This window comes from Ochotona curzoniae, unplaced genomic scaffold (assembly GCF_017591425.1).
Source record: "Ochotona curzoniae isolate NIBS_2020 unplaced genomic scaffold, NIBS_Ocur_1.0 patch118, whole genome shotgun sequence".
NCBI lineage: Eukaryota > Metazoa > Chordata > Mammalia > Lagomorpha > Ochotonidae > Ochotona > Ochotona curzoniae.
The window spans coordinates 1-63,071 of NW_024466660.1; the positions used below are offsets into that span (position 1 = coordinate 1).

The 63,071-nt window shown below is 44.3% G+C and overlaps 1 protein-coding gene and 1 pseudogene across 1 annotated transcript; both read right to left on the bottom strand.

The window, feature by feature from the left end:
- Positions 1–10,154: 10,154 nt before the first annotated feature.
- On the bottom strand, positions 10,155–31,498 carry LOC121166303 (CASP8 and FADD-like apoptosis regulator). The gene is made up of 5 exons (XM_040995441.1): positions 31,438–31,498; positions 28,047–28,101; positions 24,338–24,419; positions 11,573–12,065; positions 10,155–10,304 (listed from the first exon to the last, which is right to left on the bottom strand). Exons 2-5 carry the CDS (start codon positions 28,092–28,094, stop codon positions 10,172–10,174), a joined length of 756 nt encoding a protein of 251 aa, XP_040851375.1. The 5' UTR covers positions 28,095–28,101; positions 31,438–31,498; the 3' UTR covers positions 10,155–10,171.
- A 5,461-nt stretch (positions 31,499–36,959) lies between these two features.
- LOC121166304 lies at positions 36,960–53,010 on the bottom strand (annotated as a pseudogene).
- Between the last annotated feature and the right edge of the window lie 10,061 nt (positions 53,011–63,071).

Genomic DNA, 63,071 nt, shown 5'->3' on the forward strand with positions numbered 1-63,071 from the left:
CCCATGTGAGAGACCCAGAAGAGGTTCCTGGTTCCTGGCTTCAAATCGGTGCAGCACCAGCCATGGCGGTCACTTGGGGAGTGAATCATCAGAAAGAAGATGTTCCCCTCTGTCTCTCCTCCTCTATGTATATCTGACTTTGTAATTAAAAAAAAAGAAAGAAAATTAAGATTTGAACTTAAAGCAATCTGTGCTACTAACATTCATCTTGGAGTCACTATCAGGAACAGAGACTGAAAGCTGTATGATTTGTCAAAAGAGTAAACAAAGGATGGATCCTTGGGAACAACCTCATTTGAGGATCAAAAAAGAAACACCAAAACATTCTTGATAGAACTTCTGTCGTGTATCATTTCTCAGCCTTCTGGCTAATATCAAGTGTAGAGCTGCTTTTGTGGCATATCCTGGGAAAGTGGGGAGGGGTCAGTGGCCCCCTTAGGATCCAAGGACCCCTGACTTGGTAACTAACAGCAGGAGATGTAGAATCTTGAAGTGTGGCAGAATGGCTAAGCTGAGAGGCAGATGGCAGATGTATGACACTCATGGTAAAGGAGGAAGTAGAAAGAATGTTGGTTGATCCACAGATGACATAGCATAGGAGCATGAAGGAAACGGAATTATTTGATTGGGGAACAGAGCTGGTTCTTAGATTCAAGCACCCAAGAGACAGAGAGGCTAAAGAAACAATCAAGACATCCTTCATCAGGTAAATGAATCAATTATGTATACCCATAAAATAAAATATTATTCAGCAGCAAGTAATTCAATACTTAGCTGTAAAAAAGATATAGAAGAACTTTACATGCATACTGCTAAGGAAGAAGCCTGCCTGAAAAGCCTATACCGTGTGATTCCTGGTCTGGAAGAGGTAGAGCTACAGATTCATTGAAAAGTCAGTGGTTGAACCCAGCACAGGTATGTACAACTAAGCACACTGGCTCTCTCAGGAGGATGGAAGCTCAACGAGCCTCCAGGACCACCCATTCCAGAGATCAGGTTTTTTTTACCTGCATGGGTACCTGTAGCCAGGCAGCCGGGGTGCCAAAGGTCTTGGGTGAAGCCCTTCTGGCCGCAAGGAGGCACACCCTTGTGGTTAGAGGGACTTGATTTATGAGGGAATGGTGTGATCACACAGGTGGCAGAGGGAGATGCCCTGTGGTTTTTTTATTGCGGATATACAGAGAGAGAGAGAGGAAGATCTTCCGTCCGATGATTCAAGTGAGCGCATCGGGATACTATCCGAAGCCAGGAGCCTCTTCTGGGTCGCGGGTGCAGGGACTTTGTCCTCGACTGCTTGGCCACAGGCAGGGAGCTGAAGGGAAGTGGGCTGCCGGGATTAGAATGCATATGGGATCGTGCAAGGCGAGGACTTAACCACTTGCGCCACCGTGCCGGGCCCGCCCTGTGGTTTTTATGCCCAGGTTAGGAATTGCCGCTGAGGGACTTCCATTGGAGGAGAGGACAAGAGTGAGAGAAGTGGGTCTGATAGCAGAATCTGTGGAGGCAATGTGGCTCAGCCCTGTGGAACTACAATCTCTTCTGGCTCCTCCTAGAACTGATAATGTGGTCAGGCCTTGCTGGGGAGCTAAGGGGGGCACCCCAGCTGAGTTGGGGTTCACACTGGTAGGAACAAGAGTAGGATTGAGGGCAGCAGGCATGGCTGTACATGGCTCCAGAATGCACCGGCATGGGTGTGCACCGTGATGGTGGAGCAATGGATTGGGCTTGACTCCAAACCCACTGATTCACATGAGAGCCAGGCTGGGTATAGAACAGGCCAGACTAGGTCTTGACTCCCACTGAACTACATGAAAGCTGTGTCTGGGTGCAGACCAGGTAGCACTGGGCTGCAACAACCAACAAGATCCACAATGGATGTGTCAGGACAGGGGGTGGACAAAGTCAACCTGGGCCAATGACCCACAGGTATGCATTATAACTACCACTGGGAGGAGTGTCAACGGAGGTGCTTAGGAAACTCCTTCATTGTAATGCAGCCCCTGAAGGTAAGCACAAGAAGCAAGGCAAGGAGCATCCCAGACCATAGCAGGTTACAGTAACCACCAGCATAATGTGAGTCAGTTTGGGCCAGCACATAACACCCACTGGCAGATCTGAGAACCAGGACAGGGGGCAGGAGGAGCCAGATCAGGCCGCAACACCAGCCAATTCACATTAAGACCAGGACAACAATCAGGCTGAGCTGGGATAGGCTGCAGCACCCACCAATAGGAGCTAGAATAGTGGATAGTCTAGACTAGGCCAGGCTGTGCAATAAGACTGCAGATGCTGAGGTGAGGCAAGTCATGCCAGCCTGGGCCCAGGGGGGGCCAGGTACGTGAGTTCTAGGGTCAAGGGATCTGACAGGACTCAGGTAGCTTAACTCAGATCCTGGGACCCACCTTCTAGGTGGATGTTGGTTTCATGAGCCCCAGGGGTGGTAGATCTGGCAGGGTCTCCTGGCCCTGGCCCTGGGGCCTGCCAACAACGTGGATGTCGGGGGTGTGAGCCTCAGAAGTGGGGGATCCTGTGATAATTGGGACACCTGACCCAGCTACTTGGACTCGCCTGCAAGAACATGCCCTACTTAATGAAAAAGGTGGAGCAGTGGACACAGGCCCTGTTGTAAAAGGAGAATATGGCAGCATATTTGGTGCTGTAGCAGAAGAACAGAACTAACTGGACAACTACGCCAAACAAACGATGACAGCAAAAAATCTTGGTGAACAGAGCCAATGGGCATTGGGAGGGTGACATCGTCCTCAGGTCGGTGAAAGCAGCAGCATTTCAGAACTATCCAAGCCACTTGGACAGAACCCTTGGGAGATGTTCACATTGAGACTCTGGGTTGGTATGAGGTGGCGGTTCCTCATCCCTGGGTACTGGGACGTGTGGAAAGTCATGAGTGGTTTCCCCTTTGTTTTTTCCCCTTCTCTCAGGAACAACAAGAAGAAATAGCAAATTTGGAAGCAATGAATTCACCCAATTTCCCTAAACCTCAATCCTTCTCACCCTGATCAACCATGTAATCGTTATTTTTAAAAAATTAAAATTTACTTAAAAAAATATATCAGTGGTTTCCAAGGCTTCGGGTATATGAAAAAAGATGAGTGCAGAGGCAGTTCTCACAGCAGCAAAAGTGTTCCAGAGGGCACACTTTGGACACGTACATGACATTGGATATTTAGCAAAACTCAAGAGGATTATACAATGCAAAGAGTGAATCTTAATGTAAAGCACGGACTTAGATAATATTAGGGCATTGACATGGGTTCATCAGCTGTGACACATCGTCCACATTAATATCAAATGTTAATTATAGGAGCACTGGACAGACAGGATTGTTCTTAATACATTCTATACTATGTTTTTCTGTAAACCATAAATTGATCTAAAAAGCTCCTTTCAAAAACCAAAAACATGGGGGGCTGTGGAATTATTAATGAATGAGTAAACAAATTCTAGTCTCTTCTCTCTTTTTTACTATGGTAAAATTTATACAAAACAAAATTGGTCAATTATAATATTAATAAAAGCACAGTTCAATAACAAGAAATCCACAGTGTTGTGCAGCCACCACCTCTATCTAGAGATGAAATATTATCATCCTCTTTGAAGGAAATCTCCTACCCATGAAGCATCCTCCCTCTATTCTCTTCTTTCCCTAGTGCCTGATAACCATTAACATGCTGTCTATATGGATTTAGCTATTAGGGTTATTTTACATAAATGGCCTCACACCATGTGTATCTTCGGGACTGACTTCTTTTACTCATCAAAAGTTCACATACAAAAGCTCCACAGGCATTTGGTCTAGCCGTTAAGACACCAGTGAGGACACCTGTGCGTGGATGTGATTCTTTTTTTTTTTTTATGTAGCATACTCTTTTTTCTTTTCTTCTTTTTTTTTTTTCTTTTGACAGTCTTTACATAGTTAATTTGGGTAAAAAGGTTCAAGGGCTACAAGAAAGTGGGTAAGATTATTTTTTCCATATTGTTTCCTTCATGTATCTGAGGTAAATGGGGATATTAAGGGAGAAGCCCCACCCAGTTTCCCACCCACCCCAAGTCCCGTATGTGGGGCATGCTCTGAGATACTCACTCAAGTGGTTTCGATAGTTCACCAGTTATGAATCGCTGCCAATCTCACCTCTCCAAACACAATGAGGTCGTTGAAGAATCCACTGATTGACATTGTCCATCATAGCATCTCCATTTGCCCGGTATTTTGCTGCCAACATATAGCTGAGGTGGTTGATTGACTTGTTCCGTCTTCTGTCCTTTCATGGTTAGGGTTCTGAGTCCGGCAGTTCGATTGGGGAGATCCCCAAAGAAACTTCATCTGAGGTGTTCCCAGGCCAGATTCTTGTATATACCAGCAAGTACAGGGCCCAGCACAGTCCATCGCCCCAATCAGTTGGTGGTTGCAATTGCTGGGTTGGTTCTGTTTTCAGCCCCGACTTCCACTGGAACCAATGGGTGTTGCAGTCCAGACTGGTTCTGCCCAGCGCATACTCGGCCCTCACATAAACCAGTGGGAGCTGCAGCCTAGTGAGAGTGACCCACAATAACCCCCACCAGGCCCGCCCCCTACCCTGGTTTGCCAGTATGTGTAGCAGACTAGTCCAGTCTGTCCCACATCCCCTTTGGCTCTCATACATGTCAATTGGCATTGAAGCTTAGATCCATCTAACCAGCTCAACAATCAAGCCCTCACGGGTGTTGTTGAGTGCCTCTCTGTCTAGCCACCCCAGCCCCTGTCCTAGTTTTCGTGCCCTCCTGTGGTAGTGGTAACCCAAGAGGGGGGAACCCACTATTTCCCTCCCAGGTCTCTCACTCCCAGATTATGCACTATCCAGGTGGTTCTGTGGTTTGACTTGACAGAATTAGCCCCAGTGCCAGCTTCTGCCAGCTGATGCTGCGGCTAAGCCCAAACAACCCTCACCCACTCTAATTTTGTTTACACCAGTAGGAAAAATCAGCCCAGCCTGGCTTTTCCCTGATCTAGGCCACATGAGGCACACAGGTATTGTAGCCCTATTAGTCTGGTCTGCCCCCATCCCAGCTCATGCTCTTTAGTGGAAGTAGCTGTCCAGCAGGGGAACCACCCCTTGTTCCCTGCTGGCTCTGCCCCCTCCCTTCCTGGTTCTCACATGTGCTGGATGGGCACTGCAGTCATATCCGGTACAGGCAACCTCACCTTGGCATTCCATACTGTGGACTGGTTTTTATCGTGACAAAACCTGGCTCGATCCATACTATTCTGGTGCTTGGATTTGCCAGTGGGTGATGTGAACTGATTCTGCCTGATCCATGCCAAATGTATGCCAATGGATAACTTTCCATGGCCTATTCTGGGCTGTTTCCATTCATGCTTCTTGTGCTTACTTGCTGGGTCTGTGTTCTGCCAAAGGAGTTGCCCAGGCTCATCCATCAGAATCTCTCTCAATGCCAGATTTCACACATGCCAGGGGGTCCATGAGCCAGCCCTACTCAGTTCACCTCCTGTTATAGCAGAAACAGTGGCTTTTCCTGACTAGCCTTTGACCCAAGCTGGTTCTGGTTGGATGTTTCAGCCCAGCCACAGCTTGTCCATACCCACATATGGCTCACACATGGCTCAGTAGGGGTTGAGACCTAGCCTAGTCCATCACACATCTACCTGGTCCTCCAGGACACCAGACAGTGTTGGGGTCTGGCCCAGCCTGGTGCATCCAGTCCCAGTCCACACTTGTGCCAAGGGAGATTTCAACTGTTTCCTGATCAGAATGCAGCCCCCATTCCAGCCCACGCGCTCCTTGGAGGTAGCCTTAATCCAGTTAGGGTGTCCCCTTAGCTCCCCAACCGGGCCTGTTCCCAACCATGGATCACATGCATGCCAGTGGTTGCTCTGACTCAGCCCCTCACTTGTACCAGCCTCTGCCTTAGACACTGTGGCTTAGCGTCCCTGACTTATGCAGACCAGTAAGTGCAAGAGCCTAGCTCGGCATGACCTGTGCTCCATCCTGGTTTCCAGTTTCGCTAGTGGGCTAAGGCTTGCTCAGTCCTGCCGGGTATACCCCATTCCATTATGAACCCATACATTAGCCAGCCATTGGAGCTCCCTTGCCCAGCTTGTCCGACCCCCAGGTCTGGACCACATGTTCACCAGCAGGAGCTATGACCCGCCAGGGGAGTTTCCCAAGTTCCTCCACTTGATCCACTCCCAAACCCAGTTCTCATACATGCCAATGATTTTTAGGCCAGTGCCCGGAGAAGTCTGGCCTTCCATTTGGCTTTGTATGAGTTGGTGAACATTGCAGCCCAGCCCACCCCGCACCCTAATCAGGATGCACATTCAGGTGCCGTTACCTTGACTAGTCCAGACTGCTGTGGGTTCCTTTACCTGTGATTGATAGCAGGCTCCTTGTTCACCCTGAGCTTATTCCATCACCTCCGCAACTCTTGAGCTAGCCAGTGGGGCTAGAATTTCCACAGGGCTTGGCCCACACAGCCCCCACAGAATCTACCCCTGAATATGGCTCTCGAGTGCTAGTTAATGTAATGGCCCTGACCAAAGTGACCATTCTCCTGATCCATCATCATGTCAGGTAACAGGATATGATTCTGCTGGACAAGCCCCAAGCCATAGCTTTTGCACAGACTGGTATTTGGTGGTCAGCATTGCTAAGTGATAACACGTTCTTCAAAGGAAGAGTAACTGTCATTGGGAATCTTTAGCATATATTCACCTCACAGAAACACATTGGGTTCAACGTGGAGCTACATAAGCAGCAATTCAAACCACCAAAATCCCAGAGCTCCCCTGCCGGGCGGCCAGCAAACAAAGCCTGGCGCCAAATGGTGCACTGGCCGCCCTGGCCCAGCTCACCACATGCACATGGTGGCTGGCTTGTGGGATCCAGGCATGAGACACCCTGTCCCAGGACCCACCCGCAGCTGAGAGGCTGCAGGAAGTTTAAACTCCCAGGCCCAAAGTCGCATCCCACCCCAATCCCGTCCACCACCCAATGAGAGCAGCAGGTGGGCCTGCCTAGCCCTGCTCCGGAAACCTCCCCCCTTGGTCAGTGTACTCACCCCGAAGGGAGCAGCCCCAGAGCCCAGGCAGGCCTGGGCCCAGCTCACCACGTGCACGTGGTGGCTGGCTTGTGGGATCCAGGCATGAGATGCCCTGTCCCAGGACCCATGAATGTGATTCTTGATTGTGGCTCCCAATACCAGTTTGCTGCTAGTGCAGACCCTGGGAGGCAGAGATGATGATTCACACAGCTGGATCACTGCCACCCATGTGGGAGAGCTAGACTGAGGGCTGACGTCTAGCTCCTGGCTCTGACTTAGTTCAGTGGGCATTTGGATACCTCTCAGCCACTGCTCACCCTTCCTCCTATCTCCTCACTCCCACTCAAAGTTATACCCAAAGATTCTTAAACAGGCCCTGCATTGCTGTTTGTTCTTCACTCAACTTAGTTCCTTTCCCATGACATATTCTCTATTCCATCTCAACTATGCAAATCCTATCTACTATACCATTTCTGATTCAGCCTAAAATAGCCCCTCCACAGTGTGGTCTAATGGCCCCAACTTATCCTTGCATGACCTTAGCAATGCACAATCACAAAGAAGCTCTCATTTCATCCTCAGAACATCTCTGCAAGGTAGGCAAAGAAGGCGTGGTCTTATTTCTCCCTTGTGTCAACCTGAGCCTTAAACTGCAATTTCTCTCCACACCATATCCCCTGCCAGTGAGCGAAGGCACAAGGAAAAGAATTGCTAGTATTCTTCTCATTGGGGTCAGGGGATTAACCGATGTTTAAAATTAATAAAACTATATAATTAAAAAACAAAAAATAAATAGACAATACAACATAACTTAATAAATGATTATTTAATAAGAGGCATGTCGAGGAAAGAAGAGACACTGCTTGATGATCTCTACATTGTTCCCATGCCAGGCAAGATGGAATAAGGCATGTTACAGGCTATGTGTCGGAGGAGGGAGAAGATGGGGCTGGAGAGGTTAAGACAGCAGCCTTCACAAACAGCAGACAGGTATATGATGCTTTTCTTGGAATGCATGCTACACACTGCTAACATTTGCTCAAATTTCTGAAGAACATTAGCTCATAAGACTGGTTGTTTACATTCTCAAACTGGTGTTCCCACGGATTTCCTCTGAGAGTTGACAGAAGAGCTGAATTGCTATTAGCAGTTGAATTGGTGTTAGTAATTCCGGTGTTCTCATTTTTTGGCACCACTATGGTTGTCTACCACACAGGGGAGTGCCATACTTTGCTTTTCCTTATCAACAGAACCCCAGCTTGTGGAGGCTATGCATCTCAGGGTGGCAGAAATCCTCCTCAGTTTTAATGGACTGAATCTGACTTGCTATCAGCCAAGCATGATCACGCTGGGCTATTGGCATGACTGGTTGAAAACTGGAAATATCTTGTGACTGTAGTCAGAGGTGAAGCAAGGAAGCTTCCCGTTAATCTTAAGAGGCGACAGAAGGATGAGATGCTTTCTCTGCTGAAATCTGGGTGATACACTTGGATCTGTAACTATCCTGTAACCATTACATGACAAACCTGAAAACAAAAGCCAAAGTGGTATAGTTTCAAAGAGAAAAGGTGGAAAACATCAAGTCCTTGAGGATACTGTGGAGCCATTTAATGAATCCACCCTTTCTCTGGACTTCCTGCTTCATGACGTTAAACAAACAGCCCAAACAGGTTTCTTTATGGTGTTATGCCTTGCCTTCCTGGCCTCAAAGAGCCTGTGACTGATTCAACAGCTAATAATCTACAGCTAAGAAAGTACACATTTAAGAGGATTTATTTATTTGTATTGTGAAGGCAGACCAACAGAAAGGAGACAGAGAAAAAGGTCTTCCATCCACTGGTTCATTCCCTAGACGGCTGCAAATGGCTGGAGCTGAGCTGATCCGAAGCCAGGAGCCAAAAGCCCCTCTGGGTCTTTCATGTGGATGCAGGGTTGCAAAGCTCCAGGCCATCCTCCACCACTTAGTTAAGTAGGAAGCTGGATGGAAAGTAGAATAGGCAGGACACAAATACGTGCCTATATGAGATCCTGGTGTTTGCAAGGGGAGAACTGACCAATTGAGCCATTGCAATGAGCTCAGAAGGTACATATTAATGTGAGATTTTCAGCATTCAAGGCTCAAATAATATATGTCATCAATATTTATATGCAGAATATCATATGTGAAGTTCATCACATTTCACTTGTTTCCTATATTTGTAAATCTTGAATGATTGAAAGAAGATACTATAAATGGCATTTTAGGGCAAAAGTAAGAACAAGGTACTGCCTAATGATAAGAGCCACAACAAAGACACTTGTCACCTTGTCTGGAGGGGACTGACAAAGCTACAAAATCTGTCCAATCATTAACCATTCCACTCCAATAGTTTCCTTCCAACACAATTAACACAGGGTTCTGGTTCATGAGGCCAAATATACACTTCACTTCCTACTGGTGTCCCTAAACTACAGGTGAAGAAATCTTTTTTTTTTTTAAAGATTTATTTTATTTTTATTGGAAAGGTGGATATACAGAGAGAAGAGACAGAGAGGAAGATCTTCTGTCCGATGATTCACTCCCCAAGTGAGCACAACGGCCGATGCTATGCCGATCCAAAGCCAGGATCCAGGAACTTCTTCCAGGTCTCTCACACGGGTGCAGGGTCCCAAAGCTTTTGGGCCATCCTGGACTGCTTTCCCAGGCCACTAGCAGGGAGCTAGATGGGAAGCAGGGCCGCCAGTATTAGAACCGGCACCCTTATGGGATCCCGGGTGTGCAAGGTGAGGACCTTAAACACTGCGCCATTGCAACGGGCCCTACAGGTGAAGAAATCTTCAGGCACCCAAGGCATCCTCCACAAATGAAGACACCACCAAAACTACTTTGCAAGAGAAATAACTGTCCCTTCACTGTTTTAATTCTTTCTGACACAATGTGGCAACACATATGAAAATAAACTTTTTTTTTATAAAGATTTATTTGTTTATTGGAAAGTCAGATATACAGAGAGGAGAAGAGACAGAGAAGATCTTCCGTCAACTGCACCAAGCACCTCTATGCCTGTGAGAAAAGCTCCCATTCCCTAGAGAGGGACATAGTGGCATTCAGTGCATTTGAATTGTTTTTTGGTTAAGAAAGGATGAGTTGTTTTCGCAGAGTATGCTGCAGCAAGACATGGTACTTCTTCTTAGCAGGAACTTGACTGTTCCAATCACACACTTTGCTGTTGAGTTCAACATGGAGGTCCAGGAGTGGGCGTTTTCTGGAGGTAAGAAGAAGTGAAATGTTAATGCCACGATAATATCAATGAGAAGACAGAATGTCATGATGGTAAAAAAAAAAATGTAAGTGCTTTGGAACTGTTCCTTTTTAAACACTCTATAAGCTACTTTGTGAATGATTTAAACAGGCTGACATAGCTTTGGCTCAAGAGACGCAGTCCCTTTGCACAAAGGGCAGCTAAGTTTTACTCTGGGAATACACCATTCACATGACACCCCACCTGGATCATTATGGATATAAAAGGCCAATCCTAAAGGATCAGGTTGCTCCTCCTACAGCAACATCATTATTAGGCAGAATGAGGAGAAAAGACTATGAGATCCATTCATGGGGTTGTCACAACCACACCCAGAATGCATTTGATAAGTAGCTTGGAAACAACCAAATTATAATTAGGAGTCAATGGAAAAAAGCCAGTTAATCTTATAGTTGAGGTACACTGTGGCTTCCATTAGCTTAAATAAAAAACAGATCGCTGATGTTTCCCTTAGACAAGTATTCTTTAAGTTATATTAAAAATAGTTACAATGCAGACTCTTCATCCACTGGAAAATATAACTCAACAACCCCAGTGGTTGCTGAAACTACAGATGATGTCAATCCCTATATTGTGTGTATGTTTTTTCCTATATACTCATCTACCTCTATGACAAAGTTTAACTTACAAATTCGGCAGTATAAGAGATTAGCAACACAATTAACAATAGACTAGCAATAACAATATACTATGGTCAGCTTCATTTGAAATGTATAATTACTTATTTCTGGAATGTTTTCATTCCATATTCTCAAACTGAGGTTGACATTAGGTAAGTGAGACCTCACAGGAGGGATTACTGCAGAAACTCACATTCTTGGAGGCAGCCCTGTTGACTCAAGGAACTCTGCCTCCCACATGGGAGACCTGGGTTGAGTCTCCAGCTCTCAGCTTCAGCCCAGTGCCGTACAAGCTGTCACAGATACTTGGTGAGTGATTCTGCAGTATTCTCTCTCTCTTTCTGATTCTCTACCTCTCATATAATTTTTTAAAGTTTTTCATTTTGAAGAAAAATACTTAACTGATGAGCTACCACAAAATACTCATAGTTACACTGGCTCTGTATCCTATTCTTTAGGCAACTCCAATGCGGAAGAAAAATAAATCTCCTTTCCTCATTGAAGAAAAGAACATCCAACCCAGCATGGTGGGGTAAATGGTTCAAGCAGGGCAAAGATCAGGCAAAGCCCAGCCACCTCCACTGGGCTCACCTTTCTTGTCCCAACTTCTGGGAGAGGACCTGCAAGTATAGGGAAGGTGAGCTGGGCACCTGCTCCAGCAGGGACACATCCGCCGTGCACAGGCTCCAGAAGAAGTCGGCTTCACGGTGAATGGTGGAGGGTCCCAGGTGTGGCATCTTGGGTTCGGAAGTTTTCACAGCCGGTCCATCCACCTCCAGCAGGCTCTCTGACACCACATAGTTCTGGAGGAAGAAAAGCTTAGGCTTCCCTACGAGATAAGGGCACGAGTCCCCCATGAACATCTTCCGGATGTTGTGCAAGGGAAAGCCCGATTCAAACTTGTCCACACCGAATACACTCTGGGCACTTCCTCGGCTCACTAGGATACACACAAAGCTGTCATAGTCTTGATGCTTGGGTTCCCTGGCAGCTTTGTCAAGTTCGCTGATGATGTCACACATACGGAGATACTTGAAGGGCTGCACTTTAAAGCCCAGAGAAGTGAAGGTGTTTTGAAGACCCTCTGGAGGAAACAAACAGGGAGAACAATGCTGGAGTGAGCAAAGCATGAAGGGAAGTGTATCACATCTATGTGACGTTAACACTGCTCTCCCCAGTTTTAGGCAGCAGTGGTAACAGCCACCTCACAAGACATTATAAGGAGTGGGCAGCACAAATAAAGCCATACTTTGGAGTGTTACGCACACATCATTGGAACAACAATCCGCCAAGTAGGATTTCAGACCTCTCCTGGCAATGAAGACAATGACAATCACTGTAATCTAAGTCCATAGTTACACGATGTCCTTTTCCCCTTTGCCTGGCCCAAAGTGGATAGTTTAACAATGGAATTATTGACCATCTAATATTGAAGAGGTACAAAGAAGAAGCTAGCATCCTTACACCTGTTTTCAGTCATCATTATCAAGGCATTGGGAGACTTGACTGACAGGCTGCTAATAACCTATTCAATGACATTCTTTCCCTCAAAAAATATCCACGGGACAGAAAAGGCCTGGCTGTGTTATCTCCCAGCCACCGCCTCTGATGGCTCAGGTGGTTACAGGTCAGAACAAGGAGAGAATCTCTGCCAGTCCCATCAATACTTCCTTGCAGACTCACACACCTCAGAGCATACAAATCCTCTCCTCTAGGGGGCGGAAGCAAACAGGGAAACATCGCACTCTACTTGGTCTCCACTGGTTCACTTCTCCAAGCTCTCCCTTTGCTGATCTTTCCTCCCTGACCAAAGTCCTTGAAGCAAAGCATCACCAGGGTCTCTCTCCATTTCTGTGACCATGTATAGAGATGGACAAAACAAGCGTGTTCCAGGCCTCTGCCTCTTTGCTTTATCTGGGCTCCTTGGGGCCCTGGCTAGACACAGTGAGTAGAGGGCCAAAGGAACCAATCTGAGATCAACTCCATCTGAGTTTAAATCTTGCCTGCTCCCTTCTCTGAGGGCTGAACTTGCCTTTGAAGGTTGACCTCCACAACCAGACAGACTAAACTGGGGACAGGATTCCCAGGTGCCAGGAGGAAAATCTTTACCTAACAGAACAGGAGTGGGGGAGAAAGAAGACTAAAACTAGAAGCAGGGCCCGGCAGCGTGGCCTCGCCTTGAACAACCCAGGATCCCATATGGGCACCGGTTCTAATCCCGGCAGCTCCCTTCCCATCCAGCTCCCTGCTTGTAGCCTGGGAAAGCAGTCGAGGATGGCCCAAAGCTTTGGGACCCTGCACCTGTGTGGGAATGCCCGGGAGAAGTTCCTGGATCCTGGCTTCGGATCGGCATAGGATCGGCTGTTGCACTCACTTGGGGAGTGAATCATCGGACGGAAGATCTTCCTCTCTGTCTCTTCTCCTCTTTTCTGTATATCTGGCTTTCTAATAAATAAATAAATCTTAAAAAAAAAAAAACTGGAAGCAAAACCAAAAACCATGAATGACAATGACTGTGACCCAAATAAGGAAAGAAAAACCTGGGTGCTGAGTAGGGAAAGTAAAACTTGACACTGCAGAAATCCCACTTCTCCTTCTACCCACCCTGGAAATCCCTTTCTTAATTCATCCTCATTTCCGTGAGTTTCAACTGCCCTTGAGAAAATAATTTTGTGATGTAGTGAGGGAGAGGGACCATCAGGTCTAGTGGCCAGTACAGGGCTGTGACAGAGAGGTCAGGGCCAGCACTACTCAAAGGTTTGGGGACTTTGGAGGTCAAACCTCAAAGCAAAGTACAGTCAGGGACTGCAGTGGGCTCATGTATCTTGGTCTAAATGAGGGCACATTTATCTTGACACTTTCTATTAAAGTCAGAGTGTGGGATAAATGAGAAACGGAGAATGCTACTCTGCTTTACTTATGAGTATCCTCAGTGAGCCCAGGTAGAATCACCACCAAGCACATAAGCAGAACACAAGAAGGGCATGGTGGTTTCCATGGTTACAGGGACAGGAATGAATGGGAAATGTCAGGCTGACAGGCTGAAATGGATTTCTTCACAGGAAAATAACTCAATAAACACTGCAATCTCCAAGAGAGGAACAAGTCACGCAGTCTTGGTCAAGTTTACTTGGCTTCAAAACTCATGTTAGGCTCACAATTATAAGCTACTTTATATATGTCTTTAAAAAAAGTGATTGGGGCCCGGCGCAGTGGCGCAAGTGGTTAAAGGTCCTCGCCTTGCACCCCCGGGATCCCATATGGGCGCCGGTTCTAATCCCGGCAGCCCCGCTTCCCTTCCAGCTCCCTGCCTGTGGCCTGGGAAAGCAGTCGAGGACGGCCCAAAGCTTTGGGAACCTGCACCCGCATGGGAGACCCGGAAGAGGCTCCTGGCTTCGGATCGGCATAGTATCGGCCGTTGCGCTCACTTGGGGAGTGAATCATCGGACGGAAGATCTTCCTCTCTGTCTCTCCTCTCTGTATATCTGCCTTTCCAATGAAAAATAATAAAAATAAATGTTTAAAAAAAAAGTGATTGACTGATTGATTGATTTTACTGGAAAGACAGATTTACAGAGAGAAGGAGAGAAAGAAAAATCTTCCATCCTCTGGTTCACGCCCCAAGTGGCTGCAATGGCCAGAACTGAAGCAATCCAAACTCAGAAACTGGAAACTTCCTCCATGTCTCCCACGTGCGCGCAGGGTCCCAAGACCTTGCGCCATTCTCTACTGCTTTCCCAGGCCACGAGCAGGGAGCTGAATGGGAAGTGGAGCAGCTGGGACACAATAAGCACCTATATGGGATTTTAGTCAGTAGGCTATCACACCAGGTCCTATATGTCTTATTTTTTTAAATATTTATTTATTTGGAAAGCAGAATAACACAAAAATTGAAGGAGAGAGACAGAGAGAGAAATAGCTCCTATTCACAGGTTCATTCCCCAGATGGCCATGATGACCAGGGCTGACTCCAACCAAAATCAAGAGCCTAGAACCCTATGCAGGTCTCCCACGTGGAGGGCAGGGGATTGAGCACTTGGGCCATCCACTGCTGCCCTCCCACGTGTACCAGCAGGGAGACAGAAAGGAAGCAGACCAGGTAGGAGTTGACATCACAATGCCAGCCACTACATGACTTCTTTATTTTTTTTTAAAGATTTATTTTTATTACTTTTTATTTGAAAGGCAGATATACAGAGAGGAGAGACAGAGAGGAAGATCTTCCATCCGATGATTCACTCCCCAAGTGAGCGCAATGGCCGATACTATGCCGATCCGAAGCCAGGAGACTCTTCTGGGTCTCCCACGCGGGTGCAGGGTCCCAAAGTTTTGGGCCGTCCTCGACTGCTTTCCCGGGCCACAGGCAGGGAGCTGGAAGGGAAGCGGGACTGCCGGGATAGAACCGGTGCCCATATGGGATCCCGGGTGTGCAAGGTGAGGACCTTAACTACTTGTGCCACCCCGCCGGGCCCCTACATAACTTCTTTGTAAAACACAAATCACTACTAGTAGTTTCTTTTGTATGAACCTTTTTTAAAAAAAAGATCTGTTTTATTTTTATTGGAAAGCCAGATATACAGAAAAGAGGAGAAAAGACAGAAAGGAAGATCTTCCAACCATTGACTCAATCCCCAAGCAACTGAAACAGCCAGAGCTGCGCCGATCCAAAGCCAGGACCCCGACTCTCTTCCGGGTCTCCCTCATGGGTGCAGGGTACCAAGGCTTTAGGTTGTCCTTAACTGTTTTCCCAGGCCACAGGCAGGGAGCTGGATGGGAAGCAGGGCTGCTGGAATTAGAACCAGCAGCCATATGAGATCCCGGCACTTGCAAGGCGAGGACTTTAGCCACTATTATTATCATTAATAAACATGTCAATTGCATGTCAAGAGAAGTTTCTGGGGGAGGGTGCTGTGGTATAGTAGGTTATCCAATGTCTGCAATGCCAGAATCCTACAGGAGTGCTGGTCTGAGTCCCAGCTGCTCCATTTTCAATCCAGCTACCTACTAAGGGACCTGGGAAGGCCACAGAAGACAATCTTGGACCCATGGAAAATCTGTGTGGAGTTCCTGGCTCCTGGCTTTCCAAGGCTGTTGCAGCCATTTGAGGAGTGAATCAGGGCCCGGTGGCGTCGTAGCCTAGCGGCTTAAGTCCTCGCCTTATGGGCGCCGGTTCTAACCCCAGCAGCTCCCTTCCCATCCAGCTCCCTGCTTGTGGCCTGGGAAAGCAGTCAAGGACAGCCCAAAGCCTTGGGACCCTGCACCCACGTGGGAGACCCAGAAGAAGTTCCTGGATCCTGGCTTCGGATTGGCATAGCATCGGCCGTTGCGCTCACTTGGGGAGTGAATCATTGGACAGAAGATCTTCCTCTCTGTCTCTCCTCCTCTCTGTATATCTGCCTTTCCAATAAATAAATAAAAATAAATCTTAAAAAAAAATAAATAGGGGGGAGAATCAAGATGGCGGAATAGGGTAAGGACACGTTTAAACAGACCGAGAAGCATTTAACCAGAATGAAGCAGAGAGGACATATTTCAGGAAATACGAAAGGACAGAACAACAGCAAAGGGGTACCTGGAGACTGACAGACACAGGAAAGCAGTGGGCACAGCAGTGTGGTGTTGCAGTGAATGATCTAAACTCCATCAGCAGCCGGAACTCCATCAGCAACCAGGTGGGAAGGGACTTTGACTGGGAGCTTGGGAGGTGAACCCAGACAGGGAACTGTCTGTCCTGCTGGTCCGTTTGATTTGACCAGGAGCAGAGACAGAGCAGCAGGTCCCAGGTGGGCAGTGCGAGAACAGCAAGGATTTCATAGCCCAGTCAGCCCCCTAGAGCTGAATTGTTCGCCATTTTGCCTAAGGAGGAAAGGGCAAGGGAAAGGACTGAGCATGCTCTGAGAGGGAGTGAGCTCATTTCTGACTCGGTGAACTGCAACAACGAGGCATTCTACGGGTTCCATCCAGGGCAGGTCTGGGTAACCCTCAGATCTGTCAGCCAGCAGATCAAGAACTGTTGTGGTAGCACGTCAGGCGCCATTTTGCGCACTGTGGCAAAAGCTTTGGGACTGCAGGGGCAACAGTGAACTGCGCATGTGCTGAGCTCGCGAGAACTCGCTGAGGTCCTGCAGGAAAATAATACCGACTGTGGCATCATACCGGTCAAAACAGGTCCGTGTGGCACCCAGACCTAGCGTCCAACAAGTTCCAACAAGATCAGCGTCACCAACAACCTAACTAGATAGGACACCTGGTGTCTCTTTAATCCTGGAACACACTCCAACCAGAAGAGGGAGAAAGGTTGCAGAGACAACAGTGCAGCCTCAGCACGGTATCACAGGAAGTGGAGAGTGGTGAGCCAAGAGCTGGGCTGTGGAGACCACAGTGGATATCTGACATAAGAAGCCAGACCTGGAACTCGCTGGAGGTTGTGGCACAAGTGGCTGCAAGCAAAAAGTTGTGTACCAACTGCAATAAGTAAAATCGCATTGTAGACCTGTGGGTGACACAGCTTAGAAACCTGCCCCAAGAAGAAGACTCTGCTAACCAGAAGTACAATGACCAAGAGCAAAAGAAGAGACAAAGGCACAATGAATATTACTGAAAACTCCCCTGCAAAGGAGCAAAACCCTATGCCAACCTCAGAGTTCACTGAGGAAGACATTGAGAAAATGGGGGACACAGAATCCATAAGACTCATTTTAAAGATTCTGGTAAAAAATGAGAAGTTAATGCAAGAGTTCAAAGAATTTAAGGAAGCAGTAAAGGAAATCAAGGCTGGTATATCAGAAATTAAGAACACAGTAGAGCAAATTACAAGTACAGTGGAGAGTCTCCAAAATAGAATGAAGCAAGCAGAAGAAAAAATCTCAGAATTGGCAGATATCTCCTGTCACCAGGGGGAAGCAAACAAAAAGCTGGAAGCAGAGCTGGATCAGGCCAAAAAAGTATTCAAGAATTGAAAGACACTATTAAGAGGCCAAATATAAGAGTTATGGGAGTCCCGGAAGGTGCAGAAAGAGAAGCTGAGTTTGCAAATGTATTTAATGAAATAATCAAGGAAAATTTCCCTAATCTGGAGAAAGAATTGGGAAACAAGATCCAGGAGGGACACAGAACTCCCAACAGGCTTGATCAAAAGCGATCTTCACCAAGACATATGATTATCAAGCTCTCTTCAATTGAACATAAGGAAAAGATTCTTAAATGTGCACGTGAAAAACATCAATTGACATATAAAGGAAGGCCAATTAAGCTCACAGGAGATCTCTCACAGGAAACTCTACAGGCAAGAAGAGAATGGAGTGACATATTCCAGATTCTAAAAGGAAAAAATTGTCAGCCTAGGATAACATACCCTGCAAAGCTTTCTTTCATCTTTGAAAATGAAATAAAATTCTTCCAGAGTAAAGAAAAGCTAAAAGAATTTGCCTCTTCCAAACCTGCTCTACAAATGATACTTCAAGATGTTCTCTTGACAGAGAAGAGGAATAGCACCTACCAAAACCAAAGGCAAATGGGAAGAACATCCCAGTAAAATGACAACAGAAGACTAAATCAATGAACAACCCATTCCTAAAATGACAGGACCAAAGTACCACCTATGTATATTTAACTCTGAATGTAAATTGCTTAAGCTCAATCAAACATCATAGATTAGTAGACTGGATTAAAAAACAAAACCCATCTGTTTATTGTTGGGAGGAGACACACTCCAACAAAGATCAGCAGAAACTATATCACATGGGTTTTGTTGTCTTCTGTTGGTTTCATCTCTTCAAAACACTTTCTTCTGATTAAATCATTCAATGACTCATAAATCATGCAGTGGCATCATTTTCTTCAAGAAGGTTCTTGATTTTCACTTTTTCAGCTACACGTTATACATTTAATAGCATGTTGTTTAACTTCTTGGTGTGGTTAATTTCTTTTTTCTTCCGGAAGTTGATTTTGTTTTGTGGCTCTTCATTTAAGGGAAGATAAAGTAGTTGTGCAATGGAGACTGTCATATCTAGTAACATGTCATTTAACTTCATGGCATTGTAAATTTCTATTTTTCTTTCTATTGTTGATTCTGTATCATGACTTTTCATTTAAGGGAATGTACAGTAGTTATGTAATGGAGACTATCAACCAGATGTGAGGATGCAGTGTGGTCGGCATCTCTGTTTCCAGACAAAGATGGACTTAGTGAAACTGTTTATATTATATTTTGACAATAGGATTCTGGACTCTCTGCCATTGTCCATGCCCGCAATGATGAACATATGACTGAGTATGAAGAACTATATGTTAATAATGATATAAAGGAACTGGGGGGGGAGGGAATTGGGGAGGGAATAGGGGAATATGGAACTGTATTGTAAAATGATAGCAATAATAATAAAATGTGAAAATAAATAAATAAATAAATAAATAGGGCCCGGCGCGGTGGCGCAAGTGGTTAAGGTCCTCGCCTTGCACGCCCAGGATCCCATATGGGCGCCAGTTCTATCCCGGCAGCCCCGCTTCCCTTCCAGCTCCCTGCCTGTGGCCCGGGAAAGCAGTCGAGGACGGCCCAAAGCTTTGGGAACCTGCACCTGCGTGGGAGACCCAGAAGAGGCTCCTGGCTTCGGACTGGCATAGCATCGGCCGTTGCGCTCACTTGGGGAGTAAATCATTGGACGGAAGATCTTCCTCTCTGTCTCTCCTCTCTGTATATCTGCCTTTCCAATAAAAAACATAATAAAAATAAATCTTTAAAAATAAATAAATAAATAAATAAATGATGGGCTTATAAAAAAAGGAGTGAACCAACAGACAAGATATATCTCTCTCTCTTGCTATTGCAAATTAAATTAGTTAATTAGTTAAATCTTTTTTCAAAGTAAGATGAAGTTTACTTATGCAAGTGATAGAAATCTGTAAATGTCTACTAGAAAAGTCTAAATCTTAGCCTATTTACAAAGCACAGAACATTGTTCAAGCTTTTCAAAAGCAGTCAATGTGAAAAAAAAAGAAAGAAAAAACATTTCCTCATAAAATCTGCAAATACCATTCCTCATTCGGGAGTTTACAACACATCTACAGCTTCAGGCCAACCTCCAAAGTCCATGGGTCCACATTCCTAACAAGATTAAGAGGGCTGGCACTCACAACAGAGGCCAGCACAGGCCTAGTGTGCCAAGGGACTTGCAAAGAAGACACACCAGGACTGACCGGTCTTTTCCTCTGCCAATCAGAGACCAGACACAACCTCATAGCCTTGAAATTCATTTCACTCACAAACAAGCATACTGCTCATACACTTTTTGGACAAAGGAATGAATCAAGCTATAAGCACTAGGAGGATTTGCATGATCTTTTAATGAAGGTATTAGATGATACCCCAGAGTTATGGGGTATCACGTTAGACCACTGCCTGCAATGCCAGCATCCCACATGGAGTCCTAACTGCCCCTCTTCTGATCAGCTCCCTGGGAAAAGAGTGGACTACAGCCCAAGCATTCAGGATCCTGCAATCTGTGTGGAAGATCCAGATGGAATTCCAAGCTCTTGGCTTTGACCTGGTTCGGGCCTGGCTCCTTCTGCTGTTCTACTCCACAAATGGCTGCAACAATCATATCAGGGCCAGGCAAAATCAGAAGATTGGATCTCCATCTGCATCTCCCACATGGGTGGCAAGGCCAAAGAATTTGGACCATTTCTTCTACTTTTGCAGGTGCATAGGCAGTGACCTAGATGAGAAGCAAAGCAGCTGGCATTCGTGTGGGATGGCAACATTACAGGCAATAACTTAACCAGTCACATGGAGGTATTTAATAAATTATATCCACTAATCATTATCACATCAAGTTAGTCTTTATCGTTCACTGCTTCTTTCAAAGTTCTATTTTAACTGGAAATTATTTTGTCTGCCTCAATGTTATTTGTCTTCTGCATTCATTAACCATATGGCAAAGTGACACAGATAAAGGAAATGCCACATAATCATTCTTGATAGTGTTCTGCTGATAAGATGGAACAGAAGAACTAAAGTACAGCACCAAACAAAAACCACTTTGTACTCAAAACAGGGCTCTAGGCTAGAGTCCTTTAGGGGGGGAAACAAGGTCCCTAGGAGAGGAAAATAAAGAGCTGGAAGCTTGGAGAGTGTGGGAAGAGGGGATGGCATCTTTCTACTTCACAACCAGGAGGAGTACCCTGCTGCTTGGAGTCTCAGCTGGTATCTGCTCCACTGGTAAGAAGCCCAGTGCCAGGGAAGTACTGTCGGGCTTGTCACTTGCTCATGAGTCCCCTGGGCCCGGGAGATGTCCCAAGCCTAATTATTTGTTGTGTTCCTTAAGACAGAAAGAGTTGGGTCTGGCGCAGTGGCCTTGCAGCTAAAGTCCTCACCTTGCATGCACCTGGATTCCGTTTGAGCGCCGGTTCTAATTCCAGCAGCCCCACTTCCCATCCAGTCCCCTGCTTGTGGCCTGGAAAAGCAGTCGAGGACGGCCCAAAGCCTTGGGACCCTGCACCTGTGTGGGAGATCTGGAGGAAGTTCCTGGCTCCTGGCTTTGGATTCAGATTCGCATGCACTGGCTGTTGCGGTCACTTGGGGCGTGAATCATAAGAAGGAGGATCCTCCTCTCTGTCTCTCTTCCTCTCTGTATATCTGATTTTGCAATAAATAAATAAATAAATAAATCTTTTTAAAAAAATAGAGCTGGAGTTCATAGAACTCGAATTCTCAGGGGAGGCTGTGCTGAGCACCCGGCAGCCCCTCTCCGGCCCATGCTTGCCCAGTACTCCGTCTTCAAGATGTTGAACTTGCAAGGACCTACTGCCTAGAACTTCTCTTCTCATTCTTGGGGCTCACATACACACTCATCAGTAGCCACATAAGCAGAACACAGAGGTACCAATACACACGCAGCCAACACATGCTTACTTCCTGGGCCAAAGATAAGGGGCACAAACTCCACTTCCAATTCTACACTCCTCTTGTAGCTTTCTCTCTGATCAGTCTCTTTGCTCTGTATCTCAGATTTCATACTTAAAATCTCCTCTGTTGTGGCCATTCAGATTGATGACTAACAGGGATAGATCCCAAAAGGTTGCCCCTTATTATAATCTCTCAGGTTATCAGCCTCCATTCCAGTGTGATGCAGTGTGTGGGGATGTGGTCCCACCCTGGCAGCCCATGCAGATCTCCAGTCCCCGGATTCTCGACCTCTTACTTGTCTGAGGCCAGACTCCACAAAGCAAGCCAAAGCCACAACAAGTGCTTGCTGAGGATTTGCAAGTAAAATTAAACAGGCAAGGGCAGGTGGCTGAGCTGGTGGTAGAGCTGCCATCTAGAATACCAGCAACCCTCGTGGGACTATCTGGGTTCAGTTTCTAGTTCCAGCTCCTAATTCTGACTTCCCGCTAATGAGCACCCTAGGAGGCAACAGAGACACTGAAGTAGTTGGGTTCTCATTACACATATGGAGACCTGGATTGAATTCCTAGCTCCTGGCTTCAGCACAAGCAGCCACTGCCAAGCATCTAGGAAGTGAACCAGTGGATAAGAGTGGTCTCATGAATTCACTCTCTCTCTCTTTCTCTCAAATAAATTTTTAAAAGTAAATAAAGGTGGGCTGGTGTAGTAGCCTAGTGGCTAAAGTCCTCACCTTATATGAACCAGGATCCAATATGGGTGCTGATTGTAATCTCAGCAGCCCTGCTTCCCATCCAGCTCCCTGCTTGTGAATTGGGAAAGCAGCTGAAGACAGCACAAAGCACTGGAACCCTGCACCCACATGGGAGACCCAGAAGAAGCTCCTGGCTCCTGGCTTCAGATTAGTGCAGCTCCAGCCAATCTGACTTCCAGCCACAGTCCTAAGCGTTTTACAAATATGGACTCCCTCACTCTGCCCAGCCTTGCTAAAAGGTAGGACCTTTTATTAACTTACTTTATTAAAAAAGAAATTGAGTACTAAAGTGTCTTGAACAGTTGCCCAGAGTCACGAACTATGATACAAGGAAGAGCTGTTCATTCCATCCCCTTGTCGTCATGCCCCAGCCCTGCTCATGCTCCTGGAATGCAGAGCCTTCCACCACCCCAGCCTGCAAGGGACCCCAACCCAGTGTGGAAACATGCATGACCTGTGGATCCAAGCCACAAACGGCAGTTTTCCAGGTCACGGCCAAGGACACTTTTATCTTTTGATTCTCCCTAAAAGAAAAAGGTAACAAGCCCAACAGACAGCATCATGTGCTCTTGGGAGTGTCAGCACTGAGGAATGTGACAAAACTGACTGCCAGCACGGATGGAGGACAGTCTGAGAGGAAGTGACTCACTGAGTAAATACATCCCCATTCATACTGTGTACTGATGGCCAGCATGGACAGGGCACTTATCTATGGCTGAGATGAGGACATTTCTCACTAACAAAATATAGGGTCACACTAGAAATCCTGGGAAATTCAGTCTCATATTTGTTCACTTCTCTCAGACACTCTTCCTAGAAACCCAGTGATAACATTTTACGTGATCTTAAAAGATATTCTGATGTATTCTAAGAAACTGCTGAGAAATTAGAAAAATTTGGAAAAATGATGATCAATCTTTCTAAGGAAGAGATAAATAATTAAACATTGTCATTCTTTTGATACCTTGCCCGTTTAAGTAAGGCATCCAAATACAAACAATAGTGACAGACTGGTGAAACAAACTCAGGCCAAAAACCAAAGTAAAGGACAGGAAACCCAAGTGACACCCAAGCGGATCAGATGATGTCCAGCCCTCTTAGTGAACATACATCAGTCTCATGTGCTAATGTCCCCACATTCACAGTCCACAGGTAAGCCACGGGGCACCTGAGAAAGTCTGAAGTCAGAGGGCCTCCCACACTGCAAACGTCCCCTGGGTCTCAAGACTCTACCCTGCCCCACCATCTAGGATGCAAAGGCAGGATCGAAGCTCACCAGCTCTCCTACATCATCCAGCAGGTGCCAGAGATCAGGCTACATATTCCTCAAATCAGTTCACTCTCCTGACACTGGACTGGACCAACTAATCCACATCCTCTGAAGTCAGCTGGGGACAGTGACTACATTCCAATCTAGCTTCAGAGCAAGTCATCACGAGATCCTCACACATCCTCTCTACCATCCTCCCATCGGACAATGGACCCTGCAGAGGATTCAAGGCTTCAGATGAGGATTAAGCTACTCAATGGCCACATGGACCAAAGTTCACGCAATCCAGTCTACACTGGGCTGTGACATACAGGAGGAGACACACGTCACTGTCTGCTGTGATGTGTTAGGGCAGCTGGGGTTAATCATACACGATTAGTCTGTTGTAACCTCAGGTGGGGACTTTTGTTAACCTTCTGCTTCCACACATACCTATGTTAGTGCCGATGCAATCAATTATCAGGCAGATTCCCAGGGCCTTGCTCTGCATCCTGTATCTCTCTTCTGTTAGGTGCTGGAAAGGAAGGCATGGATTGTTAAATACTCTACATACTGCTCTACTTTCGTAAGTTCCCCCCATCCAACAGCTTTTCAACTGAATTTCCTTAAACACCCCTTCAGCAGGTGAGTCACCATGAAGTCATTGCAACTGACATTTTCCTTTAAACCAATTTGTCCACTATTAAGGAAATGTGCTTAAGACTAATGAACTATTCCAATTTCTTCAACAAAAATTTCAGTCTCTTTGTGCATCCTTGAGCTTTGTAGGATAAAAGTAATTTGAAACAAAAAAGGTTCCTATATCGCCACATGAAGCTGAAGCAACACAAGCGGTCTCTTGCCAAATCAGTACAAAGTGTGACCTTCTGTGGCCTCTTATGGAGAAAAGGTATCACCCCAAACAAAGGTTGGAATATGTGAAAGTTCAAAGTCATGTGGCTGCCCACTCATGGGCTCAGCAATCACTCAGCTGGATGGCACTTCAGAAATTCCCTGTGTTCCAAAGATCATTGTTGCATCCACTTTAATCTCCTTCCTCTTCACCACATTCAAGGTCCCCTGCTCAGGGAGCTCCTGGTGTCTCATTGTCACAAGGAACTCTTCTCACACAGGTCATTTTAAAGTCACTGTTCTGCACCCATACTGTGCATTCCACACAGGACCAAATCAGCTCATTTACACCATACCTGAGGCACCGAGGCTCCTGATTCCTGAACGGACATCTTCACCGGCCTTCCTGAGGATGAGAGAGCAGTCATGTAGCAGGCTGCAGGAGACCTAAGCCCACACCCAAGCTGCCTGAGGGTGTTGACATCACATGGCTTCTTTTCCCTCATTTCCACAAGGATTTCTTCCTTCCTCGGCTCTTCTCAGCCCCAAGCTTCCAAACTAAAACTGAAGAACCTGGAGTTGGTGCTATAGTGTAGCAGCTTAAGCTGCCAGCAACCCATATGGGGACCGGTGTGAGTTCCAGTGGCTACACAGCCAGTCCAGCTTCCTGGGAAAGCAGCAGAGAATGGCCCAGGGCCTTGAGTCCTCAAACTCATATGGGAGAACCTGGAAGAAATTCCTGGTTCCTGGCTTCTGCCTGACCCAGCCCTGGCCATTGAGGCCATTTGGGGAACAACCCAGCAAATGGAAGATCTGTCTCCCTCTCTCTGTGTTTCACTCTCAAATAAAAATAAACTAAATGTTTACAAACAGTACAGAAGAACCTAATAAGAAAACACAAATCCACATTGCGACCCAGAGGCTAAGTGGAAACCATACATTTTTAAATAGCAAGTGCAAGAATCCTTTCCATGTCTCTTCCCATACAAGGAACAAACAACAGCGATTAACTGGCAGAATAGACTCAGGACTTTGTATTGGGCAGAGTCCCCAGTAACCTCACCACCCAACAGTCTTGACAGCTTCCTCCAGCGAGCCAAAATCACAGATGACAACCATGGGGAACAGTTTAGGGTAGAGAAATGGAGGTGCATGTGAGCTGGCCCCTCGGAACAGATGACCAAAGCCCCACAATCCAGGGGCACAAGGAGACGACGAGGGAACTTCGTTAGTGGCAAGTTAGAAAATAATAAGACCAGCCAATATAGAGGAGCCAAACGCAAATTTGGCCAGGTTACAACTTGACTAGCTGAGGGAAGTGGAGTACACCAGTTTTAGAAACCACAAAGTGGCTGGCTCAAACCCTAGCACTGTGTCCTAACAAACTCTGTGATCCTCTTCAAATTTCAATGGGTTACTCAACTGGAAACGGAAGTACTAACATCTGCCTGTAAGAGCATTGTAAAAGGAGAACTGGCAAAGGAAGTGCCCATACTGGTAATGCTTAGGAAAAACGAGCTTGTGAATGCTTTTGCTGGGTAAGTTAAGAGTTTTGTTATTTTTTTTAAGGGTAGTAGCCTATATCCTGTACTGAACATTCTATTTCTAGAAGTTTATTCTAATTATAAACATGAGTACAAAAATGAATGTTAGGCCCCAGTGTGGTAGCCTAATGGCTAAAGTCTTCGCTACAACCACTAAGATCCCATATGCGCAGTGGTTCTAATCCTGGCTGCCCTACTTCCCATCCAGCTCCCTGCCTGTGGCCTGGGAAGGCAGTCAAGGATGGTCCAAAGCCTTGGGACCCTGCACTCCTGTGGGAGACCTGGAAGAAGCTCCTGACTCCTGGCTTCGGATCAACTCAGCTTCAGCTGTTGTGGCCACTTAGGGAATGAGCCAAGAGATGGAAGATCTTTCTGTGTCTGACTTTCCAATAAAAAAAAAAATCTTAAAAAAAAAAAGTCTGTGTCTCTCTGAAAACATTTCTGACTCTGCTTTTCAAATAAATAAATCTTGTTTTAAAAAAGTATATATTTGTAGGCATATACTCACGCATATATACATACTTAAACATAAAAGAGTCTACAGGTACTGTCTCTGACATTTAGAATTAAGAGAAAATCTCACTTTACCTTTTGTACTTTATCATGAATATTCACAAAATAAGCAAAACTTACAAAATAATCTTTGTGACATATCTCATTTTAAAAGTATTTAACAAAAGCTCGATAAGTTTTACTTATCATCATCATTGGCAAATCCAAATTCACATGAATACCTGTTTCGAATAGCTTAAATTCCCATAAGACTAAGATCAAATTCTCAGAAGCTTTTTATTAGTAGTAAATAAATCAAGTGCAAAAAACTGCAGGTAAAAGTTTTCTAATAAGATCACCAAGTATTGGTAGCCTAAATTATATTCTACCTATCGTTATATGAGCAAGTATATATTGGCCATCACGTTTAACTAAATAAATAAAAGAAATATGATATAACTTACAGTATCTATTCATTTCTTAGTAGTCTTTGCTAGAGCAGAATGACAGGTACAAGCTGTACCACCCAGCTCACCTGGACAAAATGCTGCCCAGATTCCAGGGGCAACAGCGGCCCATCAGCAAACCAACAGGATAGTGATCGGGCGTGGGGGCCATCACCGCCTTCATCCACATCACACAGGTGCCCTCTAAGCTGCCAGCCAGCAGCCTGCCAGACAATGCTTCCTGGCCCAGTGAGGCACAGCCTCTGCCCCTTCAGTGTGTGACTGAGTCTCTGGCCACATGCTGATCATTCAACACAAGTCCCGGAAATAAATGTCTACAAGATGACACCCTGGGTTCAAGAGCAGACATTTTCCCCAAGAGAAGACAGAGGTCCTATGGGTAGGAACGACCAAGGTTTTCTATTGTGATTCTTCTTTTTCTTTCTCTTTGGGAGTATCATCTATCCTTTAGCCTTATTCTGTGAGAACCTGTTGACCTTCCTTCTTACTGCCACTCAGTATTTGGTTTAACACAGTTTATTATCATGATCGGATTACTATTTAACACAGCCTGGTTATAGCTTCATTTCAGGAATAAACATAACATCTCTTGGAAACAAAATCAAGATGATAAAAATAGAGCAAGCTGGTGTTCACATTTAAATAAGTGTATCCCATTGATACCTAGGAAAGCCAGTAAATGCGCTTGAAAAATTAATTAGAATATTTAGATACAGGAAAGTGCCAACCGTAAAAAGGCAACATTATGTACTTGAATTATCAAGCATTTACAAGGAAGGAGTAACTATAAAGAAAATTTGGTCTTACTTTGAATGCCAAGTTGTTCCACAAGCCTTTGGTCTTTAATTCTTCCATTCTGTAGCTTCAAACAGAAAGAATAAGGTCACATTGCCTGTGAGTTTCTTTTTTAGAGGCACACACTATCTCATCTCTTTAAATATCTCAATAGGATTCTTCCTCGGGGAAAAACATAAAAATACCACCTTCCCAGTTAAGTTGCCTAACAAAGAACAACAAGTAGTCTAAATTCCATAAGTCCCATCTTATTGCCAACAAACAGATTACTTTTTCTAAAAAGCAAAAAAATGCAATCAACATGTAAATATACTAAATCAGCATATTAGAATGTTTCAAAACAGCTCAATAAAACCAAATGTAATAGCATAGTTGCTACAGGAGTACCAAAACTGAAGCGACTTTAAGGCGTGAGATTGACACCTTATTCCTTTAACACAGGAATGTTATGTATGTATGGTCATGAGTCGGGGCTAAAAGTCAGACACACCTGCTTCTGACTCCTGATTCTGCCTCTTCCCAGTTAGGAAACCTCGAGCAAGTTATTCACCGGCTCCAGGTCTGTCTCCTCATCTGTGAAATGAGGACAATGGGCCCAGCATTGTGGTGCAGCAAGCACAGCCACCACCCGCAATGCCAGCATCCCATACAGATGTACATTCACTTTAACACACTATCAGAAAGCGAAATGGTCATTTTCCATTTTCATTATCATTTATGGCCAGTCTGTATTCTTACTAAAGTAGGGATTTTTAAAAATTTTATTTGTTAAGCTTCTTATTTGGTGAAGTATTAAGATTTTTTTGCTGTAGTGTAAATTTAAAATATGCTACCTCAATAACAAAGAAAAGAATGAAAGAAAGGGATTAGGAAAAGGGAAGCAGGGAAGGCATAAGGGAGGAGGAGGCAATACCAGCACATTCTTACACTTGATCTAAATCATACTGAATCTGCTAAAAATTAAAGTTAAAAAATTTTTAAAGAGAGAACTACAAATCAAGGCTACATTTTAAAGGCAGTATTGCAGCATCATACAAACTTTTTGTTCAGTAATATCTTGGTAACCTGTGTCATATAATGCTGTTTTATTTTTTTTATAACATTGTTTGAGTTAACACCTAGGTATTCATTGCTTAAATCTTGTGGGGGAATTCACCAAATTCATATGCCACAGTGCTTGCTCTCCAAGTGAGGGAGTGACGAGGGATACACTACATGGAGCAAATTTCAGTAGAAATTGATACATGACATATATGAGTTCCCAGAGACGACGGACATGCGTAACTTCACATTCAAAACAGAAATAGAGTGTAAGAACATATGACAGTTTTTAAACTAATGACGACAGCATAATCTCTATTAGGTAGACTAGAACAGACAAAACTCAGAAAATCTGCATGTGAATCCAGATTAGTCTCATGATTTGGTATCATGGAGACTCAGAGAAAATAAAGCCTACATTATTTTTTTTTTAGAAAAAAAAAAAGATGTATCTAAGCTATTATCTGATTCCTGCATGGTTTGTCAGCTGTATACTGGCAGAGCAGGACTCGGTCAGCTAGTAGAAGTAGACAATCACCTAATGTTCTTTGTGCCTAGGTCTGCCTGCTATGTTCCGTGAGGATGCTGGCAGTATAATCCTTAACATCACTTTTCCTTCGATTTTTTTTTTAAGATTTATAGAAAGAAGGAGAGACAGAGAGACAGATGCTCCAGCTGCTGATTCACTCCCCAAGTGGCTGCAAGGGCCAGAGCTGAGCTGATCCAAAGCCAGAAGACAGGAGCTTCTTCTGCGTCTCCCACATACATGCAGAGTCCCAAAGCTTTGGACCATCCTCTACTGCTTTCCCAGGCCTCAAGCAGAGAGCTGGATGGGAAGTGAAGTAGCCAGGATACTAACCGTCTCGTATATGGGATTCTGATGCATGCAAGGCGAGGACTTTAGCCACTAGGCTGCCATGCCAGACTCCCTTAATATCATTTAATCTCTCAAATTCTATTGCTCAGTGATATCTTTTTAAGCTCATATCCTCCAAAAAGCCAGTGATGTTACAGGAGTTACTAATGTTTTCATAGCATCATCTTATCAAAGGGTTTATAATCTAACCATGAAATTATACTCTGGCCTAATTCCTCATTATAAATGCAACAGAACTTTTTGTGGAGATAATGATAAATTTACATAAGAAATAATTTTACAAGACAAATGATCAACCCAAGAAAACTTCTGAATATACGTGGTAGTGCCTAAATCTATCACAACAAATGTAAATGACTATATGATATTTATATCAATGAGCTACAACAAAAGAACTTTCATCCCTCAATAACAAAATAATTCTTGCTGAGTTAAAACAAGCTCAGTAAAAAGCAAACGCATGAAGATAAGCATACGATGATACTTATTTTCCATCATCATTTATAATGACATATGCAAACAGTAGACACATCAACAAGAAAGGGTTAAATATGTGTACTCTTTCTAAGAGATGCAATTACACTCAGTCACTAAAAATAATGAGAAACAGTTTTGAATGAATCAGAATGTTGTACTACCGTTTGTATAAAAGAAACGAAAGATATGACCACAGACTATCACTTGCAGATTACAGAAGAAGCTGCTTATCAATGCTTGCCTCTGGGAAAACACTTTAAGGAATGGTACAACAGAGGTATGCAGGAAAAAAAAAAAAAGAAGTAGGCAGGAAAAAAAACTTTTTTAAAAAAACTCTTATGATACTTTAAATTTTTTGTCAATAGGCAATTTCTATGTATTTAAAAGTTAAATTTTGGGGCCTGGTGCGATAGCCTAGTGGCTAAGTCCTCACCTTGCATTCACTGGGATCCCACAGAGGTACAGGTTCATGTTCCAGCTGCTCCACTTCCCTTCCAGATCCCTGGAAAGGCAGTAGAGGATAACCAAAGCCTTGAGATCCTGCACCTTTGTGGGAGACCAGTAGGAAGCTCCTGGCTCCTGGCATTGGATCAGCTCAGCTCCAGCCATTACAGCCATTTGGGAAGTGAACCAGCAGACAGAAGATCTTTCTGCCTCTTTTTCCTGTATATCTGTCTTTCAAAAAAAATTAAATTTTCAAAGAAAAAATAAACAATGAAAGTTAATATAACTACACAAAAAGACATACATTCAAACATACAAAGAAAAGAGACCAGAAGAAAGTACAACAAAATATGAACAGTGGTTGTCTTTTGGACACAATGGACTTAGTTTCCTCCTTTTATAATTCTCTATATTCTCCAAATATATCAAAGGACACATATTAGTTTTGTAATCATAAGTAGCTATACATATTTTTTAAACAAATATACATTTGTATCACAGTTGGTTCAGATAGTAAAATAGAGTTTAAATTGCTGGGACCCCATACATTTGCTCCAAACTTACCCTTAAGTTACATGAAGGATCTTTGAGAGTCAAGTTCAGGAGAGAGGCGTGAATACCATTGGTATAATTTGCTCCCACTCTTAGAGCTGGACAAGCAGAAAAGAGGTCTGGAATTAAGATTTATGCATTACAATCAAGTGAACTCTTCAACAGTGTCTCAATCTGACATTTCCGAATCTCTGAAAACACCCAAATCACCATCTCCTAAAGCACCCAAAACCTTCTTGACCACCTTACCAAATTACAAATAATGGTTCACTAAGAAGGGACTAAAAATGTCACTCCTGTTCTTGGCCTTTTATTAGTCATTTGGAGTCTGGGGGGGTAAGGGGTGCACCACTGGCTCTCAGCCACGATGCTATGGAAGCAGGGAAGGGCTAACAAAGCCCAAGTCAAGGTTCAAGGTAAAGGCAGGGGAGGAGTGGGGTCAGGGGGAAGGTCTAGGTGAGTCAAGGAAAATCAACAAAGCCCATTCCATAAGGAGGTTTTATGAAAGGCAGGGCACATGCAGGGCTGCCATGGAACCTCAATTGACTCTACCCTTATACGGAGCAGTGGTCATTAGACTAAGTATTGGAGCAAGGAAACGGGGCTCAGCAAGTACTTAAAAACCCTGAGTGCCAACAGTTCTGCCTGCCTGTGCAGAAAACAGAGGTGTAGGCTCTCTCCTGAAAGCCAGCATGACTGGAGGCATTTTGCAGATGGCTAAGGTGATGGTCATAAGGGGCAGTGGAGTCAGTCACTCTGGAATATGAAGGATCTAGAAGGATGTGATCTGGAAGCCACAGGCTACAGAGGGATGTGGGACTTCTTGTTCCACTCAACACACCCATCCAACAAATGAAATCAACCAATCATACCAAATATATACAAGGCCCTTACAAGGCCACCAAGAGTCCAAGACTATTCTTACCAGATTGCCTGTATTTCTGGATTTTTGTCTTCAGGTCTGTTCTGTGGATGGCCTCTAGGCATTTTTCTAATAAATCCAGTAGATCTTGGGCAACCAGCTTTAGTTTCTCCATCTCAATCACAAGATCCAGAAAACTCTAAGAGAACCATTACCAAGAACAAATGTCAGGAGAGGTGACTAATTGGCTTCAAATGCAACCATTAGACCACATAAATTAGTAAGACATAGTCACAAGATGAATCCTTTCAATGACTTTCATGACCTGGATGTCATAAGCAAAATCTTCCTGAATTTTGCTCAAAAAGGAGATAAGTCATTTTGTGTCTTAAAGGAGCATTGTGAAAGAGCAGAACTAAAACCAAAACAATACCTTCCTCAGTTCACTCTTCTCCAAAATGCCAGACGTGCATAATACTGAATATGCTGAAGTTGCCCCCAAGAGTAGATGTGTGACATAGCTGGTTATGTAGGCTTAGGAAACCTACAGTCCATATTGAAGTGTGGGGAATCAAGCCCCACCTCTACCTTCCCACCCAGCTTCCTGCTAACCCACCTGGGAGGCAGCCAATAATGGCTCAAGTACTTGGGTTCTTGCCATCCCTGCTGGGATACCCAGATGGAGTTCCTGGTTCCTGGTTTCTGCCTAGCCCAGTTCCAGCTGTTGTAGACATTTGGGGAGTAAACCAGTGGATGAATTACCTCCCTCTGTCTCTCCCTCTGCCATTCTGCTTCTCAAATAAATCAATAAAACTTGAAAAGTTCATGGAAAACGGAACTAAAAGGTAAGTTCATGAAAAGAAAAATAACTAAATAAAGCCTTCCCTGAAAAGAGCAAGTAGAAAGCTTGGAGACAATTTTTACGAGAAAAACGCCAAAGTTAAAATTCCTAAAACATTTTAACTAAGACTTCACATGCCAACTCATTCTGTCTGACTCAAGAGTTCTGGAGAGGCTAAAGGACAGGAAGGCTCAGCTATCATTTACCTTGAATAACAGGAATTTTAAAAAGCATAGTTCAGAACCAGGCAATTGCTTTTGGTTTCATTTCCTTTGTGTTTCATATTTGGCTGCTGAAATGTTATCCTTTTTTAGAACAAATTTGACAACTACCCTAGCCAAGCTTGACAGCAAATATCTGGGCGAATATAGTCTCTAAAGTGGACTGTGTCAGCCAATGGAACCTTGGATTGGCAAAATCAACAGCATTTCAGAATTATCAAAACCACTTGAGCAGAATGGAGCATGCTCCACATTGGGAAACCTGGGAAGACATTGGGTGGGCATTCTTCATCCCCAGGTACTGACACAGGATGCTGCGTGTGGCTTCCCCTAATCTCCCTGCTCTCCCAAGATACAGGAAGAAGAAAAACAAAAATTTAGAAACAATCATCTCATGCACTTCCCTCTACTCCTCGACCTTTCCCACCCTAACCACTAGTTTACATAGGCAAGCATCCTTCTCAACTATGTTATGTTCTTTCAGAGGAAGCAGATGGGACTCATAAATTCAGTAGGCAGGAAGAGATGTCAACATTGTTCTTAATAAATGATGCATTTAATCTCTTAATATCATGTACAAAGTGCCCTCCCACCAGCTGGATCCCTTTAGATACCTAAACACCCGTACCTGTCACATGGGGACTCAGACTCCATGTCACATTCTCACATGGAATGCACATCTCCCTGATGTTCTTTGCCTGTCTTGGATCCACAGGTCATCTGTGGGTCTCCATCACTTCCTTTATAGAAAATAACAAGAACGCACTTCTAGAGGGAAATGGAAGGACCTTGTTGAGTGCTGACTTGTAATTGAAGTGAGAATCCTGTAGTTGGAAAGGATTGCTTTTTCACCAACATGATAAATCCTAGATCACACAAAACTCCACAGTGGAGTCTCAATCTAGGGAAGAGATTCTATGCAGAGCAGGATGCTTGTGGAGTGTTAAAATGTCTCCCCCTTGCTCATTTGTTAGGTGGGCAGGGGAAAAGATACCAAGTGAATTGCAAAGTGAAGAAATATCACAGAGGAGCATCCCTAATAGGAGGAAGATGGACACATGCAGTTCCAGACATTAGGCCCTAAGCCAGATATAGCATCAATCAGGTGATAGGCTGGCCAGGATGCAAAGCTTGAATCTAATCATGAGGAAACACCACACCAAAACAGAGCCAGATTCTGTGCTTTTTATGAAAGTTAGGAGGATTGGCTGCGTTCTTCGACTGTCTCAGTGTCCTAAAAGAGGAAGAAAAGTTGTAGAAATGTTCAAGATTAAAGGACTCTAAAGGGACGTGACAAGCACATTTAATATTTATATTACAGATATTGGTTTGTAAGTATGTCTGTATGTATGGTATTTGCATATATAAAATATGTGATCCTAAATTTTGTTCTGGAGAGGATAAATACAAAGAACATTATTGGTTTCACAAACAAAACTAGAAATGTGGACCATCAATTGTACAAAAGTATTGTACAAATTTCACTTGATTGCATGGACAACTGTGCTATATTGCAGTAAAAGAAAATCTTTATTCTTAACAACTACACACCAGGAGGAGAAAGGGCCACGCTGTATGCAACCCACTGTCACAAAGTCTGGAGAAAACTTATGTGTGTGGAGGGAAAAGGTGTGAGAGAGTGAGCATGTACATGAGCAGCAGCACATCCACGGGGTGGTAAACAGAGTTCTAGACACAGGCTGTCCTTCAGGGGCCCACGTGTTGGGGACTTGCTCTCCAATGTGGTAGCATTTAGAGGTGGTGAGCATTTTATGAGCTGGGGTCCTAAAGAGTCTGTTATTGTGAAAGTCTTATTATCAAGAGCAAGACTGGCTCCTCCCCAAGCTTGGGCTTCCTGTCACACCATCTGATGGCAAGTGTTCCTGCTATTGTGTTGTCACCTGTCTACCCTTAGGCCTTCATCAGAGCCAAGCCAACACTGGCACCATGCCCTCGAATCTCTAGAACTATGAGCCTATTTCTGGACAAAGTATCCCGCCTCGGGTAGTTCACAGCAGGAACAGCAAACCAACTAATACAATATGTGATTTTTTTGTATTATTCACATTCTTGCAATTTTTCATTAAGATTGAAATTCTTTGCAAATTCAAAATTTGTAACTCTGAAAACAACATGAAAATAAAGAAACCATGAAAAAAATTAAGAATAAAAAAAATAGAATTTCCACAAATAACAGGGAAAGGATCTGAATGGATATCTCTCCACAGAGGATATACAGATAGACAACAAGCACATGAAAAAAACCACCAACAGCACTAGACATGAGGGAAATGTTAACCAAACGAATGAGATCCATCAGGACAGCTATTGTCAAAAGCAAATAAATAAAACAAGTGTTGATGAAGATATGTAGAAGTTAGAAGTATAGTGCAAAGTTTGTAAAGGAGATATAATAAAATGGGGCGGCCACTGTGGAAAACAGCGTGGAGTTTCCTCAAAAAAAGAAAAAATAGCATTACTACATGATCCAACACTTCCACTTATTTTCATACACCTAAAAGAATGGAAAACAGAGTCTCAAAGAAATGTCTACACTCAGCTGACACAATGGCTCAACTAGCTAATCCTCTGTCAACAAGTGCCAGCATCTCATATGGATGCTGGTTCATGTCTTGACTGTTCCACTTCCCATCCAGTCACCTGCTTATGACCTAGGAAGGCCTAGGAGGATAGCTTCAGATCAGCTCAGCTCTGGCCATTGCAGCCATTTGGGAAGTGAGCCAGCAGATGGAAGACCTTCCTCTGTCTCTTCCCTGTAAATCTGCCTTTCCAATAAAAATAAATAAAATCTTAAAGTATTTTTTTAAAGAAATGTCTGCACTCGTGCTCACAGCAGCATCACTCACAATAGCCAAGAGACAGAAGTAACCTAAGAATCCACCAGTGGATGAACAGGTGCATAAAATGCAGTACAAATACACTGCATCTGTACACTGAGTGTTATTCAACCATTAAAAAAGAAAAATTCTGAAACACACTGAAACAGATGAAAGTTGAAGACTTTATGCCAAGTGAAATTAGCCAGTCACAGAAGAACAGATATAGTACCATTCCACAGTTATGAGACACTTGTCATAGACAAATACGTAGAGACGTAAAGAAAGGTGGGGCCCGTGGTTTGGGAGGAAGAGGAGATGGGGAGTTACAATTTAATGAGTAGAAAATCACAGTTAGGGAAGATGAGAAAAATCTGGAGTGATGTTAACATGACAATGTGAACTTATTTAACATTACTGAACCGTGGACTCACCACTGGCTAAGACAGCAAATCTCATGTGTATTTTAGTACCTTACCATAATAATTTTTAATGATTAAAACAATAAATTTGGGCCCAGAGCAGCAGCCTAGTGGCTAAAGTCTTCACCTTGCAGACACCAGAATCCCATATGGGTGCCAGTTTTTATCCCAGCTGCTCCACTTCCCTTCCAGCTCCCTGCTTGTAACCTGGGGAAGCAGTCAAGAATGGCCCAAAGCCTTGGGATTCTGCACCCACATGGGAGACTCAGAGGAAGCTCCTGGCTGTGAATCAGTTCAGCTCTGAGCATTGTGGCCACCTAGGGAGCAGACCAGTGGATAAAGATCCTTGTCTCTCTTTCTTTCTAATAAAAGTAAAATAAATCTTTAAATACATATATACTTTGTGCTATTTTATTATGTCTTTATCACAGTTTTTCTAAAGCAAGGTAAGTGATAATTTTGTGCTACCTGTATGTCATAGTTGAAAACACAACACTCTCTACAGCTAATCTAACTTCTGCAGACAAGTGCTGGCATAATAGAGCTACCCAAGTTTTCTGAGGGGAGACATTAATCATGCCACATGTCTCCCAAGTATCATGGTCACATTGTGAAGGACAGATTGAGCATGGTAAGAAGCAGGAACCCAGTTCTTGCTCTCTGGGAAAGACCTGCCACATGATTTGCAAGGCCCTGGTTCATGCATTTCTAAGAATTTCTAAGTGATGACAGTAGAGCATTAAACAAAGCATACATGCCTGTACAGCCCCACAGATTGGACACCCAGCAGACTGACCCTGACTGAGCTTCTCCTACAGCAAAGAGGAACCATGTCAAAGAAACCCAGGGCTGTGCAAGAGTCAAGCACAGTTACGCCTCTCTTTTGCTCGTGCTTCATCTTTCTTTTCTTTTTTGGATGTTGGAAGCAAAAGGTAAAACAAATGGTTAAACACTGACCAGCCCATCACTGTACCCACCGGTAAGGCTCCATTGAATTGTTCAATGTCTGCCTGGGAAATTATCTCTTCCTCTTCTTGTTGCAATGGCTCAGTTTCCTTGTCTACAGCAGCTGGAAATAAAACCAGACAGTAAAACAAAATCAATTTCTGACTGCTAGCAGCCCAGGAATAACAAATCATCAAAAACAACCATCAAGAGTAATTATTTTAAGGAGGTTGTAAAATTCTAACACTACTTTCATATGAATGTGTACATAAGAGTATGCAAACAAGAAATAAATGTTATTTTTATTGACTATTTTTGTTAAAACTGATTCCTGTATATTTTTTCTTATGATTTTTGTTTTATTACTTTTGTGATTTTATTAGTTCCTTAAAAGTTGCCATATACTTTATCAAATATGATTTCAGAACTTAACAGTGCTTAATGTGCAAGATAATTATTGAGTTCCTTAAAGGATTATCTTAAAAATGATATCAGAGTTCAGATAACATCAGATGGAAAAAAAAACGAAAGAAAAGGGAAAAAAGGGAGATATTATGCAAAAGCAATAATTAAATCAATCTGTTACATCGTAAAATAGATTTCCAAGGAGCCGTCAAATGAGCTAGAGTGAATACTCGGCTATGATTCAGACACTGATTAAGGTGCCTGCATCCCACGTGTCAGGACCTGGATTCAGTTCTCAGCTCCGGCTCGAGCTGCCTCTTAATGTAGACCCTTGAGGCAGCAGTGACACTCAAATGCTTGGGTTCCTGCTACCCTTGTGGCAAACCTGAATTGAGTTCCGGCTCCCAGCTTCAGCCTAAAAGGAACAACCAGCAACCAGCAACCAGCAAATGAGAGCTCTGTTTCAATCTCTTCTCTCTCTCCCTGTGTTTGTGTATCTGTCTCTTCTTTTTTCTGTAACTATGCCTTTCAAACAAAAATAAATCTTGAAAAAGAAATAATGTTTTACCTGATCATATTTATGGAAAAGGTCAGTTATATTAGATGAAAAATAAGCAAATTGTTAAATATGGTTTGCATGATCCTAGTTAAGTTTATGTATGCTACATATATACATACACAATTGTTTCTATAGAGAAGAAAATTCTGCAAAAATATATTTCAAACCATGATTATATCTGGGAAATAAGTTGGTAACTGAGAAAAGAGGAAAAGGGAGGCTTTCTCCCTCTATATTCTGTATTACTTTCACTATTTGAATGTTAATTCATTATCACCATATAATTTATTTTAAAAACTTTAAAACACTAAGATGAACACTGACACTCAAGAATTCTCTGAATTTCAGCCTCCTGGTCTCCAAATCAACCTATGTCCCAATTGCATTCAGAGGACTTGGACTTGGAATCACACTGACCTGCAGAGAAGTTTAAAATCTGCAGCCCTATGCAGTCCTTTTATTTCTCATCTTAAACAGACTTGAACCAAACCCTTAGCATTGTAGAAAACTAACATTACTTCTTTATAATAATTGACACCCCAAAAAGATCACATGCAAGCAGGTTAGAGACACAAAACTTCAAAATTAAAACTCTTCTTCTGGGGGAGGGGAAGGGAGAAATCCCTATACCTACAAAACTGTATCATGGAAATAATAACAATTTTTAAAAAGAGAGGGATAAGGCCTGGCACGATGGTTCAGCAGCTATGTCCTCGCCTTGCAAGTGCCGTGATTCCATATGGGCACCAGTTTGTGTTCCGGTTGATCCACTTCCCATCCAGCTCCCTGCTTGTGTCCTGGGAAAGCAGTACAGTATGGCCTAAGGCCTTGGGACCCTGCACCCACGTGGGAGATCTGGAAGAGACTCCAGTCTCCTGGCTTTGGATCAGCTCAGCTCTGGGTCACTAGGAGAGTTAACTAGCCAATGGAAGACCTTTTTCTCTATCTTTCCTTTTTCTCTGTGGATCTGATCTGCTTTTCCAATAGGGAAGAATGGATATTTAAACAAAAGTGACGGAGGGATTGAAGAGTGGGCAAGCAGCTGGATAGGTGCGCCGGTGGGAAAAACAGACACACACACACACACACACACACAGAGCAGGAAGAAAAAACTCTCCTGAGAGAAATCTCAGTCCTCAAGACTCATTGAGCCAATCACTAATTGCATAGAAATTAGGCAACTCCTCCATAATTCATACATCCAAAATATTATGGTCGCCTAATGATAACTCATTACAGGAAAACAACATCAGAAAACAACCTCAGTACTCAAAGTTCACCTGCAGGCCAGTGAAATACTCTTTCACTATCAACTTCCTGCTTTTTAGTTCTCACTCGATAACTGCAGGGTCAGCAATTTTTGAATTCTTTGTAACTTTTCCTTTAATTGCATGTTTCTTCAATGCTTCAATTTTGAGATTTTATCAACTTGACAGCAGTATTTTTGTCCCTCACTTTGTATTCAATGAATTCTTAAAGGAGAATTTCCTCTTAGTTTCCTTTTGCAGTCCAAGAAATCTGCACAACAGCTTGACTCACTGTATTAAGCATGAGTTGGGTGTGGCATAAAAATCTTCACAAATATGTCCTTCAGCATTTGAGTTCCAGCTCAACAGTGGAGAAAGACACACCTGAATATATATCATGCTAACCCATATTTGATTTGTTCTGTGGGCTTCCACCTCCATATAGTATCACAGCAAAAACTGTCTTTACAATGCAGACTAGAAAAAAATATAACAATAAAATAAACTTCTTCATGAATCCCTTTAACAAATGCAGCCATAAAACCATGCACTGAATGCCAATTCCCACCAGAGAAGCATTTTATAGGGATTAACTCACTCAATTTTCATACAACCCTATGAGGTGTGTGCTAGAACTATGCCCACTTTACAAATGGGGGGAAGGAAAACATGGAAAAGCTAAAGAAAAAGCCAGCACGCTACACAAGCAGTCCTAGCCACTAGAGTCTTCGGCCCCCACTCTTAACCCTGTGCTATCCTGCCTCCTTCTTTGTTGTCATTTCACTGAAAACAACTTTCTATACCCTCACTACCATAAAAAAAAATCACACACGGACAATTATCTAAAACTACTTTCTCCCCTTGAAGTAAGTTTTATGGGTGGGAGTGATGCTAAGTTCTTGCTATACTTCCAACTTCTCCAACAGTGCCAAGCATCAAGTGTGCTTCCAATAAACATGCTGAAGGAACAAAGGGGAGATTTATGGTTTTCCCAAGAGGACATTAACCAAATGGTGAGCAAACATGGCCAAAATTGTTTTAAGAATTCTCATAATCGGGTGCAAGTCACCAAGTGTCCACTTCTTACCTTTCTCTTCTATATACTTCTCTATTATTCTTGTAAGGCTCGGGGTGACTTTTTTGCAGAGTTCTTCTAGGAACGTCAGATCGTTTTCCCGTATTTTACCTTGTTTCTCCAGATAGTCCAAAAACTTCAGAGAGTTCTGCAAGAGAATCCAGGGAGCCACTTTTACCTGACTAGTGATTATACATTCAAATATTAAGCAACGATAAAATAAATCACCTGTGTGGCCACTAAGAACCAAGCTTTGCAGTCATGTTTGAAGTGTATTTCATGCACTGCGGGGGTTCAGTAGTTTAAGAGAAGAGCTCTATCTAAACGAATCTCTTTGTGATCCTATTAATACCAGACACCCTGTATAGATACGATAGGTAACTCTATACACACCAAGTACAGCATTTGCTAAATAGCAATGTCAAAACAACCCAATGCAGGAGAAACTATCATATTCCTCATTTTGAAGATGAAATGACTGAAGGACAGAAAGGTTTAATCATTTTCCCAAGGTCACAAAGTCTATAATTGGCTGAGTCAATACACTCTGATGCCAACATCAATCATCGAGCTACACCACCTCTTTCTCACAACTGTCAGTGAAGAACTGATTATAAGCTCCAAGAAAATTTGGCTTGAGAAACTTTTACATTTGGTATTTTGAAAGAAAATATCTCAAAGCACTCCTGGATAGGGAAGAAATCACAAACCAGCTAAGATTCTTCGAAATCTGAATGATCTATGGGGTGGAAGTTACCATAAACTTTCCAGAGATCAGGACCAGTGAATGTACTGATTCGCCTATGAAAAATATATATGTAAACAAAATTATCATGGAGCCCACAGAAAAGAATGCTGAGAAAGTGAGCATCCAATGCCACCATCAGGCTGCCGGCATAGGCTGGGGAGGAAGTCTCCACCCATCACACTGAACAGTTTAAAGGCTGCAAGGGGCCAGAGCCTTCTATGAAGCTAGGAAGAAGATATGGGTACAAACACCAACCCATACCAAGTGGGAGCTAGATCTCGTTTGAAATGAGAAAGGATCATACACATCACATGAGCATGTGGTCAAGGGTTGGGATCAAGGATATCAATGGCATGAACAGATCTGTTGCTAAATAGAAGTCTTAGGCGGTAGGCTGGAAGAAGAAATGGATTAGAGAAGAAATGATCAAGATCTATCCACAGCAGTGGTGCTGCAATGGTGCTGGACTGGAGAGGCGCTGCTGAAGTCTGTTCTGGGGAATTGGGAGGATGAAGTGGAAATGTGTGAAGAAATGAGGTAAGAGTCAAAGATGACTTAAGTAGTGATATCATTCATTACTATCATCCAACTCTCCCCACCACAAGCTCCACACAAACCACACATGGGAGGGCATTCCTGGACTGCTTTGTGAAAGATGATGAGCCGCTATTGCTGGAACACAGCATTCCAGGATCAGAACCAAGGGCAGAAAATGCTGAGATTCTGAAAATTGGCTATGAGATGGCTCTTGGGGATTTTAGCAAGCTGAGTTTCATCTGCTTTAGATTGAAGTCAAACTGGAATGTGTTGAAATGGAACTAAGAGTTGAGTTAATGAAAGGAGTGTGTGTGAACTATTACTGCAATAAATTGAGCAGAAAGGGGGAGATGGAGCAGTAACAGAAGGAAAAGGAAGAGTTAAAGAAAATCTGTGTGTGTGTGTGTGTGTGTGTGTGTGTGTGTGTGTGTATTCAACCAACCATCCAAGATGCAAACAAGTCAGAGAAACCCTAAAGTTTCAAGTCTCAGTCTTGAGTGCTTTCTATCTCATCTGATGAAAAAAAGAGAAACCTGAGCTGGAATTGGGGATGAGCTGGCTGGGCCGGACTACAGCATCCACTGGCAAATGCTGAGGCAAGGCAGGCCATGCCAGACCAGGCTGCGGCATCCAACCAAAAACGTAAGACCCAAGAGGGAGAGGGCAAAGCCAGTAGGAGGGCAGCATGGTGTTCCCCAGCTGTATCACCATTCCCACTATAGAACATGAACTGGGATGGGGGCAGATCAGGTCTGACAGCTACAACACCTATTGGGTCTCATGTGACCTGGACCAGGGAAAAGTCAAGCTGGGTTGACTGTTCTTACTGATGCAAGCGTAAGTCAGAGTGGGTGTGGGTTGATTGGGGTCTGCTACAGCATCAGCTGGCAGAGGCTGGCTGGCACTGGGGAGCTAATTCTGTCAAGCCAAATTGCAGAACCATCTAGAGAGTGCATGATCCAGGATTGGGCCCAGCAGGGAAACAGTGGGCACCTCCCTCTTGGGTTGCCACTCTGTCTGGTGAGCATGAGAACCAGGAATGGGGCAGGCATGAGAGAGTAGTATCCATCAGCAGGTGTGTGGGCTGGATAGTGGGCCTGGTTGGGTTGAACTAGGCTTCAATGCCCATTGACACATATGAGAGCTGAATGGGATGTGGAACAGACTGGACCAGTCTGCTGTACATACTGGCAAGCATAGGAACCAGGGCAGGAAGTGGGCTTGGTGGGGGGTAATGAGGGTCATTCTGATTAGGCTGCAGCTCCTACATGGTTTACATGGCCAAGTGTGTGGTGGACAGGATCTGGATAGGTTCCAACACCCATTGGTTTGTGTAGAAGACAGAGCTGGAAACAGAACTGATCCAGCAGCAACCACTAGCATATGCATAGGCTGATTGGGGCGATGGTCTGTGTTGGACCCTGTACTAGCAAGCACACATAAGAATCAGGTCTGGGATCACCTCTGACAAAGTTTCATTGGGGATCCCCCAATCGAATTGCTGAACTCAGAACTCCAACCATGAAAAGAATTGCAGGTTCCATGGTCTGACCTTGGAGTGCATGTGTCAAAGCTGAGCCTCCTCAGAGGCTCAGACAGAGCAGTGGACAGCATATCCAGGTGCACATGGAGGATATGGTAGTACACTGGAGCCTGCAGAGGACACCTGGTACCAGAACAGAGAACAAAACAAATTAATCAACTAGCCCAGCCAAGTGTTGTCAGTGAAAATATGGGCAAGTGGAGATGCTAAGGTGGACCAAACCAGTCAGTGGATTCTAGAGAGATTTCATCATGCTTAGAATAGCGAGATTAGCAGTAATTCAGAACAGTTGAACTATTGAAACCACTTGAGGAGTGCCCTAGGAGCATGCCCCACATCAGAGACGCTTGGATGGTTGGGAGGTTGAGTGGGACTTCTCCCTTTGTCTCTTACTTTCCCCCAGATAGAGGAAGGAGAAAAGAGAATGTGAAAACAATGATCTTACACACTTTTCTGTAGCCATTGTCTCTTTGAGCCCTAATCAACTATGTAAAGATCATAAAAAAAAAAAGTCTCGTAAAAGAAAGAAAGAGGGAGAGAGAAACTTTTCAAGAAATTCCAGAGACAGGGAAGAGGAACTAAAAGGAGTACACATGCTGCCCTTGCAGGCTGGGCCAGCTAGGGCTGGGCCAGGTAATGGACACTGGACAGAGGAGAGGTGGAGAAAGACTCACTGGAGTGCATCAGTGAGGCAGAGGTCAGAAGGTGCCCTCCTCACATAAAGTGCACAAGGCGTTACCACGGTGACGTGCAAATGAGCTTTGTACCTCGAAACAGAAACTCACACATCTTGATAACAACCCAACAGAATGAAGAAACAAGGCTAAGAGTGATTCCGGAAGCAATGGTCGAAATTCACATCACTTCATGAAGTTTCTTAGACGCTTAGAAAATAACCACACACACACACTCAAGTTACACAGAGCCTGTGCACTACTGCAGTTTAGGTTAAGCATTAGCAGGAAACATCTGCCAGCTCTTACTTTGCTAAAAAGTCAGCAGATTTGGGTGTGGCTTCCTTTACCTCCTGCATGCTGTTCTGAGAGTGGATTTGCTGCTAGCTGGTCAGGCATCTGACGATGTGTGTGAGCTTACATGGGTCAGCCTGCTATCAAAGAGGTATCCCTACCCAGCCTGCAAGAGACTTCCAGGAAAGACTGGAAATTTGAGTGCTTTCCCTCTTGACTAAAACACATTTCCTCCAGGGCACAGTGCAATAGCCAACTGGCTAAATCTTTGCCTTATATGCGCCAGAATCCCATATGGGCACTAGATCTTATTCTGGCTGCTTCATTTCCCTTCCAAATCCCTGTGTCTGTGGCCTGGCATGGCAGTTGAGGACTGCCTAAATCCTTGGGACATTACACCCACACAGGAGTCCTACAGGGAGTTCCGGGCTCCTTCCTGGCTTTGGATCAGCTCAACTCCAGTCATTGCGGCCACTTGAAGAATGAACCAGTGGATGGAAGATCTTTCTATCTGTCTCTCTTTCTCTCTGTAAATCTGATTTTCCAGTAAAAAATAAATAACTCTTTAAACAAGCAGCAAAGAAGCGGGCGCTTTCTCCAAAGGCTAGGAAGCAACTGATAGGTTGCTTTTTTTTTTTTTTTTCTGAAGTCCCATGACAGGAAACATTGCCTGATTAAGCCAGGTGGGAAACTCCCCTAGGCTTGAGATCATCTTTTATTTTCTGTGAAAGGCTGGCCTAATAGCAGAGCTCAGAGGAAACCAGCCCAGACCAATCTTGGGCATGTGTTGCAGAGCCAAAACTGGGATATGATCCTGTGATCATCAGGGGTCCAAGAAGGAAGTGCAGCTTTCCTGTATTTGGCCTTATCTATGCCACAGCTAAGCCCAGGAACTTCCCCCCTTTCACTGTGGTACTGAGTGAGAAAAACCTAGACAGTGTTTTGGCTGCTCGGGCAGGGCATAAGTCAGATCATTTCACTCAGGGGTGGGCCATAAAAGGTAGGCCTGTGAAATCATGTGGTCTGGCTCTGTTAAGGAAACCACAGGCTACGGAGCTCAAAATTCATGAACTCATCTGCAATAGGTTAGTTTTGAAGTTGATAATTTTGTGTTGCCCACTAGTGATGTTATACATAACCAGATGCCCTTGGCAGAAATAAATATCATCATATGTAAAATAGTAAGTAAAAATTTAAAAGATGATGGAATAGGGAGGCAAACGTCTGGGGGCACTTCTGACCCTGAACTTGATTCTGTAGCCACAGATGCCTAGGAGCTGCAAAAGCAAAAGAGAAGGACTCATTGCCAGACTTTTCCTAGAGGAAAATGTGCAGTGCTGAGTGTGCCAGGCCCTCCTGTAACAGAGCTGCTTGCCTCTCCCCTCACCTCCCACCCCTTGCTACCCCATACTGCTACCACTCATACCACCCCATTCTCCCCTTGGCAAGGCAAGGGTACAACAGTAAAGAGAGGACATTTTACTGATAAACCCAGACTCTTGGAAATTTGGGACAGGATACTCCAACTTGGAACATAAAATAATCAGAAACACCCAGAGAGTTTTGCAAACCGGTAGGATTCTCCTCTCATATTGACACATGTTACATTTAAGGCAGATAATTGCAGTGCAAGCATAAACATTGCAAACATGAGTTTTACACACTGAAATTATATGGCAGAATCCCAATAACCTTACAGTACTTTTTAAAACATTTTCTTTTTAGAAAAATCATCATCTCAGGGACGCTGTGGTATAGCATCCTAATCTTCCACTAACGGGACCAGCATCCCTTATGGGTGCTGGTTCGTGTTTCTGCTGCTTCACTTCCCATCCAGCTCCCTGCTTATGGCCTGGGAAGACAGCGGAGGATGATTCAAGTCCTTGGATTCTTGCATATATGTAAGAGATCTGGAAAAAACTCCTTACTCCCAGCTTTGAACTGGCTCAGCTCTGGCCATTGAGTGTCACCGACCAGCAGCAACACTACCTACACGGCACACTCTGGGAAAAGCCAGAACTATAACCGGACCCCTTATTGCCAAAAGCAGCTGCTTTTATGCTCTTTCTCCACTGCTTTTCTCCCTGTACTTTTCTCTCCATAGGTCTTACTGCTTTTGTACTGCTTTTGTATCCCTCTCTTGTTCCCGTAGGTCTTATTGCTTTTGTACCCCTCTCTGCTTTTTCTCCCCGTACACCTTAGCTTTTCTCCCTGAAGATCTTAGCTTTTCTACCCCTCTCTGCTGCCCCGTTCTTCTCGTTCTTCTTATTGCTTTTAGCAGCTGCTACTCTCCACCAATCACTTCTCCCCGTGGGTCCACTTGGTGCTACCTGATAGGCCAGTAGCAATGACATAATCACAGCGAGGGCATCAGCCTATCCCTGTGACTTCCTGTTTACCTGCTGGCGAGACCAACCCCGCCTCCTGGCCCTGGGCCAGCCGCCATCCTGCAATGGCCTTTCATGTTCATTTGGTCTGCTCCGGTGCCCACTCCCCACAATTGAGGCCTTTTGAACCATGTACAAATAGATGAAGAATCTCTCTTCTGTCTCTCCCCTCTGTAAATCTGCTTCTTAAATAAAATAAATCTGCAAAAACATCTTTTAAAAAGAATCATATACAAAAGTACACACACACACACACACGTATTTCCTACTTCTGACCTTTTGGAAGAAAGGAAAAAAAAAAAAGAAGAGGAAATATCAACCTGGGGGCATTGGGCATCTTTTAGCACTTGTCTGTGGTTCGGAAATAACATTTCTAATTTAATAAAACCAAGCCTTTTAGAGAAATGATAGAATCCAGCACTAGGGGGAAAAAAGTACATACAATGAACCTGGGGCATCATTACAGGGCAGTAAAGGAACGTGAAAATGACAAGGATTCCATCAAAATGAGTCAAGACCAACTTGAAGAGGCTGTCACTGGACCAAAATGAGACAATTTAAACTTCAATCAGAATAGCTACAGCAGACTGAAAACCCTCATATATGCTTAAATCCACTGAAAGTTTGCATGTGATTTTTCTAAAGGGCCATCTTCTGTTAATGACAAGAAACCAATTAACCATCTTGAAAACTGAGTAAGTAAATGAAAACATCAAGAATTTACGGGTGGGAGCAGCACAGTAGCCTAGTGGCTAAAGTCCTCACCTTGCACATACCAGGATCCCCTATGGGCACTGGTTCGTGTCCCTGTTGCTCCACTTCCCTTCCAGCTCCCTGCCTGTGGCCCGAGAAAGTAGTCAAGTACCACATAATGCAGGACTCTGCAGCCACATGGGAGACCCAGAAGAAACACCTTGTTTCATATCAGCTCAATTCTGGTTGCTGTGGTCACTTGGGGAGTAAACCAGCAAATGGAAACTCTTTCTGTATGTCTCTCTCTCTGTATGCCTGCTTGTCCAATAAAAATAAATAAATTTAAAAAAAAAGAACTTATGGGGTTGGTACAGGTACAGTGACTTGGGAGGCTGATCCTCTACCTGTGACACCAGCCCCCACATTTGGATCCTGGTTTGTGCCCCAGCTGCTGCACTTCTGGTCCAGCTTTTTTTTTTTACGGCCTGGAAAAACAGCAGAGGATGGCTCAAGTTCTTGGGGTTCTGTACCCACTTGGGAGACCCGCAAGAAACTCCTGACTTCTGGCTTCAGATCAGCTTAGCTCCAGCTGTTGTGGCCATTTGGGAAATGAACCAACAGATGGAAGACCTCTCTTTGTGTCTCCCCTCTGTAACTCTGCCTTTCAAATAAAAATAAAATAAATATTTTTAAAAATAGCATATACTATGTGTATGTATACATACATATATATTTTATATCTGGGTAACCAATGATAGACAAAAGGGAAACAAAATGATAGAAATTTAATATCTTCATTTTGCAACTGCAAAAGAATCAGCACAATCACTCACCACATGACAACATTTGTTAGGACAGACCACCTTAAGTACCTTAAGATCACAATGGATTTGGAAAATTCTTATTGCCTCATATCTTTTGCTCTACCTTTTCTATGTTTAGATACATAAACACTTAGCTCTGTGTTAGAATTGGCTACAATATTTAAGACACTAACCTGTTACACAGAAGCAATGTGGTATACCACATAGCCCACATTATAAAGTGGGCTGTACCATCTGGGTTTCTGTAAACACATTCTGTGGTGTTCACACAAAATTACCTAATCACACATTTCTCAGAAAGTATACTTGCCTATGAAACCACATGTGACAGTATATAAAATTGTTGAACATCAGCAGTTGCTAATGTCAAGAGAACTAGGCATTTTGTATCTCCTGATAAAAGCATGTGACACAGGAGCATACAAAGAGAACTCACATGGCGCATTATAAAGTATCATTTTGCTTAATGCCCAAAGTTAATGTCTTGGGGTCAACATGATAGCATAGCTCATTAAGTCTCTTTCTGCGATGCTGACATCTCATATAAGCACCGGTTTGTGCCCTGGCTGCTCTACTTCCCATCCAACTCCCTGAGACTGACCTGAGAAAAGAAGCAGAAGATGGTCCAAATGCCAGGGCCCCTGCCACACATGAGGGAGACCCAGATGAAGCTCTTGGCTTTGACATGGCTCATCCCTGGCCAGCGCTATCATTTGAGTGAATCAGTGGATAGAAGATCTCTCTTTCTCTCTCTCTTTCCTTGTAATTCTTTCAAATAAATAAATATTTTAAAAACATTTTATTTTCAAATTTATATATTTTATTTTTAATAAAATAAATTTAAATAGTTTTATTTAAAAATTAATTCTTGAGTTAAGTGATGATTTTAAAGGGATTAACCATATAAATCATACATCAAATTTTATCTTTCTGTCATTTGTCAATACTTGTGTTCTGTTGATTGTCATGGATGTTTTTAAACAAAAAAAAAACCAAAAAGATAAGAAAAAGATATTTTAAAAGGTATATAAGACAAGAAGTCCAGAGCTTCCAGAGACCATGTGAGGAAGAGGAGCAACAAATGTGAAGATGCTGTAAGTAGCTCTTAACACATCCCCAGTAACAGTTCCCATCAGCACTCATTGCAAAGTCTACACTGCACGTGTGCAGCTTCCTCAGAAAGACGTGGTAGGAGAAATCACACACACTCATCCATTCATGCTTCATTCAGATCGGCTGAGCATCAGGTCATCTCAGAGGCACCACGTGCTGGGCTCTAAAGGTGAGGAAGACTCAGAGCCAGCCTCAAGACACCAGGGTTTGGGAGCAAGGAACCCCAAGCAGGCAGGCCAGTGAGAACACAGGAGGCTGCAATTCCATTTCCTGAGGGCTCTAAAGCAAGGAAGAGCAGAGCGGAAATACTCCAAGATTGTAGTGAAAATGGAATCAACCATGTTGTGCTACAGAAAAATGTCTGAAGAACTGCTCACATTGTGCTTGTTGGACTGACTTCACATGAAACAGCCTCCCGTGGGGCAAACCTTTTATTTGTCAGTAATGTCAGTGGATTGGGGAAGATGGCCCAGGAGCCTTCTCAGAAGTTAAACAGTGGGCTCATGTATGTCTGCTTTGTGACTACATTTCTTAACATCCCCACATATTTCACATCTTCTTTTGCATGATCAAAATTACATAACGTAAAACTTCAAAAAGTAGCAAGCAACACTATGTTCTAGGGTACATTTTGAAACTTCTCAAACTAACTAAACTATTCCTCACAAGTTGTTGGTGGAGCCAAACAAAGCATAAAGTCTTGAGGCTTAGAAAGCAGGTTTACAGCTCCTTTTCTGCATTTAAATTTAACTACCAGAATAATTAGTTGATAGCCACTATGTTAATATCCAGTGCATCACTAGTAGTAACTTCAAAGGCGTGCACAGCCCTTTACAAAGCACATCTCAGTGCTGTCTTCTTTGACTTTCACAAACATCCTACAGGAGAGACACCACAAAGCCCCTGCAAAGGACTCCTGGACTACCTCAGATTATTCTCACCTGGTTGTTGCTTACCAGGTATGCCTTGAACAGTTCTACATACTAAAACACAGGGGATGTCAGCAACAGTTAGCATCGATTTCATGGTTGCTATAATAAATACACACCTCGTGTGAATACCTGATGTGTGTGTTACTTCATCTTATTAGCCCAACAATCCTAGAAGGACACCCAGGACAATCTGACATGTAAGAAGACAGAAGCCCAGAGCGCTTCGGTCATTTGCCCACACCACAGATTGAGTAGGAGAAAGAGTGTACAATCCAGGCCCATCCAACAAAACAGATATTTTAACCCTGGTAAGTCTGCATACTGTGAGGAAGAAGCCTCCATGGAATCCCCTTCCAGCCTCTTCGGAGTCACTGCCGAGCAGCACAGTGCTACATAGTCCCCATCTCCAGGACGCACTCACCATCTCAGACTTGGGCAGTGACTCTCCCAGAAGGAACTTCATGCTGTTTAAGGTTTCTGCGCTGATGCCTTCTGACAGGTCATAGAGCATCTTTCTAAGACATACACCCAAAATGACAAATAAATTTTCATACTTGCACACATCAGTCAATCAAGCATTTTTACACATGTTATCCGGCATGTGAAGGATCAACTCTGGGAGTAGTTTAGAGACTTGAAAACAACTCTGAGCTTCCAAGGTGCCCACTAGCATGGCAAGCTGCCAAGGCATGTCTCCAGATTCTGGGTCTAGTGCTACTTTCCAGCACATTAGGAAGATATACCCAATTTCAACCCATCCCCCACTCCCACCAGCTTTGGGTCCCATCTTAGAAATCCAACATTAATTTAGATGTCCTTGTGGGAGAAGACCTGAAGGCAGCCAATACTGGATTGCCCACCACAGGTTGAAAAAGGACTGGGACAGGCATTTGCCACAAATTAAGACACCACTTCGAAAGCCCACATCCCATATCAGCTCTGGTGTCCTGCCATCATACGCCCTGGGTGTTGGCAAGCAATGGACTCCAATGGTGCATCCCTGTCACGTGGGCAGTGCAGACTGAGCTCTGAGCATGGGGAGTTGAACAGTGGGTGGGGGCCCGGCGCGGTGGCGCAAGTGGTTAAAGGTCCTCGCCTTGCACCCCCGGGATCCCATATGGGCGCCGGTTCTAATCCCGGCAGCCCCGCTTCCCTTCCAGCTCCCTGCTTGTGGCCTGGGAAAACAGTCGAGGACGGCCCAAAGCTTTGGGAACCTGCACCCGCGTGGGAGACCCGGAAGAGGCTCCTGGCTTCGGATCGGCATAGTATCGGCCCGTTGCGCTCACTTGGGGAGTGAATCATCGGACGGAAGATCTTCCTCTCTGTCTCTCCTCTCTGTATATCCGCCTTTCCAATAAAAAAATAATAAAAATAAATCTTAAAAAAAAAAAAAAAGAACAGTGGGTGGAAGATATCTCTGTATGTCTGTCTGTCTGTCTGTCTTTCAAATAAATAACTTTTTAACATAAGGGAATCACAGCAATATCAAGCTTGCCGTATCATCTGTAGTCAGAAAAGCTAAGTGTCTCATTCCCAACACCAATATCCCTCAGATGTTTAACAAATAGAATGGATTTCCAGAATTCATCATTCCTTTAGCTGACCAAGAGTCGTCCATATGCTGAAGGACTTGAAGGATTCTAATCACCAAGTCACTAGACACTTTCAGAGGCCAGCATTGTGGCATAGGGAATGAAGTCACCACCTGCCATGCTGGCATACCTCTCAGAGAGCTAGTTTGAGACTCAGGCTGCTTGGATTCCCATCCTACCCCTTGCTAATGCACCTTGCTTTTGGGATGGGAAGAGGCAGTAGAAAATGACCCATATACTTGAGTTCCTCGCACTCATATCAGAGATTCTGATGGAGTTCCTAAATCCTGGCTTCAGCATGGAGCAGCCCCAGCTCCTGGCTCTTGGCGGGGAATTGGGGAGTGGGTGAACCAGGAGATAAAACAACTCTCTCTCTCTTTTTTCTCACTCTCTCAATCTCTCCCCCTCTGACTTTCTAATTAATTAATTAATTAACTAAAAAAAAAAAAAAGCCCAGTGGCTAGAAACAGAAACACGTCCTCCCAGCCAGGCCCCTCCCTCCCGGCCTCACCTGAACAAAGACACCTTCCTTCGCGTGGGCAGCATATGCTCCACCTCCTCTTTGCTGTACCCGAGGTGCTGCAACAGTTTGATCTGCTTGATGATGTAGAGGAGTTCCGCGAGGAAGAAAATATTCTGTTCTTGCACGAGCTCGTAGTCCAAAAGGAGCTCAAAAATATCCAAGGCCGAGTCTGCCTCTTCCAGCTTCCTTTTGCTGACCAAATCCAGGCAGAGAAACTTGAGGCTTTCCACCTCTTGGGCCCCCAGCTGTGAGTCGAGCTCCAGAAGCAGCTCACGAAGGTTTTTCTGATCCAAGATGAAACTCAGACTCCGATCTCCAGATGCCATGGCCACCCTGCCAGAGGCAGAGAGGGCTCAGCACGAGTGAGGACCAGGAGACCAGGCTTCACCGCCTCTTGCTCAACCCCAGCTTCCTCTCTCCTAGACAATAGACATCCCAGGAAGTCTGAGAAATTTGAGGCTTCTCCAAGGACCAACAGCCCAGAAAACCGACTCCAGCATCTCCAGCATCCCCCAGAACTTACAAGTGTCCATTAGAAGGCTTAAGGGGGATTGTTAATCAGAACTCAATTTACCCTGATTTCTTTTTTTCATTTCCTTTAGAATTTATTTATTTATTTGAAAACTAGAGTCAAGGATGGAACCAAGTTGGGGGTGTAGCTCGAGATTGCATCAATCTTCTGCACCCACATCTAACTTTCTCAGACTTTATGCAACAAATATATTATTACTTTGTTGTTAGATAAGGTCTCTTAATGTAATCATCCTGAAGTCTCCTTCATTTAACCTTGAGGTTAAATGATTGGTTTCTGATACACGCATCCTATAGTCTCTTTGTGACAGTCAACCTGCCAAACATGGTCCCAGCTCGTAGCAAATGGCTACCAGTTACCTATGTTGGGAACTTCTTAGCTTTTTTTTTTTTTTTTTAATTACTCTTACTAACTTTCATTTTCCCAGCAGGTCCCAGAATTCTGGGCACCGATCGTGCCAGTGTGACAGTTTGAGCAAGTTCCTGTGACAAAGGGAAGTTCAGAGCGTGAGATCCCAGGGTGGTGGGGTAGAAATGTACATACCTGCTTCAGTTCAAACTCCCGCACTTCTCCTGAAGGTCAGTGGTGCTCAGGAAAACCTCCTGAAAACTGAGTTTGACGAGATCGGGCGTGTTCAGGGTGGTATGGCCGTAAACAAAATCTAAGTTTGAAGTGGAAAAAAGTCAGAAATCTCTGCGCACTATGAAGACCAATGACACTCCTATTTGTGCAGGAAGGGAACCTCGCCTAGACGAGTGAAGACTGACTTCTTGGCAGCCAGTGACTCGTTAATTTCCTGATGACATCATCACTGCCTTCTTCTCTTCCCCCTCCTCTTCCCCGCCTCCTTCCCTGGGTTAAAACAACCCTGACAACAGCGTCTCCTAAAGGCCAGCACCCAACTTTCTAACACTAGAGCTCAGGATTTTCTCAGGAGAGGACAAGTTCCAAAGAGGCCACCAAGTGCCCCTTCCCACCTTTCCTCTGGGTCAAGAGGAACATGTCTACGTTTTTTAACTCTCTTCTGCAAACTCTCTTAACCTGTAAATAAAACCAAAAAGCTCATAAAATAGCAGTCTAATCCTCTACGTCTATGTGCAAATAAATAAATAAATGAAACTTGTAAGAGTGAGGATGGTGGACTACAAGTCCTCATGGAGATATTTGCATGCAAATCGATGGTAGGGAAAAAAGAGGCAAGGCAGGGTGGAGAGGGGTGTCACATGTCTAACACTCCCCCACACATGTGTCTGTGTCAGTCACCATGAAATCAAAGTATGAAAATCAGGGTGATGAGGTGAGCCAGGGAAGAAAAAGTAAAAAAGCAAACAAAAGAAACCCGCAAGCTCTCTGCTCTTCTAGCACACTGAATCTAATGGAAAGAAAGATCTATAAGATATAATTTCTTTTTGAATTTTTATTTACTTATTTCATTATCTATTTATTTGTTTGTTTGAAAGTCAGAGCTAGAAACAGAGTGGGGAGAGACAGAGAGAGTTCTTTCATCTGTTGGTTCACTCCTCAGCCAGGATTTTCATGCAGGTCTCTCACATGTGTGGCAGGGACCCAAACACTTGTGCCACCTTCTGCTGCTCTCCTCGGCCTGTTAGCAGGGAGTTGGATCAGCAGCAAAGCAGCCAGGACAGGATCCTGTGCCTATATGACCACAGAAGGCTCCACTCACTATACCACAATGTCATTCCCATAGAAGATATGATTTCTAACAATAAAACAATGGATATTTTTACTGTACCTACCATGTACCAGGCACATGGTATTTACAAATATTTATTCAATGAGTCATCCCAACAACTCTCTAAGACAAATACTGTTGCTATGACTCCTATTGCACCACATGAAAAATAAAGTCTAGAAAGGTTAAATAATTTGCCTAAGGTGATGCAGTGGGCTAATACGAAAGTCAAGATTTAAACCAGCAAGTTGCATTCTAAGTCACTACATTATTATTATGCTAAATAAAATGTGCACAGCTCTGGGAAAATATACAGAACCTTTCAAAAAAAAGTTTTATCTCTGTAAAGGAGAAAAATATGCCTTAATCAGCAAATACAATATCATTTTCATATCTTACACACCATCTAGAAATCAGCTGTGTTTGAGAGGCAAGTCCTCCTCTTGACTTAATAGAATGTTAAGCCTGTACTGTAAAGTGAAATGAAAGTACACTACTGTAAAAACTAAAAAAAAGAAGGAGAAGAAGAAAAAGAAGAAAGAGAGAGAAGGAAGGAACAGGTTGGGTGGGAATATGGGTAGGACGGGTACAGTAGGATGGAAAGTATTGCCAAATTTCCAAAACTGCATTGTGATATATGTGAAAATGTGGGCTTTGTATAAATAATTTCATTCTTTTTTTTTTTAAAGATTTATTTTTATTATTTTTTTTTTATTGGAAAGGCGGATATACAGAGAGGAGAGACAGAGAGGAAGATCTTCCGTCCGATGATTCACTCCCCAAGTGAGCCGCAACGGGCCGATACTATGCCGATCCGAAGCCAGGAGCCTCTTCCGGGTCTCCCACGCGGGTGCAGGGTCCCAAAGCCTTGGGCCGTCCTCGTCTGCCCTCCCAGGCCACAGGCAGGGAGCTGGAAGGGAAGCGGCGCTGCCGGGATTAGAACCGGCGCCCATATGGGATCCCGGGCGTGCAAGGCGAGGACTTAACCACTTGCGCCACCGCGCCGGGTAAATAATTTCATTCTTAAATGAAACACAAGCCCTAGGATGGGCATGTAGTGCAGGGGAGTAAGCTTGAGTCTCTGGCATCCTCTATTAAGTACCAGCTCCAGCCTGGTGCAATAGCATAGCAGTTAAAATTCTCACCTTGCATGCACCAGAATCCCATGTGGGCACCGGTTCTAATCCTGGGAGCCCTACTTCCCATCCAGATCCCTGATTGTGCCCTGGGAAAGCAGTTGAGGACAGCCCAAAGCCTTGGGACCCTGCACCTGCGTGGGAGACACAGAAGTTCCTGGCTTTGGATTGGCTCAGCTCCAGCCATTGCAGCCACTTGGGGAGTGAACCATCGGACAGAAGATCTTCCTCTCTGTCTCTCCTCCTCTCTGTATATCTGACTTTTCAACAAAAATAAATAAATCTTGCCTGGGCTCCAGAGGCTATTCCTTTCCTGGTGAGTATGCTGAAACGGGAACTCTGGGAACAGGGCAGGCCCCAGCTCCACCCATGACCAACATCATGCGGTGGATGGGACCAGGAGTGTGAGACCTTGGAGTCTGGGTAAGAGAATTTCCAGCAGCCTATCGGCTGCTGGGAGGTCCCAGGCGAGGCTGGGTCGGACTCCTTGCTTGCGGCCAGCCATCGCAACCACACGGTGAGCTGGGCCCTTGGCAGGAAGTGCGCCATTTGGTGCCAAGCTCCACCTGTAGACCGCCCAGCGGCAAGCTCTGGGGTTTTGGGGGTATGGAATTGCTGCCTAGGTACGTCCATGTTGAGCCCACTGTGCTTGTGGGTTGCAAATCAATCCTGAAGGACTCCCAATGACAGAGTAACTTTTCCTTGAAGGTAAGCAAGGGTACTGAGACCTGGTGGTTTGGAGGAGAGAGACCGGATGATCTTTATGGGTCAGAGTGATATACCAGCCTACTTATGAGTCCTGTGTAGAACTTGTTATCACCAAACAATGCTGACCACCACACACCATGCAAAAGCGAAGACTGCAGGTTTGTCAAGCAGGCCAGATCCATGGTTGGGAACAGGCCAGGTTGAGGGGCTAAGAGGACACCCTAGCTAGGTTGGGGTTCCCACTGAGGAGTGTAGGGGCTGGAGTGGGGGCTGTGTTCTGGTCTGGATATGGCTGCAGTCTCCCTTGGCACAAGTGTGGACTGGGACTGGACGCACCAAGCTGGGCTAGACTCCAGCACCATCTGGTGCTCTGGAGAACCAGGATAGATGTAGGATGGACTAGGCTAGGTCTCTGCCCCTACTGAGCCATGTGTGAGCAGTGTCTGGGTATGGACAAGCCTTGGCTGGGCTAAAATATCCAACAGTAAGAACCAGAATGGGTTGAAGGAGAGTCAGGAAAGGCCACTGTTCCTGCTAAGACAGGAGGTGGACTAAGTAGGGCTGGCCCTGGAGCCACTGGTATGTGCAAGATCTGGCATTGAGAGAGATTCTGATGGAGGAGCCTGGGCAACTCCTCTGGCAGGACACAGTCCCTGCAGGTGAGCGCAAGAACCACAATAGGGAGCAGCCCAGGCCAGGCCAGGGAACGGTACCCACCAGCATACATTTGGCAAAGATTGGAGGCAGACCAGGCTAAATCAGTTCACATCACCAGCTGGTGAATCCGAGCACCAGAAGAGAGTAGGGGTTGGGCCAAGTTTGGTCACAACACATACCAATACACATTACAGCTGGGATTGGGTACCAGCTGGGCTGGACTATGCTGTAACCCTCACCAGCATCAGCTGGAATTAGGGGGAGGGCCAGGTTGGGCCAGGCTACAGCACACACTGGCAAAAGTCAAGGTGAGACAAGCCATGCCAGACTGGGTTGCAGCACCCAATCAACATATGTAAAGCTGGTAGGGGAAATGTGGAGGGCCCCCTGCTGGAAAACCACTCCCACTGGAGAGCATGAGTTGGGATGGGGCAGACCAGACCAGGCAGGGCTACAACACCTGTGGGCCTCATGTGAGCCAGATCAGGGAAGAGCCAGGCTTGGTTGACTGTCCCTACTGGTGCAAGCATAAATCAGAATGGGTGAGGGTTGGTTGGGCTTTGCCACAGCATCAGCTGGCAGATGCTGGCACTGAGGACTAACTCTGTCAAGTTAAACTGCAGAATCACCTGGAAAGTGCATAATCCAGGAGTAGGCCCAGTAGGAAAAGAGCAGCACCCTCTTGGGTTATCACTCCCACTGGAGAGCATGAAAACCAGGACTGGGGCAGACCTGGCTGGACAGAACAGCACCCACCAGCATGTACATGGGCTGGATAGTGGGCCTGGTTGGGTTGAACTAGGCTTCAATGCCCATTGACATGTAGGAGAGCTGAATGGGATGTGGGACAGACTGGACAAGTCTGTGGTACATACGGGCAAGCATGGAAACCAGGGCAGTGAGGGGGTTGTGGGTCACTCTGATTAGGCTGCAGCTCCCACTGGTTTGCATGAGGGCCGAGTGTGAGGTGGGCAGAATTAGGCTGGACTGCAACACCCATTGGTTCGTGTGGAAGACAGGGCTGGAGGCAGAACTGACCCAGCAGCTGCAACCACCACCTGATTGGGGTGACAAACTGGGCCTAACCCTATACTGGCAAGCACACACAAGAATCTGGTCTGAGATCACCTATGACAAAGTTTCTTTGGGGATCTCCCCAACTGAACTGCTGAACTCAGAACCCCAATCATAAAGAGAAGTGCAGGTTCCATGATGTGACCTTGGAGTGCAAGTGTTGAAGCTGAGTCTCCTCAGTGGCTCAGACAGAGCAGAAGACAACACAATCAGGTGCACATGGAGGATATGGCAGTCCATCGGAACTTGCAGAGGACACGTGGTACCACAACAGAGGACAGAGAACAGAATAAATCAATCAACTACCGCAGCCAAGTGTTGGCAGTGAAAATCTGGGCAAATGGAGACTCAAAAGTGGACTATGTCAACTTGTGGATTCTGCAGCGATTTCATCATACTTGGAATGACGAGACTGGCAGCAGTTCAGAACTGTTGAACTATCAAAACCTCATGAGCAGGACCCTCAGAGCATGCCCCATGTCAGGGAACTGGGATGGGTAGAAGGCTGTGTGGGGCTTCTCCCTTTATCTCCCCACCAGATATGGGGGGCGGGGGAAGCAATGTAGAAACAATGGTCTTACCCACTTTCCTGTAGCCCTTGACCCTTTGTGCCCTAATCAACTGTGTAAAGATTGCCAAAATAAAGCAATTTCAAAAAAAAAAAAAAAAAGAAAGAAATGCTGTTCAATCCCTGGCTCTGGTTCCTGACTCCTGCTGCCTCCTAATGTAGACCCTGGGGTCCTTCTGTGATGGCTCAAGGCATTGGACAAATCATGGCACCCTTATGGAAGACTGGGTTGAGTTCCTGGCTCCTAGAGTTTCATCTTGCTGTGGTAGAAAGCCCTGTGGGCACTGTGATAGGTCCATGGATAGGAGCTCTCTCCTTGTGTGTCTCGAAGGAAGGAAAGAAAGAAGGAAGGCAGGAAGGCAGGCAGACAGGAAGGCAGGCAAGAAGGCAGGAAGGCAGGAAGGCAGGAAGGAAGGAAGAAGGAAAAAAATAAATTTAAGTGGTTTTAAAGGCAGTTCTTATATGACATATGTTTTATTATGATTTTTTAAGAGAAGACAGCAGTACACCAAGTCTTTATATTTTATTGGGTGGTCAATTATAAATGCTTCATCTCTTGGACCAATTTAGTGAAACTGTCTCCTCTCTTTCATCTTACTGATAAAGTTCACCAACACAACTTTTAGTCAATGAAAATATCTATTGCTCAAACATCTCCCACATAGAAAGCCCTGATGCAGATTCAACTGGCAGGTAACAAACAACGAAAGAGAGTGCCTACCTTCCATGGTACAAGCAAGTCTTCCTCTCTGATAAACTGCCCAACATCACTACTCATGTGCACTTGGCAAGAAAATCAAGGCCCCATGAGGCAAAGCATCTGGCCACTGCCCTGAAGCTGGGAAGATGTGGAAATTCAGTAGCAATAGCAAAGACGTGGAAACAACCCAGATGCCCATCCAAAGAGGAGTGGCTAAAGAAACTGTGGTACATCTACTCCATGAAATATTATTCAGCCATTAAAAAATGAAATTATACAATTTGCAACTAGATGGTCCCAACTAGAGACCATTATGCTCAGTGAAATAAGTCAATCACAAAAGGAAAAATACCATATGTTCTCTCTAATGTAAGGAATCTATCATGCAAATTAGAATGTATAGTTATGGAGTAATGGAGACTATCATATGCAGAAGTGAAGACAGAATGCAACAAGCAACTCTGCTTCCAAAAGATGGACTCACAACGAAAGTGTTGGATATATCTAGACAATGGCATGATGGACTGTCACATTTCTGTACCAGCAATGTTGGGGTACACTTAAATAACAGACGAATGGAGTTATACCTCCGTACGAAGAGTTGTGCCATTATGGGAAAATTAATCAGGGGATGGAAAATGGGGAGGGGGGGAATCCCAGAATTGTACAATAGATTTTAAAAATAAAATTTTTTTTAAAAATCAAGAGAAAAAAAAATGATACAAACTGTGGGGGAGATGAATGTACAGCCTAAAAAAGAGATCATTATTGTGTAAATTCCACCTTAAGGACACCACAACTTTCAGGACTTCTTTGACACTCACCCCTAACCCTTGTCCCCCGTACCACCCCCCCCCCCACACACACAACATTCCCTCCCTCAGCCCACGCATTTCAGACTTTCCCAGAAGGTACACAGGAACAGAGTTATATGGAAGTAGAATGCTAAGTTTTGAAGAGAGAGACTTTTCCTGGCAAGTGTCCCATGAAGGGCTTTTTTTTTTTTTTTAAGATTTATTATTTATTTTTATTGGAAAGGCAGATATACAGAGAGAAAGATCTTCCATCCTATGATTCACTCCCCAAGTGGCCGCAGTGGCTGGAGCTGAGCCAATCTGAAGCCAGGAGCCAGGAGCTTTTTCCAGGTCTCTCACGCAGATGCAGGGTCCCAAGGTTTGGGCCATCCTCAACTGCTTTCCCAGGCCACAAGCAGGGAGATAGATGGGAAGCAAGGCTGCCGGGATTAGAACCGGCAACCATATGGGATCCTGGCATGTGCAAGGCGAGGATTTTAACCACTATGCTATCACACCAGGCCCAGGAAAGGTTTTTTTAATAGTAACCTGGCACACGATTGTAACCAAATAAAACTCAGCTCATATTGTGTTCACCATATGACCAAAAACAGCTTGGTAATTCTGGTACAGTAAAACTGCAAACCTCCAGTAGATGGCACTATTTCCTAAAAGGAAGGAATGAACAGTAAATTGGCTAGGGAGCTACATGCCCCTGGTTGAATTTGAGTAACATGCTTTTAATTCTGCTAAACAAACAAACAAACAAAAACAAAACAAAATAGCAGAATCCAAAGACAAAGGCAGAAAAGCCTTTCATTAGAGGCTATTTTGTTGTTGCTCAAACAGCAAATAGGCAAAAGCTGCTTCAGTATTTAGTTTAACCATTTTTCAAAAGGGCAGCGTATGACTTACCCACATTTGTAAAAATCCATAATGAAATAAATGACAATAAATGTCACTGAAATCAATATACACAAAAGTGTGGGGTGGTTTGGTTAAGACAGCAATGCAAGTTGATTTGCATGTTCAATATAATAACCATTAAGGTCCAAATGCTCTTTTTGCTTAAATGGACAGACTGGTCATCAAAGCTTTCATAGAAAATGCAAGGCAATGATCTTTTAAAAAGAGCAAGTCATTGGATTCATTCTCATCAAGTTCAAAACTTACTACAAAATTTAAATAATCTGAAAAATGTGATACTGGCACAAGTATAGAGGGATGAAAGCAGCAGCATGAAGAGACCAGAAACAATCTTGACAGTCAGCCAATGTTTGATGACCATGAAAAGATAATCTAATAGAGGAAAGGTTAGCCTTTTCAGTAAATGACGCTGAAACAAGTAGACATTACACACAGAAGAGTGAAGTAGCACCCTTGCCTCAATCACATACGAGAGAAAAAAAAAATCTCGAAATGAATCAGAGTACTAAAATCATGAAACCTTTAGAAAAAGCATAGACGTAACACTTTTCATCAACATTTAAAACCTTTGAACTGAAGAGAATGCTACTCAGAACGTGAAATCCACAGAATCAGGAATCATATTTGCAAATCTTATGTTGCATATAAAACTAGTTCCCAGAATGTTAAAAGAACACAACTCAAAAAAGACAAGTAACTCAATTTAAAAGCAGAAAGAATTTAAATAGGCTTTATTTATTAAAATAAGTTGGCTTATATCTCTGAAGAAGCAATAAGCCCATCAGCACACACAGTTACTTGATAGCACTAGTCATTGTGGAAATGCCAAGTGACACCTGGGTGAGATGCCCACTTGACATCAAATTTAATGGTTACAGTAAAAACACAAAGTAACAGCAAGTTTGGGCAATGTTGGGGACAGTGGGCATTCACACACAGCTGGTGGAAACGTGAGATAATGCCACTGCTTTACAAAATAGTTGTACAGTTGCTCAAACCCCTAAACACAAACTGACTACGTGACCCTGCAATCCCATCACGAAGTACATCCCTAGAGAAACAAAAAAAAAAAAAACGGAGCAATTCAGAAGCTTGTATGTAACTATTTCTAGCAACATCACCCCTAGCAGCCAAAGAGTGGAAGTGGCCTGTTATCACTGATCAGTGTGTTAGCTTGGAACATAGCATCCATATCAAAGTGACAGCTAGGAAGGAGTCAAGATGGCCGCTGGGGTTAGAGGACATAGCTGAGGGTCCTGGAAAATAGGGACGCGAGTAGGCTGCAGTGAGCCTGAGAGGAAAAGAACCACCGGGAACACTGTGGGAAATTCCCCAGTCCCGCAGGAGCGAGAGAAACGGCACACGGCAGTAGAACAATCACGAAATACTGGGATCGACAGCCGGAAAGCGGCAGGGAGGGAGCCCTGGACTGCAGACTTTGGTGAGTGGCTAGCACGAGCCGTGGTGAATGGTGAATCGCTAAAGAGGGGAGGGGCCTGCCCTTTGGACAGCCGGAAAGCAGCAGGGAGGGAGCCCTAGACTGCAGAAACTTTGGTGAACTGCTATCACAGGGGAGAAACTGG

Bases quoted from the DNA above. Each gene is read 5' to 3' on its own strand.
- LOC121166303 (XM_040995441.1), bottom strand. From the start codon at position 28,094: ATGGAAGAATTAAAGACCAAAGGCTTGTGGAACAACTTGGCATTCAAA. The intron at 12,066-24,337 runs GTATGTGTGGAA...TGTTTCCTCCAG, and splicing joins TTGCATCGGCACTAACATAG to AGGGTCTTCAAAACACCTTC. The intron at 10,305-11,572 runs GTGAGCCCAGTG...TCTTACCTCCAG, and splicing joins CAGAAGTTGGGACAAGAAAG to AAAACGCCCACTCCTGGACC.